Here is a 72,089-nt window from a genome sequence, read left to right as displayed (position 1 = left end):
AGAGATTCATTTAAAAATAAAAGCAACAAAGAGGAAATTAGGCTAAAGAATTTAAATATCCTTGGAGATCTAAATTTGCTAACACTTGCAAAATGATGTAGATAATAATTTAAATGGTAGTGACGTTGTTGACAACACGAACCCTAGTACTAAGGTGGTACAACATATGCATGAAGATGTAAAGCTTTATTAGTAGAGTCATTTGGAGCACAGATAACATGACAACACGGACCCTATAGTACTAACGTGGTACAACATATGCATGAAGATGTAAAGCTTTATTAGTAGAATCATTTGGAGCACAGATAACATGACAACATGAACCCTATAGTACTAAGGGGGTACAACATATGCATGAAGATGTAAAGCTTTTTATCAGTAGAATCATTTGGAGCATAGATAACAACATGATTTTGAAATCTGTACTGTTTATTGAGGTTGAACCGGAGTCAAACCGTGATGATGTCATAATTAATTTAATAATTATTTTAAATATATATATATATATATATATTAACTTAGTAAAAAAAAAAAAAAAAAGTCCAATTAAAACTATTAATCCATATTTTAACTATGTCTAATGATGGGGTACCAAAAAATAGTACCATCTCTGACTCGTCCATAGGAGTCATCCAACAGCCAAAGGCCAACCATTTAAGGAGGTTGCCCGTAAACGAAAGGCCGTCCATGCATGTAGGGGTTGTCCATGGGGAAAGCGCCTAGACAATCATCCGACACTTGGGAAATTTCCAATAATGGATTTACCCATATGAGTTAAAGGTTCGGACCATGTGGAACTTTGAAACGAGAACAAACTCCTTATTTATCGCCATAGCTTCGTCACAAGTGCTTAACCTCCAGTGGCAGTTGTAGAAGATAAGATTGAAAGTTCTAACTTCTATAGCCATTGTGGAAGCTATGTTTGAACTTACCAACTTCCACAAATATTGGGGAAGTTACTAAACAAGTAACCATTCCAAGGCTCTCTATATAAGGCCTCGCCCATATCAAATCAAGGTAAGTTTTTCATAACTCTTGAAAAGTCGGAACTCTAGAATCTAAGAGAGAAGCTAACTTAAGCATCGGAGGGTTCTTGGCCAGTTCACCCCGGTCACCTTTTGATTGTGTGTTTTTCTTTTCAAGCCTTCCAAGCAACCATCATTTTATTGAAGCCCGGAGCATTCAGTCTACTGATTTTATGTGAACCATCAACTAATATATCCATCTTAAGCCCCCAAATATGAAATATCTATCCAATAATAATAACCATTTTTTTTTTTATAAAAAGAAAATTAAAAGCATCAATTTGTACCGACACAAGTGGACAAAAGAGGATGATATGATGTATCATCATATCATGTGGGGCTTAAGGCTTTGTAAGAAACAAAGTCTAGAATTGACTTTCCAATTTCCATTTTCCAAAGCCCACGTGACTAGCTCACTGTTGGAAAAATTAGCATGAAGTGAATAAGAAATTTGTTAGGTTCTAAAGTTTAGGACTTTGTGTATTTAGAACTCTAATTTGTATTGTTGGCAAACCATGATCAAAACAATGTGTTTAGAAGTGTTTAAAGCTAGCTCAAAGTTGTATGTCAATGTAAAGTTGGAATCGAGTGTAAAGCAGAAAGCACTGTGGCTTTCGGCCTGGCTCGATCGATCGAAGCTTAGGCTCGACCGATCGAAACTCGGGCAGATTGCTTTTCTGCAGAATTTTCCAACTCAGCCCTAGTTGTTTTAAAACGTTTTTAGGGTTTCTTATTTGTCCTAAGTATAAAAGGCAAATCCTAGCCACGTTTTAGTGTTGCTCATATTGCGATTTGTGTAAATCTCTTGTGAGATCTAGAGGAGCTTTCTTTTACACAAACTTAGGGTTTTCAAGGAGGAGATATTTTCTACACCTTGATGATCAAAACAGTTGCTGCGATTAAAGCTTAAAGAATACACAAGCAGGGGTGCTTGTAGTTGGTGGGAATCCAAAAAAGAAGAAGTCTGTGGATTCGGAGTTTGCACGTGGTCGTGTTAGTAAGTTCTACTGGTTGGTAGCATTAGGAAGTCGAGCGAGGGTGCTTGTAAGTCCTTTTGTATGAACTTCGATTCTTTCAAGATAGTGGATTCAAGTTTACCTTGAGGATAGTTAGGTCAAATCCTCCCCAGGTTTTTACCGGTTTGGTTTCCTAGGTGATCATATCATGTGTTATTTATTTTCCGCTGCTTTGCATGATTTGATCTTTATTATTGTGATAACCTAGACTTGTTTAATTGGACTAAGTAACAACTTGGCTAATTACCTAGGTTTAATCAATTGTTTAAGGGGTCTAAAAACTATCAAAATTGATATTTTCTATGTTCACTTGAAGATGTTATTAAAAGTGGTAAAAATCATGAGTCTCACATAGGAAATGAAAGAGATAATATATGAGTTTATATACTCATGAGTTGGACATTGGGTTGAGCTTTTGACATATGTGGACTGGACCTACTTGTCCAAATAATAATATTTTATTATTTTAATTTTTGAGTCAGTTAGTTTGTGCAGAATAGTTATTACTAAAACATAGTGCTTGTTACGTATAATTTTTCATAGTCCTCATTCATAAAACTACTTAAAAAAAAAAATCTCAAAAAAGGTGAGAATATTTTGTGCATTTCATTTTGTGTCAAAGAGAGAGAAAGAGGCATTGAGTAGTTCGCAGAGCACGACCTTGTGTGCTTTGTTTTCGTGTTGTAGATCATTTTATCCTGGGAGGCAGACGTCCGTGAGTCTTAAAGCATCACAGTAATTGTGTGAGAGGCGAAATCTGCTTTAAGGAGATTGTGTCAAACACAATACTTGATTTGAATAATTCGTCTTTCATATATTTGGTCTGTGAGTTTTTAATTATTTACAGATTTCTTCTTATATATGTACAATATCTATTTATTGTGTTTGTTTATCATATCTATTTGTGTTATTATTAGTATTTAGATCTGTATGTTGTTATTTTTACTTTATCACAAAAAATAAATTGTTAAAATATATCCAACCATCTTAAAGCAGATTTTCTATATTTTAATTTATTTTGGTAATTCACGGTGAAAGGAATTATGTGATTGTCGAAAAACACTAAATCGCAGTTGTATATACGCTGCGGAAAACTTGGAAAAGCTGGGGTTGTGTTTACCGCTTAGTATGAATATCTACTTGTTTATACTATAAATTAATTCGTGATCTTCAAAAGTTGATTACGTGTTTGACTGTGCTGGTGATATTGATTTTTCAAGGCTATCCATCTTCTTTAATTATATCATATAATATTAGGATATTTGTCTCTTTGGATTTTTAATTGGATGGGCATGCTGTAGAGTCATGTGTGTAGACTGTATGATTGATGTTTGCTTTGTTTCTAGCCTTTCACGTGTATCAGTTTCAATTCTGACGCCACTGCTGTGTGTTCTGGTTTCGTAAACCGCATTTGTGTGAAACATGTATTTGATTTACGGTTATTAAATTCTAGTTTTGTAATTCTTTTTTGGCGTTTGATTCAAGTCGGTTCACTTTGTTAATCTCTGATATCGTGATTTTGTGTGAGTTTGATTTATATTGCCATGCCTTGGTCTATAGTGGATTATACAAAAGTAACAAAACGAAACACTATGCATTTGACCTGAATTCGGTGATGACTGTTACTTCTGTTCGTTTTACTTCAATAACAATGTGGGTCTAGGTTTGTGGGCTTCCTTTTGATCTGTTGTCTGAGGAGGTAGGTAGAGATATTGGTAATGGACTAGGTAAGGTTGTGGAGATTGATTTGAAAGCTTTTTCATCATATTAAGCCCGTTTTCTATGGGTAAGGGTTGAACTACCATTGGAGAAACCGCTATGTAGAGGTGGTGTTGTTGCAAGTCCTGAAGGAGATAAGGTTTGTATTGGCTTTAAATATGAAAGATTAGTAGGGCTTTGTTTCAAGTGTGGTCGGATTGATCATGAAGCCAGAGCTTGTTCTTTTCACGTCGACTATCAGCAAGAACTTCCTTATGGTGAATGGTTGAAGGCAGGTTTTCATAAAAACTTTATTTATGCAAACATTGGTGGCAATTTTGAAAGAAGGGAGGTTGACGTGCAAGTGGGTCCGAGTTGGGGAAGATTATCTATGTTGTCTGTTAGGGAGAATGTAAATCCGGAGATTGATACTGTGGGATTAGTTTTAGGGCAGAATCACCTTGAAGTTGTTAGTGGAGGTTCTTTTGGTGGGCCATCCAAGGGTGGCGCTGTGATTGAGTCAATTGCGAAGGTTGGAACAGTTGCAACTTTTGCTGGGAAACCTACTCCTTATTTTGAGGCGATAATTTCTGAGCTTGATCAAGCCATCCAATCAGAGTCGATTATTTCGAAATCAAACTCTATCCGTGTGGAGCAGTTGATGGACAAAAGAGACATTTACTCGGGCTTGGTTGATATTGAGGTGATGGATGAAGTTTTAACTTCTTGCAAACATGTTTCATCAGGAAAACAATTAGAGCAATGTAGTGATTCGTGTCTTCAGGAGGTTGTTTATGGCTTTAACGCTGGCAAAGGAAGTGGACAACAGTGCAATAACCCGGTTAAAGGCAAGCCCAAGAGAAGTGGAAATAAAAAGCCCACTTCAATGGATAATATTTTAAGTAGTGCTGGAGATGATGGGCTCAAGAAAGGGACTTGGAAGAGGGCTCATACTAAGGCACGGTCTGGTTTGGATTTGCCTCTTAATAATGTACTTGGTCCAAAGAGGAGTAACAAGGAGATTTCACGTGAAACAGAGAATGCAGAATTGGAAAAAAAGAAAACTAAGGTGAGTAACAATGAAGGTTTACATGTTCTTTCTGGGGTGGATCAGATTAAATTGGTGGAGGTTGCTAGACAACCCCGTCGGGCATTATAAGTCTATTGAGTTGGAGCTGTCGAGGGCTTGGGAACCATCAGACAGTTCTTGCCTTGATAAAGGTAATCAATAAACAAGATCCCAATATTTTCTTTTTAATGCAGACAAAATCTGGTTTGGATTGGATGATAAAGGTTTGTGATTGGTGTAAATATAAAAACGGTCTTATTGTGCCTAGTAGGGGAAGTAGTGGTGGTTTAGCTTTATTTTGGAAAAAAGAGATTAGGCTTGATATTTAGACTTATTCTTATTCACATATTGATGCATGGGTAGATGGGGGGAATGGTATTGGTTGGTGGCACCTTACAGGGTTTTATGGTGAACCTGATACTTCTGAAAGATGGGAATCATGGAAAAAACTTAAACATTTACATGGGACATCCTCTTTGCTGTGGCTAGCAATTGGGGATTTTAATGAAATTACTAGCATGGCTGAAAAGGAGGGAGGAAGTAACAGAACAAGACAGCAAATGAAATATTTTGTTGACACTATTAACGTTTGTGGTTTTAAGGAAGTTCGGTTCACGGGGCCATTGTTTACTTGGTTGTACTTAAAAAAGGATGGGTCCCAAATTAGAGAAAGGTTGGATAAAGCTTTGGCTACGATGGAGTGGTTTCATTTATTTCCAATGGCTAAGCTTACTCATCTTTCATCATCGGCTTCAAATCATTCCCTTTTCGTTCTTCAGTTGTTTGCAAAACCAAGAAAAAAGAGGATGGGTAGGGTTTTCTGATTTGAATCAATGTGGTTAAAGGACCCGAGATGTGAGGCTATTGTGGAGGAAGCTTGGGATGAAGGCTTGTATGGAGAGTCAGGTGATGTTCTTAATAGATGCTTGGAGAGTTGCCGTGCTAGACTTGAGGTGTGGAATGGCATAGAATTTGGTAATCTGGGGAAAACAGTGGCTGAATTACAGAAAAAGTTAGAATGATTAGAGCTGCAACCTTTAACACCGGATATGATTAGATATTTGAAGAACACTAGAATTGAGTTGAATTGTTGGATGGATAAGGAAGATGATATGTGGAAACAAAGATCAAGATTTAGTTGGCTGCAATCTGGGGATAGGAATACCAGATTTTTCCATGAGAAAGCTTCAACAAGATACAAAAAGAATTTCATAGAGGGATTAATGGATGAGAATGGTAGGTGGTTGGAGGGAGATGAGCATGTGGAAGAGTTGATGTTGCAGTACTATGAGAGGCTTTTTACTAGTAGTGATCCTATGGATTTTGAAGAAATTCTAGATGCAGTTCAACATAAAGTCACCCTTAAGATGAATCAGGTACTTGAAAGGGAGTTTACAGAAGTTAAAGTGAAAAATGCCGTTAAGCAAATGTACCCTTTGAAGTCTCCTAGACCGGATGGCATGCCTCCACTGTTTTATCAACACTTTTGGTCCAAGATTGGTGGTGTGGTTACTTCAACCGTTTTGGCCTTCCTCAATTCAGGTATCATTCCACCGAACTTTAATCATACACATATTGTCCTTATTCCTAAATGTAAAGAGCCAAAAACTGTGACTGATTATAGACCCAATAGTCTTTGTAATGTGGTTTATAAAATTGCATCAAAAGCCATTACTAATAGATTGAAAAAAGTTCTTCCTTCTATTATTAGTGATACCCAAAGTGTATTTGTGCATGGTAGGTTAATCACTGATAATGTTCTTGTAGCATATGAGATGATGCATCATATTAGTCAAAAGAAGAGTGGAAGAATGGGTGATTTGGCTCTAAAGCTTGATATGAGTAAGGCATATAATAGGGTAGAGTGGATATGGTTGGAAAAAATTATGCAAAAGTTGGGTTTTGATGATAAATGGTGTGCTTTGATTATGAATTGTGTCACTACTATTTCTTATTATGTGAAGATTAATGGCAAGCCTAAAGGGCATATTGTTCCAAGTAGGGGAATCAGGAAAGGTGATCCACTATCTCCCTACCTATTCTCGTTATGTGCGGAAGGACTTTCTACTCTTATTAAGAAAGAGGTGGAGAATGGAAGGTTAGGGGGAGTTGCAGTTTGCCATAGAGGTCCCAAAATATCTCATCTTTTCTTTGCCGATGATAGTTTGATTTTTTGTAGAGCTTCCTTGGAGGAGTGTGATGCACTTCCGAGTTTATGAGTGTGCTTCGGGGCAGCAATTAAATCGTGCTAAAACTTCTTTATTTTTTAGTGGTAATACTCCTATTGATATTCAAGAAGTCATCAAAGAGAGGTTTGGGGCCCAAGTGATAAAGCACCATGAGAAATATCTTGGTTTGCCATCATTGGTGGGAAGGAATAAGAAGAACACTTTCAATTCTATTAAGGAAAAATTAAGAAAAAAGCTTGCTGGATGGAAAGAGAAGTTATTGTCTAAGGCGGGGAAAGAAGTGTTGATAAAAGCTGTGGCACAAGCAATTCTGACGTATACTATGAATGTTTTCAAATTGCCTGACTCTCTATGTGAGGATTTGATGAGTATGATTCGTAATTTTTGGTGGGGGCAAAGAAATGATGAGAGGAAGATAGCTTGGATGAGTTGGGAAAAATTATGTGCTTCAAAGAGTTGTGGTAGGATGGGTTTTAAAAAGCTTAAGGAGTTCAACTTGGCTTTATTGGTAAAGTAAGGGTGGAGACTTCAACAGGTTATGACTCATTGGTGTACAAGGTTTTGAAGGCTAAGTATTTCCCTACAGGTGATTTTTCATAGGCTGTTTTGGGTAATAATCCATCATTTACATGGCGGAGTATTATGTGTGCTCAACCTCTTGTTAACTATAGTTTACGATGGTGAGTTGGCAATGGTGAGAGAATCCGGATTTGGGGTGATAGATGGCTGCCTAAGCCTTCAACTTTCATGGTTTCATCTCCTAGGTTGTTTATGCCACAAGATATAAAGGTTGGAGAGTTGATGAATAAGGAAGAGGCTTCATGGAAGGTTGATGTCGTTAATGCTCTGTTTTTGCTGCATGAAGCAGAGGCTATAAAAGCAATTCCTATAAGTTCTAATTTGCTAGAAGACAAACAGATTTGGGCTTGGAGCACTAATGGAGCTTTTTCAGTAAAAAATGCCTACTGGGTTGCTTCTCAAATGTCATTAGTTGATTCCTCAAGTTCAAGTTCTGATGGCAGCCAAGAAAAAAGCTTTTGGAAACGTCTATGGCAGATCAATGTGCCTCATAAAATAAGGCACTTTGCTTGGAGGGCTTATCGAGACATCCTTCCGTTGAAAAATAACCTTGTTAAAAGAAATGTTTTGCAGGTTGATATATGTGATGGCTACAACATGGAGGCAAAGGATTCAATACATTTTTTCTAGAAATGCACCTGAACTAAAGAACTATGGTCTTCATCGAAATTGGTTTTTCCCAACATGATGGACCAGCTTAGTTATTTTAAGGAGATGTTATGGTGTTTTTTGATGGACAAAAAGAGTTCACCGGAAAACATTGAGCTGCTGTTGACTTGTGCATGGGCGATGTGGGGTAATAGGAATGATATTTGTTATGGCGGAATGCGAAAGGATGGAAGGATGCTTCTTCAATGGGCAATGCAATACTTGGAGGAATATCGGGTTGCTATTGATTTATTACCGAATGCTCAGGTGTCTGTCTAGCATGATCAGAGATGGATTCTGCCACCTGCACCGTGTTTCAAGTTCAATGTTGATGGTGTTGTGTTTGCAAAGCTGCACTCTGTGGGAGTTGGAGTCATAGTACGGGACTGGAATGGGCGATTTGTAGCGGCAATGTGCAAACAAATTCATGCACCATTGGGGCCTCTTGAAGCGGAATCAAAGGTTGTTGAAGTTGGTTTACAGTTCGCAAAGCAACTTTGATTTTTAGATTTCATAATTGAGGGTGATTCGTTAATTGTCTCTAGGGCATTGAATCACTTTTCCTTAGCTCCGGTCTTGATCGATGCAGTGATTATGGGTATTAGCTCAGCTTCCTTGGAGTTCCATAATGTGTATTTTTCTCATGTAAAACGTAATGCAAATACCCCATCTCATTTGTTAGCAAAGTATGCCAAGGGCATAGTTAATCAGTGTATGTGGATGGAGAATTGTCCTAGTTTCTTAGAATTAGCAATTCTTCATGATGTAAACTCTATTGTTATTTGATTAATATTAAGTATGTGTCTTCCTATCCAACAAAAAAATAATAATAATAATTGCCTAGTTTAATTGCCTAGTAAACTGAGATTTTGATAATATTTATAGAATGGTAATTTAATCTTGCAATGTTTTTTACATTGCTTGTTTCATCACGTGGGACCCTGCAATCATGCCAATATCAGGTGTGACCTGTGATATATGAATTGCTCGTGAGGTTTTGACCTATGACTTCATTGCAAGATTGTAATGGCAGTAGGTCTATGGTATTTAATCTATGAGTAATAGATAAATGTAGAGACAATGGTGTGACTGTCATCTTATATTTGCAATGGCTTATGGGTTTGATGAACAAAGAAAAATTGGTTAGAGTCAAATTTTTTGAATCTATTTTAATAGCCTCAATTTTGGCGTGGCTGCCACTGTTATTATTGGTTAGCATTTTTTATTAATTCATCAAGGGACTCATTAATTCAAAAGTAACCAATATTTGTTAGCGTCAAACTTGAAAAAGAGTGGGACGAATTGCACACTAATGGGGTTGTAATTATAAGGTTTTCACTCGTAGTTAGAGAATGTACAATTCACCCCTTCGCCAATGATGTTATTTATTTATAAAGTTTAAGACACAATTATTTGTATTGATATGAAGGACACCTAATTGTTGTATTTGAGAACATATAGCCTTATTTAATTACATACTTGTATATATATATATATATATATTTTGAGCATGTATGAACTTGATTGGATATTAATGTGTTTAATCCATATATATGCTTTGTAATATTTCTTTGGATGAAATATATGTTACATGCCTTAGTTAAACATACTTGAGTTGTCAAAAAATTTGGAATGCACAAGAGTTTGTTATGAGTGCTTATTAAGTAAGCAAGGATGAGACATTAGAGATGTCCATTCATTATAAGAATGAAGGTGAGAAATAATTCAATGAATACAATAAGTTCTTGATTACTGTAGAACTTGTGGGGGGAAGCTATTATTTCCACCAATTATTTGTTCATTGAGATGCCTTATAAAGAAAACCACTAAGACACCTTGTGAATTATGGAAAGAGTGATCACCTTTCTATAAATTCTTTAAATGTGGGGGCGTTTGATGAAAGTTGTGGTTCCTATTCCTAAATGATAAAGAACCATTGATTGTGTTTTCATTGGTTATGGTCATAATAGTAGTGCACAGTGTTCCTATCCTATTCCTAAATGATAAAGAACCATTGATTGTGTTTTCATTGGTTATGGTCATAGTAGTGCACCGTGTTAAACTTTCTTAAAGATAAAGAACCATTAATTAGAATATATTTCAAGTGTTAAACTTTCTTAAAGAAATTTTGAGTCTATGTTTAGTATCTCTCATGATCAAGAATTCATGGAAGAGAGGTTGAGCCTAAGCATAGTAAGAGGACAAACGTCATGGTTGTTTGGTCCAAATTTTCTAATTTATATATTAGAAGATGAACTTAAAGCTTTAAAGAAGAAAAATCCTAAAGTGCCTTCTTGGAAAAGAGATTGTCAATAGTGCAATAAATCCATCTTTGAAATCTATGCATAGTAATTGGTAGATCTACCACCTAAGAGTTTGAGAGTTTATGAAATTATTGACTATTACAATGCGAGACTTGTTTTAGAAGGCTACAAATAAAAGGAAGATGTGAGTTTTCTTAATACACAATAAACCAAAGGGGTTTATGGTTCTTGTACAAGGAAACAAAGTGCTTAAACTTGTTAAATCTTTGTATAGATTGAAGCAAGTTTCAATCCAATGTCATGAGAAATTTGACAATGAGATGATGTCAAATGAGTTTAGATTTAATGCAACTAGTGTGTGATGTGAAATATATCACAAGAGGCTATGTTTTTGTGGGATATGCTCATGTAAGTGTTGTAGATGTGATACAAGAAATGAAAATTTCTAATACATCTAATGGACCCATCTTGTCTCAATCACATGAGAAATGTGATGACAGTTTAGTGAGAACACCTTATGCAAAGAGCATATGTATTTTTGGGAAGTCGATAAATCTAAACAGATATGCATTGTTGGATACTTGTGCCTCCTATTTGTATATATTGGAAAGGCACAGAGTTATGGTGGGTCTTGACATATTCGTCAGGGACATAAAACCATGAGACAATTGCTCTCAAATGGAAGTAGTTCCAGATTATAAAACGAATCCGTAATCAATTTTTTGAGTAGAGAGTAAGTAAACTGCACATCAAGGGGAATGGGGTTAAAGCCTTTGACCTAAAGTTTCCATGAAGGTAACCCCACCTAGTTGACTGGAGATCCCAAGATCTAGGTTTTCAAAGGGACAACAAAATTGTGGAGACTAGTTTTTATCACTATGGAGATTACATCTCTCACCCATCCCTATGATGAAATAGTGATGCCTGTAAACGATGTTCAGGGTAAGCTTTGCTTTTAATGATTCTTATATGTTGGAATTCCAAGTGGGGTATAGCAGGATACTCTTAATAAGAGTCACTTATATGAGTGTGAAGTGGGCCACTTCCATGAGAGTTTTTAAGGCTAGATTCTCTAAAGCACTTCATGAATTTACCAGGATATATTCAGGGCCGAAATGAACACAACTATAAGAATGAAATATGTTCGAAAAAGAGTTGTATGAATTCTATTGTCTTGGTATACATAAACGGCTGAACAATTCAAGACATCATGTTCATTGGTTAGCTTGTATATCCGATAGTCTTTCACAAAGGAAAGTTCAAAGCCACAAGCTTCTTCTCCTGATACAGTAACTTTTCTTCTACTCTCTCTGTGTCTGCATCATCATTTGCATTGTGTTTATCAATTTCTATTCATGTGGGGGACTGTTGGAAAAATAGCATGGAGTGAATAAGAAATTGATGTTTTCTATGTTCACTTGAAGATGTTATTAAAAGTGGTAAAAACCATGAGTCTCACATAGGAAAGGAAAGAGATAATATATGAGTTTATATGCTCATGAGTTGGACATTGGGTTGGGCTTTTGGCATATGTGGATTGGGCCCACTTGTCCAAATAATAATATTTTATTATTTTAATTTTTGAGTCAGTTAGTCTGTGCACAGCAGTTTTACTGAAACAGAGTGCCTGTTTAGTAACGTATAATTTTTCATAATCCTCATTCATAAAACTACTTTTTTAAATAAATAAAAACTCTCAAAAAAAGTGAGAATATTTTGTGCATTTCATTTTGTGTCAAAGAGAGAGAAATAGACATTGATTAGTTCGTAAAACACGACTTTGTGTGCTTCATTTTCATGCTATAGATCATTTTATCCTAGGAGGCAGACATCCGTGAGTCTCAAAGCACCACAGTGATTGTGTGAGGGGTGAAATTTGCTTTAAGGAAATGTGTGTCAAACACAAGACTTGATCTGAATCATTCATCCCTCACGCATTTGGTTTGTGAATTTTTAATTACTTGCATATTTCTTCTTATATATGTACAATATCTATTTATTGTGTTTGTTTATCATATCTATTTGTGTTATTGCTTGTATTTAGATCTGTATGGTGTTCCTTTTACTTTATCACAAAAAATAAATTGTTGAAATATATCCAACACTCACAACCCTAAAAAATCACTACAAACAAAAGTGAATGAAATTAAGCAATACAAACCAAAGCAGATGAAATTAAAGGAAGAGAGAAGAAGAAGTCAAAAATGGCTCTAGAAGGTAGAAACTGAAAGAACAAGAAGATCAAGAAGAAGGAAAAGCTGGTATCTAGCTGAAACAAGAAACAAACCTAAGAAGATATAAAATAGCAGGTAGTAATGTAGCTCTATTTTATTTTTTTCTTTTTTGATTTCTTTTTACTTTTATTCAAATTCTTTACCAACAGATATTTTTTTCCAACCAAAATCAAGTAAATATTCCAGTATGATGTTGTTTAAGGCTTTAATTTTTTTTTAAAGGGACCTATGAGAACCATGAGGTCCAACCGCGATTCGCATGGATCCTAGCTTTTTTTCCATAGAGCGGTTCTTGGGGCTAAAAAAATTGCAAAAATGAGAGGTTCGTGGTTTTCCCGATCAAACCATACAGTCCGATCCGAGTTTTAAAACCATGGATAACAAACGTGCAGCAAAACTGAACCACAATATATGTAACAAAATCATAGGATACCACATACGGTTTCTCCAATGGAACCATAATGTAAATAAAGCTAACCAAATCTCTAAGCATGTTTGATCATAGCTAAAACATATAAATAAAGTACCAAAATACCTCATTATTATAGTCAATCTTTCTTTAAAGGACTGATTTTCAATTGGTAATCTTATCATTTCTATGATACCAATACTATTAAACACTCTTCAATTGGCATATTTGATCCATATATCTTAAGAAATCGCATTGGGTTAATTTGCAAATTTTAGCAAGTAACAAATATTGTTTTGGGATTTTTTTTTTTTTTTTTTGGATATCATTGTTTGTTTTGGGAATTTAATCAAACAAATTGGAATCAAAGAGAGACTATATATAACCATGTTTGAACTTGAAATTAACAATCACGAAATCATCAAATTCTGCTAAACTAAGACAATGTAATCTTTGAGGCGGACTGAAATGTGAATCTATGCAAACATAAATAAGCCAAATTGATCACAAAGCATAGCCAAAAAAAAAGGGAGGAGGGGTAAATTGCAAATTACACCATTGAAGTTTGCGGCTGACTAGATTTTATACTCCAAAGTTTCAGAAACTTGATTTTATACCCTGAAGTTTGGTTCCGTTAGCAATTCACCCCCCATAATTGATTTCTATTGTTAAATGACACATCAATATCATGTTTATGTGTGTTTTTTTTTTTTTTTTGGCCAAATCAGCCCCAAAACTACGTTGTTTTAGTGATGACCAAGTGAAGAGCTAGCATGCATCAAAACTACGTAATTTCAGGCCTAAACTTAAAATAAAAACCTCTAGCCTAAACGACGCAGTTTCAGGCCAAATTCTAAAATCTAAAAACAAAGACCACGAAGAACTAACCTCCCTAACCCAAACCCCACAAATCCAAACCCCTTGGCTCAGACTAAACCCAGTTATACCATCAACTCACTTCGTGAACCCAGGCGGTGGCGACGGCGACGACGGTAGTGGCCACAACGAGCTGCTCTTCTCTTTCTCTCTGTTTTTGGATTTGGCTTGTGTAGTCTTAATTCCTACTTCCTAACATTAAATCATGGCATCACACCAATACAATAGTAAATTAAAACCATTGGAGGAATGAAATTGAAAAATATTTGCTTCATTTCGTGGTCACTACCAATGAGGTGCGTAAATATTCATAGTCATATTTGTGTTGATCTTTTCAATGACATTTTGGGTTGTGATTTTTGGGTTTTTCATATTGGCTGTTAAAATTGAATTCCTATTATTTGGGAGGATGTTATTTGTTTAAATGGGTGGTAAATTATTTGAAATTCCGAAGTCCCTGTGATATTTTATAGTTATGTAAGGTGGGTGTTTGTGAAAATTTGTGTCAATTTTGTAGTAGTAACTGTACAGTCAAAGCAATGAAGCTTGAATCATCAATTGTTTAAACAAAAATACGTGCTGCCAACTTTAGTTTATTGCTAAAGAAGCTTGAAGAAATAAATATAATTGGTTGTATTTTGTCTAGTTCTGGTTACTTTATTGATCTTTATTTTTGGTGGGTCAGCCTCTTGGAAGAGGATCGTCGCCCATCAAGTGTTGTCGGAAGCCAATCAACTATGGTAATTACCACAATATATATACTACACATTGTGCTTGTTATTTGCATATTGCCAATATTTGGTCATTGAGTTTGTTGTGTGCTTATTATTGTAGGTCTTAACCCAAACAAGTGTTGCTAGAAGCAGTTGAGTTGGTAGATATGGAAGAAGAAATGGAGCTAGAGCTGGAAAGGAACTGGAAGTGGATCTAGAGTTGGTAGTTTGTAGGACCTTTGATTGTTAGAACCTTTTGTGGTTACTGTTTTGTAAAATTGCCTATAATCTTATTTGATGGTGTTACTAGACTAAAGTAACTTATTTTATGTTAGTCTTAGGACCTTTTGATTGGCAAACTTTGATTGTCACTGTTTTGTAAAGCTTTCTTAAGTTTATATAATGGCGATATTGGACATGAGTAGAAAAAAAAAAAAAATATATATATATATATATATATATACATATATATACATATATATATATATATAGCAGCTACGTAGTACGTACAATTCTAGTCATATTTCTGCATATTTCAGTCCATCAGTTACTTACTATTCCAGTCATATTTCTGCATTAGCAGCTAAGTGATAACTAAATAAAACTTATGCATGCATGTGCTGCAAATATCACCATAAAAAAATAGTACTATTCATGAAAGATTTTTTCTTCATTTCTAGGTCTGGCACATGCAATGCATAAGTTTGGTATGATTTGAGCTAAAATTTATTATGTTTGACCTGCCCCACCTTTTTCTTCTCTCTAGCCGAATGATAGCGACATAATAATAAAAAAACCATGGTACTTTCTTTTTGATGAGTTAATTTGGTAATGTTGTTTTGGTAGACTTCTTCTAAGTTCTAAGTCTGCAAGTGAACTTGGATTTCAGAATAAGTTCTGACCATGACTTAAACAGGAGCAGAAGCCACATTTAATAACCTTCAGCCAATTTTCATTATAATAAACAATATTCTAATAAGAGACAAAATTAAGTACCAATTTCAATTGCAAGAAATGCATTTCAATTTCCATTACAACATAATAAAGCCAATGGCTATAACTACAATTCACCTATTCTAAATACAAGTTCTTTACTTGGCCTTTTGCATTCACTAAATAAACTAAAATGACCACCACAACAACAAAACAACTTAATGCAAGGCAAAAAAGTAGTCTTATCTCATCATGTTCTCCTCCTTCAAATGCATCAACTGTATGTCCATAGAAGTCTTTTTATCTTGTAAAACAACAATCTTCATCTTATGTGCATTATTATCCTTCTCTAACAACACAATTGTAGCTTCCAACTTGCTAGCCTTTCATAATAATCAAGGATTAATTTGCTTAACTCTGGAAGAAATTTCTCCATCAATCCACTATACAAACAACAAAACAGTGCATCTTTAAACAACTTTTATTAACAATACAGTTAACCACATTCACAACTTTGAAGTAAACAAAAAATGGAGATTGCATCTTTCTAATGATTTTAGATGCTAAGGTAAGATTAGTACAAAACAGTGCAGTCAAGGTTGACCTGACAAAACAGAGAACAATTATTAAATCTGGATTAAAAAAACCTGCTCCCTCCAAAAAAATTCTGGTCCCTCAAAAAAAAAAAAAATTCAAGCAGTCACAGTTATAAAAGATGAGATATATGACTGTAAAATAAGATGAGATATAGCACAAGGGGTCACACAGCTATGCAAAACTGTCAATGCATCATCAAGTATCCCAAAATTTTCTCTTGACTACATCTTGAAAAATCTGGATTAGATAAAATCTTCTCCCTCCAAAAAAATTATTTTCAAGAAGTCACAATTATTAAAGATGAGATATATGACTGCAAAATAAGATGAGATATAACACAAGTAGTCACACAGCTATGTAAGATATGATTATGTATCACGAAATTTTTCTCATAATTAATGTATGCCAAATATGCAAAACTGTCAGTGCATCATCAAGTATGCCAAAATTTTCTCTTGGTTGCATCTTTAAAAATTATTATCTTTCTAGTCATGCTTTTAACACTTTCAACATTATCCACGTAAAGTTGAATTTAATCAACCATTTTGTTGGCTTTATTCTGTGCTAAATTTGCTTGTAATTCAGCATTTAGAAACCATGTATTTAGGTGGGAATCATGTAGGGGTAATGTGTGAGAGAGTGTGAAGAAAAGCTCAAGAGTGTGCACTTAAGCAGGGCCTCGCGACTGGATCTCGTGACTGGTGAGTCACCAAAAATGGCACATGTGTGAAGCATGCAAAGGAGCTGAAGAGTCATGCCAACTAGAGCACTACAAGACAAAACTTCTAGTCTGGCTAGGCAGTTAGCTCACAACTCAAACTCGCAACTCATTCCAATCACAAGCTCGAGTCGCCAGACAACTCTGTTTGTTACAAACCTGACCTTTCGCATTCCAAACACACACCAGTATAAATACCCTTATACCCACGTATTGTAGAGAGTTCCAGAGAGAATTTTGAGAGAGAAACCCTAGAGAAAAACAAGATTGACTCTCACCCTTTCCATTGTTACATCCTTGAGAGCTACATTAGCCAAATCATTATCTCACCATATCCATATCTGTGAGAAGGTTATTTGGTGCTTGGGAAGTAATTAGGAAGGGACCAATTGATATTGGTTGATGCAATGGGCTAATTGCGGGATCTGGTAAGCTAGAGAAGACAAAAGTTCGGCGTAACCTCGTTGGAGCAAGAAGCTTGGAGGGTTTAGGTACACTGGGTAGATTAGGCTTGGAGGGTCTTCTGCTGTTCATGTATTCCAACTTTATTCTCTAGTGGATTATTGACCGCTTGGAGGGCAGCGGAGAAGTTTTACGCCGAGGGCTTCGATTTCCTCTTTGATAAAACATCGTTGTGTTTTCTTTGTGTTTGCATATCTCTTTCCTTAATCTTTGCCATTTAATTACTACTATGATTGTGATTATTTTCGGTTTAGATTGTTTTATCAATTCTGTTTTAGCTTATTTTCATATTCCGCACATATATTGTTTGATAATAAGCTTGAATTGGTAATTTGTAATTTGGAGGTCTAAACGTTCATAGGTGTTTTACACACTATTTGAACATTCAATCCATTTGAATATAATTGCCAAAATGGGTCAAGACAATATTTCTTGCTAATGGGTAATAGCTCAAATGGCATTTCTCCCTCCTATAAAAATGGTTGGAGAGTAAGGTCGCAGATTCAAAACCCATTGTATACATGTGTAACTTACAAAAAAATAAAATAAAATAAAATAAAATTGAAGCCAATATTTCTCAATACAAAAGCAACTCATAAATTTCAGTTACATGAAATTTGGTTATGCACTTACAAAGTCCATATATTGGTTCAAGCCCAGCTAATTTTGCATAAGACATTGCCTATCACTCCCAAGAAAACAGTCAAAAAATTGAACTTTCACCCAATACATGAAATTAAAATATGTGAGTAAATTAGTAAAAAAACCAATCTCATTCCAATATGGAAATCTATTAGATATTAAAAATCATCTATGCGATAGAACAATCATGGGTTTGCCTAACCAATCAACAATAATTGAAGTGCTTAACACGTCACAACCAAATCTCAGGTCAACGCAATGCCAGCTTTTCTACACCATAATTAGTTTAGAAAAAATGAATTATGAAAAATCATCAATTGCTATGAAAATAGCCTAAACCATATCATATCAAACAGTAATCAAACCTCACCATTGCTATGGCTGTTGCCGTGGCCATTGCTGGGCTGATGGCTGAGGTTCATAAGCCAAGGAGGTTAGTCGAGTTCACGCAAGCTGGGAGGGGCACAATCTTTGGGTTACTGTGGTTGTCGCCGTGGCTACCGCTGGGATGATGGGTTAACGATGAGCCGATAGCTTTCAGGTGGATGGGTTCATGATGAGGCTTACTCAGAGATTTGGGAGGAGCTAATGATACAAGTGATTGGATTTTTAAAATTAGGCTGAAACGGTGTAGTTTTAGGATTGGATTTTTTGTGTTTTAGATTGGGTAAAATGGTACCATTTGGATAGTGCCAGGTAAGTTTTTATTTTTCATTGAAATGACGTAGTTTTGGGGCTGATTTGGCCAAAAAAAAAAAAAAAAAAAAAAAAAAAAACCACATTAGCATGCACATGTGTCACTTAATAGCACTAACCATAGGGGTGAATTGCTAACAAAACCAAACTTTTTTTTTTTTTTTTTTATATAAGTAATAGAAATATATTAAAAAGATGAAGTGTCACCTAAGTATACAAGAAGTATACATCAAGGACAAAAATAAATCAAATGCATAAGGTACAAAAGTCCATGAAACCATGGATTGAAGGAAAAGAACGAAAGCCTAACACTGTAACCCAATCTAGAAGTGTCTTAAGGAAGAAGAGTTTAAGATCTGAAACTAATCTCACTAAATCCTCAAAATGTCAGTTATTCCTCTCCTGCCAAATACACCACATCAAACAAAGGGGTACAGCCTTCCAAATAGCAGAATTCCAGTGCCTCCCAAACTTTCCTTGACAACAAGCCAACAGCGCCACCACTATTTTCGGCAGCCAACAACTCCACCACTATTTTCAGCATAACCTAGTGAATGCCAAACAAAGTAAACACCATAGACCACAAATCAAAAGCAATAGGGCAATGGATAAGGAGGTGGTCTACTGATTCCCCATTTCTTTTACACATACAACACCAATCCAAAATCAAAATCTTCCATTTCCTAAGATTATCAATAATCAAAATATTCCCCAAAACTGCTGTCCAAACAAAAAAAGCAACTCTAGAAGGGACCTTAGACTTCCAAACAGTCTTCCAAGGGAAAGACTGATCAAAACTTTTTGTCAAAACCTGATAATAAGAATGAACAACAAAACCTCTTCCCATAGTAGGTTTCCAACACAACTTATTGTCCCCAACTCCTCTCAAAGAAGCTCCATAAATTCTAGACATTAAACAGTAAAAGGATTCCAATTCCCAACCTTCACTGTATCTTATAAAATTTAGATCCTAGAAAAAAACACCATTTGGGAACTTCATCAAATCAACCACATAGGCCTCCTTATTTCGACTTAAAAAAAATTTCTCGGATAGCACACACACAAAGAAGCATCCCCACACCAAATGTCCTGCCAAAATCTAACAGTAAACCTGGCCCCAACCTCAAATTGGTTGTGACAAACAAAAGATGGCCAACCACGACTAATAGACTTCCACAAACTCACTCCATGAGGGCCAGTAATGGGAAGAGAGCACCAACCTCCCCCTTCACAACCATACTTTGCCCCTATCACTCTCTCCACAAGGCCTGTCACTCATTCCCAAATCTCCATAACCATTTTCCAAACAAAACTTTATTAAAACTTCTCAAACTTCTAATAGCTAAACCTCTAGAATGAAGAGTGCAAACTGTAGCCCATTTCACTAGGTGAGTTTTTTCAACATCCCCCATAGCACTCTAGAGAAAATTTCGTTGAAGTTGCTCAATAGAGTTTGCAACCTCCACAGGGTTAGGAAAAAGAGAGAGAAAATAAGTTGGAAGATTGAACAAAGTACTCTTAATAAGAGTAACTTTACCTCCTTTTGAGAGACACAGTCATTTCCAACCTGCTAACCTCCTCTCCATCTTCTTAGTAATTGGATTCCAAATAGAACTATCTTTAACATTACCACCCAATGGAAGACCTAAATATTTCATTGGGAAGGAGCCTTGCTTGCACCCTAGCACATCCACCATATTTGCTATACTTTGAACCACACCCATAGGGACCAATTTAGACTTACCCATATTAATTTTCAGCCTAGAAACTACTTCAAACCAAAACAGCACCAGCCGGAGAAACAGAATCTGACCAAGATCAACATCACATAAGACCAAGGTATCATTAGCGAAAAGAAGATGGGTCACCTGCAAAGAGTTACCCGTGGAACCCAACCTAATACCAAACATGAGCCCATCCCTCACTGCCTAATCCAACATTTTACTAAAAGCATTCATAACAATGACAAACAATGCCTCCTAGGCATGAGGATAAATTGCTTAGCCCATCAGGGGTGAAAAGCCCTTGGATTACCCGATAACTGGTTCTGGCAAGTGGGGTCAGTTGCCCGTAAGAGTTTGATTAACAATGAGGATTGTTGTATAGTATGCTGTATGATTTGCAACTAATCTAAGTGAAGTTCTTCTATGTCATCAAAAAAAAAAAAAAAAAAAAACAATGACAAACAACAAAGGGGATAATGGATCACCTTGTCTTATGCCACTTGAGCTTTCAAAGAAACCACACGGAGTTACATTAATGAGAATGGAGAATTTAACAGTAGAGATGCAGAAGAAAACCCATTTTCTCCATTTTTCATAAAAACCACAATGATCCAACATATAAATGAGGAAGTCCCAATTCACATGATCATACGCCTTCTCTATGTTGAGGGCCATTTATGGAAGCCCAGGCAGACAGAAAGAAAGCCCAATAATAAGGGCAACAAAGAATTGATAAAATAGATAGCAAAAAACCATTAGGCCCAAGCGGCAGGAATAATGGATCACAGGCCCAACAAATAAACGAATGGGTCTTGAAGAGGTAAACGGGCTCAAAGAAGCCAGGAAAGAAAGAAATAGCATCCCATCGGCAATGTAGGAGTTAGAAAAATGAGAAAGGGCCGCTGTAGGCCCAAGGCAATGCAAACTAAGAGAGTAAGGGGTTTATGGCAGGCCCATGAACCCCAAGGATGAGAATAAGGTTATTGGGCCGGGGAAGCCCAATGAAGTTAGTAAAAAGCCCATGGGAGTGTGGAATTAAGCAAACGGGCCGAGGAAGCCCAAAGAAAGCGATCAGGCCATGGATACCCAAAGGAAAGCCCAAAGGGACATAGGAGCCCATAAGTAAAAGCAAAACAATGCCCATGACAGGCCACTGAGAAAAGGAATAAACAGCTGGCCCAAAAGAGGTCCAACAGGATTAAGTTATTACGGCAGGAATAACAGTTCAACATTGCAAGAAATAAAGAAAATCAAAAGTGGACCAAAAAAATGTAAGGCTCATCATCAGACAAAGCCCAGCTCTCGAATGGAGCGGGAAACCAAAGAAAAGCCCACATAAAAGGACAGAAAATACAGATGGAGAGTCTTCAGATCACGGCAAACGCATGAGCAACAGGTAGACTCTTGGACATATCTGAAAGGAAAGCACGCGCAAGGCCCAGACACCACCAGACTGTACCCAGCCAATGTAGGATGTGGTGGGGCCATGGGCTAGAGGTAAGAGGTAAAGGGGGTATGGTTTGGTGGTGGGGAGAGGGGAAAAGATCTATTTTGCGGTTCCTACCCAAGCCCTTTTGGGAGGTACGTCCTGCTGGGATGACAGACCACCAAAAGCGGCAAGTTTGAGGGGGAACCGTTGGGTGCATGCCTTGAGGGAAAGAGAGAGAAAGCATTTATACTGTGGCAGGAAAGAAGTGCTACGATAGACTGAGGAACAAAACAAACCTGCCTTTGTCTGGCAAGGGTGAATGTCGCACAGACTTGGTGGTCGGTAAGTACGCCTAAACTAGACAAAGGCGGTTAAGGGACAAAGTGGTAAAACATTGGTCACGACAGGCACTATAAAAGGGCCCTTGCTGTGCCCTGAAAAGAGGACCGAAAAACAGAGGATTCACGGAGTAAAAAAAAAACAGAGTAAAAGAAAAGAAAAAAGATAAGAAAGAAAACAGAGAAGAAAAGAAAGGAAATTAAGAAAAAATGGGAGGTAATACAGTGGGCATGCACCAGTAGGTCGGTTTCCCTCTCTCCCCCTTCAAATCCTGCTCTCTTCCAAAACGTAACAAGGACTCCTTTTGGGCAATATCCATTCAGGTCCAACTCCCTCAAACCCATTAATCCCCATGGCAGGATCTTTTCTTGGGAGATTATTTGCATTGAGAAGAGGCGTTCTCCCTTCTTTAGCTTTGTTTCAGCAGACTAAATTTAAAACTTGATTTATGCCCATTCTTGATTAGTTTATATTATTTTCTTTCTCCTTTACTTTCTCTGTGAATGACATTATCACAACTGTAATCATGCTTTATAAGTAGGGATTACATAACCATTTATTTAAATAGTCAGAATACTATGTTTTGGTTATTGTTATTATATCTGCCTGCCGTAACTCATTTGAAACAGTTCTACTTACCGTAAGCCTACTCCTGGCAGACAAAGCATAAGTTTGTGCACAAACCGGCCCAAATTGAGTTACAATTGGACCGGCCCCAACTCCCTTACTCAAAAAACACTCAGGCCCATTACCACAGGAGGCAGCCCAGCCCAACGCACAGTACGCACAAAAGGCCCCTACACTCTACATCCAGCTTACACAACACCTCAAGAACTCTTGATTCCAACCTACTATCCAAGCATTCATTGGCAATAAGAACAGAATCTAAAATCTGTCTTTCTTTGAAAAAAGCATTTTGAGTTCATAAACAATATCCCTAAGCACCATTTTCAACATGTTAACTAAAACTTTAGCAATAATTTTGTACTCCCCCCCAATTAAACTAAAAGGCTGAAAATCCCTTACCTCCACTACATCAGATTTTTTAGGAATTAAGGAGATGAAAGCTAACAGAACCAAACTTTAGGGTGTAAAATCAAGTTTTTGAAACTTTGGGGTGTAAAATCCATTCAACCCTAAACTTTCAGGGGTGTAATTTGCAATTTACCCAAGGTAAAAAAAAAAAAAAAAAAAAAAAAAACCAAAGTGAACTCTACTGATCTATTTAGCTCCTTAAAAAAGTGGGAAAAGATTAAAGAAATATAACAATTTTGTAGGTCAACTGAATCCAAATATTGAAAAAAAAAAATGCAAAATAATTATACAACAAAAAAGGGCTTGAGCAACAATAAAGAAAACCCAATGAGATAGCAAAGCAAAAAACCAATCCCTAATAAGAAAACAACACCGGTTACAAAGCATATAACATGGAAAAATAAATAATTGAATGCAAGTTATGCATATGCTAGTGCTTTTAATTAACTTTCATATTTATTTGTTTCTAATCCCAATACAAACAAAAGTAAATTATAAAGTTATCAAATGATAAATTTAATTAACAAATTAGTAAATAGTAGAGTACTGGATTTGTTCTTCCATGAAATCTAAAGACCAAAACCCACAAACACCAAAAAAATAAATTCTATAGAGATCACAAACCAAATATAAAAACTTGGTTTGAAACTAAAATTAATGATTACATAATCATCACTAATAGAAACTCAAATCCCTCAAAACCAACACAATGTAATCATTGAGCTAGACTGAATAGTAAAATTGCACAAAAACAAAAAAGCCAAATTGATTGCGAAGCAAAGCGAACATAAAATAAATTGAGAACTTTAACTATCTATTTGGCTATTACTAGAAAAAAGGGGAAAAAATTAATTGGGACAACAATTTTACAGGTCAATTCAATCCAGAATAAAAATTTAATTGAATCCAAATTAAATAAAAATAAAAATATTCTAACTAAAATATTCAAAACAAAACTAATTGAAACCCCCCTAAAGGCATCCTTCAAAAAAATTTAACCCAAAAGAGGAGATAAACAGAAGAAAAATCAGTGGCTCTTCTTGCAAAATACTCAACTGTCATATCTGGTAAATAACTGTGTAAATTTGTTCTTCAACAAAAGAACAAGCAAAGAAGGGTTTTTAAATTACAGAAAACAAGATAAAACAGAGACTACAAAAGTAGTTGAAGGAAAACACAAAGATATATGCAAACTTTCCAATCTGGTTTGAACAGAAAAAATGTGCAAGATTGATTCCACATAGCTGTTTTCAGAGGAGAAAAAAAAAAAAAAAAAAAAAAGAAACACGGCGTTAATCAAATTCAATTCAAACAGTGAAAAATAATAAATAACATAATGTCATTGCAAAAAAAGTAATAAATTCCTAAAGACTTTCAACTTCCAATATAGACGATCAACTCATCATTGACAAATAGTCAATAGACCATACAATAGAAAACACAACCTTTTACCACAAACATTAACAAATGAATTGAAGGGTTATATAGACTTTCCCTTCAAATACGGATGCTCAGTGCAGCATTAAAAAATCAACCATCCAAGGGAATATGACTTTTTCTACAAATATTCAAGCGCTAAACCCCTAAAAGCACCAAACCAAAAGCCGGATTTTTGTAAATCTGGGGAAAAAATCCAAAGAAAGAGCATAACTCAAGCAATTAACAAAATGCGATCAAAGAAGAACCCTAGCCAATGAAATAAAACAAAATTCTATAGTATAGAAATAAGTTAAAATGGAGATGCTAATTCAAATAGTGGCAGAAACTTTGGATTGCAAAAACAATATTTGAAGAAAGAAAATAATAAAACTATGCTGACCCTAGGTATATGCAAAGAAGAAATGAAACATAACAAAAAGTGCAAGAATTGAAGATGTGAGAGTGAAAATTGAAAGGAGGAAGATCTTTTCTTTTGTCGCTTTGTTTTTTACTGAATGAATACATCATTTCCTCTTTAGGATGTGCCGATGGTATAAGGGTGTGGCGTTTATGGCGTTTTTGCTTAACGCATGTTTGCTTTTAAAATGGATTTTTTTCCTACATGGTAGAACAACCTTAATTGTAGGACCAACTATTTATGACTTGGCTGATATTGTACATCTACTCATGCATACACATATCTTGAGCATCAATGTCTAAGTTCAACCAGCAAATTATAAACAACATTTTTGCTTTAATATTCACATAGCGAAGGGTATACCTTGCACACATATTTAAAATTTTTGAAAAAAAAAAAAAAAAAACATAAGACTGTAGAAAGAAATATGGTCTAACTTAGGTAAATACAAATTTATAAATTACACATTCTATGATAAGAAATTTGTTTGAATCATCAAACATTTTCCTTCATATTTACCCTAGAAGAACCATATCAAAAGCTATATTATAGTTGAATAATGGTCATTAGAAGGATAGTAATATCATAGATGTTTCTACAGCAAAAAAGCAATAGCCAAAGAAAATATTTCTTCTACAGCACTTCAAAACCTTTTTGCATACAAGTAATCATAAGCTAGAGGAGCCCGTATGGAAAAGTTATATTATTGACCATTACCTTATTGTAACTCTTCAGCCATTGTTCTTATCTGACAGTTACAGGCTTCTCTCTATGCACATGTTCACAAACACATTTACCCTAGGTCTTAAACTTCCAGTTGAATTTTTATCCTGAGAATCAATATAGGCAACATTAAAGCTTTTAATATAAGGGTAATGAACACCTAGAACATAACAATCTATGCAAAGTGATTTATTGACTCATCATGGGTAATTAGCAAAAGGGAGGGAAAAAGAAAGCTATAAATTTAAGTCTTCTACAATATAGCATTTTCCCTCATAAACACAAAACTCTAAATTTTGTTTCCAATATATTAACTTTTAAGTTATAACACAATTTTCTTAGACCTAAAAAAATAAAACAAAAACTAAAGCAAAATGAGGGAATACATGGAGAAATGTTATGATATTTTTAACAATGATGATCTCTCTCTAAAAGTGTGCATGTGTATAAATTCTTTTGTATGCTTATATAATGATAATCTGAAAGTTCTAAATGAAATATTCAATGAGACTAAGTTGGTGTGCATAATCAAATTGCAATTGTGCTTTTGGTGGTTATTCTCTAGTCATGGATGGATATCTTTTGTGATTTAAGTTGTGAATTACCTAATAGGATTGTGAGTTTCTAATCTTGCAAATCACCTATCACAAAACTTAACTGCATTGACTTGCTAAACAAAATTACAAACAACCATACAACTGTAATTTTCTTTTGGTCTTCATATAATAACTTTGGAATATTGTTTATCGTATGTTACAACAGAAAAGGCATTGAATGAGGTAAATAACATAATGAAATAGATAAATAGTACCTAAAAGAAGCACTAAAGAAGAACAAATTACTTTATAATTGTGTGCTATCGGTTCTTTTCAGTAATTTCATCTCCTCCCCACTAGAAACTTCAGGATCAATATAGCACAACTGGAAGTATAAAACAAAAACAGAATATCATGCCCATCATCAAATTGTAGTACATTGTCAAATTGCAGTGAGACCAAGTACCAAAGTTTACTAAAGATTACCCAATATTGTGGCTTCTTCAGTTTGTGAACCCCTCTATGTAAAAGCTTTTGCTACGGTGCCACCCATCATTGTCTTCCAAAATAGACCTTAAAAGTATAAGAGGATTAAGAAAACTAACAGAAGTAACTTGATATATTACACTATAATTTAGGTAAATCATATACTTCTATCATTCACAAATTTAAAAGAAAAAAAATCTCAATTGAGTTAAGTACCATATAAAACCTTAAATTACTGAATTTTTGTTCTGGGGCCTTTTTCAGTTCCTTGCCCACGTGTGGTCCGTTGGAGGGATAATCTTACTAGGCCCGGGTTCTTTTTGGGGAGTTGCGTCCGAAACTCAACATTGGGCCACGTGGTCCAACGGCTACCGGCGTATTTTTTTAAGCCTATAAAATCATTAAAGCCAAAGTCTAAGAATCGCGATAATGGTTGAGTAAATATGTAATATGTGTTTGATATGATAGCTTTGATTAGTAGTTGTAATAACAGTTGAAATAAAGTAGTATTTATTTAGAGGTAAAGTAATCATGTACTCGATGATGTAAATTTAAAGATATGGAAGCAAAGTCACTTATCTTTGTATGGTTTATAGCCCAGCTGTGTAGCATTAGTGAGCTAATAGGATTCTAGCTGAATGCAAGGGGTAAAGGCTAGTTTATCCTGCATTTAAATGAATTTAAGCCTTAGTTAATAGTTGTAATAGCAGTTGGAATAAAGTAATATGTATTTAAATGTGAAGTAATCATATACTCCATAATGTAAATTTAAAGATAAGGAAGCAAGGTCACTTATCTCCGATGGTTTGCAGCCCAACTGTACAGCTTCTGTGAGCTGATGGGATTCCAGCAGAATGACCCCAGTGGTAGAGAGGCAGTTTGCCATGATAACTTCAAGATTGAGAGGGAAAAATGGGTGCAACTGGAGGGAGAGAGAGTATGTCTAGCTATGTGTAAGGGCTGGTTAAGCTTGCCCCTCTTATCATGCACTTAAATGAGTTTCCCCTTTGACAATGCTCTTTTAATTGTTGTGAAGTTATGAATAGAGTTGCCTTTCATGAGAAGGGCTTTTGTATGGAGTATATGTGTCTTCTAAGAGAAGGGCTTTATGTAAGAAGTAGTTGTGCCTTCTAAGAGAAGGGCTTTTGTAAGAAGTAGTTATGCCTTGTAAGAGAAGGGCTTTGATATAAGATCTTGGTGCCTTCTAGGAGAAGGGCTTTAGTAATAGAAGTTATTCCTTCCATGAGAAGGGCTTTTAGTATGAGTGTTTGATATCTCTTGATAAGTGTGGAGATGGTAAAAGATATAGATGTTTTGTGGGATGTAGTATTTGTAATATGTATGATATATGGAAGAATGAGAGATATGGTGGTTAAAGATAGTAAAAATATGAGATTATAACTGCTGGAGAAGTTGTAGAGATTACTTTCCAAAAGGAAAGATTTTGTGAGAGAAGAGTATGGAGATATGTTTAGGCATTTGGAGATAGGAGCAATAAGATAGGTGTAGAAGAGTATTGACATGTGTTTATGGGCAGCAGAACAGTACAATTTCAGAGTGAGAGAGTATGAGAGTGGAGCTTAGAAGAGTTGTGGTGTGTTATATGTAATGGTGTAGTAAGTGTGTATGATATTGTGTAGGAGAAGTAGAGAAAGAGATCTTTAGAGATATGGGCAGCAAAACATATGTATCTTCAGAATATGGAGAGTGAGATAATGAGTATAAGAGAGTAATAGTAATGTAGTGTGTTTAGCAAAGCTGTTGGGATTTTCTGCTGGAGGAGGTATGAAGGCTTATGAATGGCATTTATGAGCTAAGGGCTGAAGAGTTTAGTTCCTAATTTAGAAACTAAAAAAAACTCAGAAGCTCAGACCTTCATTAAGAGCTTCAGAAGATTATTAGAGTAAGAAAGAATAGGGAAATGTATGAGAGAGTTCACCTCCATTGGTCTCCCCCCTTTAAGGTGTTGATGAAGGGTTCTATTTAGCTGAGTTTAAAGGGGTATTTTAGCAAAGAATATCAACCAAAATCTGTCCCAAACAGTAATGAATTTTCAGATGATCCATCTTAAGATTTGACCAAAAATGGTATGTTTAGCTTTAAGATATTCTTGCTATTTCGGGTAAAAGTTGTTAGGGAAAGAGTAGCAGAAAAGGAAAGTATTTTAGCAAGAGAAAGGTAGTTTCAATAGTTGGTTTTGGTTTTAGCCAAATGTGGAAAAATCAGTGATGTTCAAGTTGCTGGGTCAGCTGTCACAGCTGTTCTGAAAAAGGTTATCCCAGCTGTTAGGAATAGCTGTGACAGCTATCATGAAAAAGCTGTCCTAGCTGTCAGGAAAAGCTGTTTACTTTAGGCAGAAGCCAATGAGGTCAGATGGGTGATTTCAGACTGCTAGAGAGGACATTCAGCATTTATTGGATGGATTTGGCTAAAAAATGGTAAGATCTCTTTGAAGGGCATCTTGCTATTTTGGGTATAACAACTAGTTGCTGGGATTTCAGCATTAAATGGCTGATGATATCACTTCCAGGCAGGTGTCAAGTGCTGAATGCACTGCTGGGGTTCAGCTAGAAATGTTTTCTTTTCGGGTGTTCATGTTTTTGGTCTTACAACACATTTTTAGCAAGTAATAGAAGGATTGGTTGAAGGCTAAGGAAGCTTTAGAGATTTGGTCAAGGTCCCATTGTGTTGTGACATAATCTTGGTGAGTAAGAAGGGCATTTAATGCTTTATTCTAGCAGCTGGCAGAGACATATATGGTCTGATTGTGGCAGACAGTAGCTGGGTATAAAAGATATCATGAATATTTTGTATAGAGAGAGATTAAAGATAGCCAATCAGATTAGGCCACGAGTTTGAGTTGGATTTTAGCTGAAAGAAGTAATGAGATTTATGTAGAATAATATAATGAAGTTTCTAAATTTGTATAGCAATAGTTGGGGATAGAATGAACAGTTATCTTCCCAGCAGTTAGATGGCTGGAGATATTGAGCATTTGTCATATGATGAATATTAAGATTTAGAAAAAGAGCAATGGGGAATTCTATCATTTTAAGTGCTACGTGATAAGAGATGCTTACCATATGTTACCCGCTACACATGGACTCGTCAGAGTTCAGGGAGTTGGAAAAGACATGCCAAGCAACATGTCTCTTTTATCAACTTTAAACCGCTGGAGCTTTACTGAACATACCTCTTGGCCCTCCAAACCACGACTCCCAAAGTTTCCCCAAAGAGACTTATGAGTTTGGGTCATAAGCGAAGATAAGATGACGTACCTTGGGTTTTGTTGTCATTTTGTGTAAATATGGGCTCTTATTGAAGAAGCCGCTTGCCATGAGTATAAGAGAGGTAATATGGGTCGTAAGCTTTAATTCATTGCTTAAGCCCAATCCATATGTTGATGTTGATAATGTCATGGAGTTATGATCCCAATTGATGAAGGGGGAATGTGGACCACGAATCCGCCTCTTGAAGTAAGGATCTTGCGGGCCATGTGAGCCCAATCCATGTAGTTGAATGAGATATGAGCTTATTTTGGGCTTTAAATAGATTTACCCAAAAAATCAATAATATGTTGATGTGGCATGGGGTGCCAATGATTTAATGCCACGTGAGCCGAAAAAATAGTCCTCAACAATTTTCTCACAAGTACTACATGACAAATTCTCTACTTACTCCCCTACTTACTAAAAGTCTGAAATTTCATGGTATTTAAATATCAAAAGTAAACCACATTTAGCAAAGTAAACTAACAAACGTAATTGAAATTTGAAACAAACAAAAAAACACAACTTTAGAATTGGCTACAATTCCTTTTACTATTGTTTAATTTTTTTTCCTCAATACCAAACAGATTCCTAATTAACTTTCAAGAATGTAATACTACATGCAAAACCAAAAAAAAAAAAAAAAAAATTGTAAACACTAAAACCAAAGCTTAGGAATCTCTTACAAAATTAGTCTTTGCCACAACCTACAAAGTAATCAACTTTGTACAAAGAACATTATACTTTCAGATTTCACAATTTAACCCATTAAAACCAAACATAAAAAACAACAAAATCAAGAAGTCTTTTTTTTTAAAAAAAATACCAACTAAAATCTACAGAGTAATAAACTTAGTATAAAGAAAGTTATACTATCAAATTTCAAAATCCCACAATTTCACTCACCCTCACAAAAAAAAAAAAAAAACAGAACACGTAAGAGGCCATTAAAACTCATTTAGGATTTTCATATTGTGAGGGGTTTTCCCTGATTTTAAGAAATAGAGAGAAAAAGGGTTATGAATCCAAATTCATAAATTGACAGCAAACCATAATGGAAAAGAATATTAGGAAAAGAAATAAGTACCTTTGCTTTGATTAGATTAGAGACTCTAGATTGTAGAAATATTCTACTTCATTTCTACAGAGAAAGAAATTGAATGATTTAAATCCAAAAGAGAAGAATTCAAACAAACCCATTACTAAAATAATTTTAAAAAAAATAGTCACATATGATAATTCTGATTTCTTTAACCCTAATTGTTGGAACCAAAATCCAACTGCAATTGCAAAAGTTGAAAACATATAACAAAACTAATTTAACTTTAAATTTTTGGGGGGAAAAAAAGTCAAAGAAAGAATAGTAACCCATCGGAGTCATTGTTAATCAAAAACTTAGAGGGAACTCTTTCTAGTCGGCTTCATATTCCTTCTTCTTCTGCTTCTTTTTCTAGAAAAATCAAAAAGGTCATTTTAACATAACTGGAAACAAAGATTTTTTGAGAGGAACTGGGAGATGGTTCTCTTTTTTCTTGATCGGAATTTGGGCCTGGACTTTCTTACAGCTTGATGCAGTTGGCCTCTCTCTCTCTCTCTCTCTCTCTCTCTCTCTCTCTCGTAAGTTAGAGAGGTTTTTGACTATATAGTTATAGTATGCATAATCTTCAGAGTCAAAGATAATTCGACAAAATTTTAATTAGATAAACCCCTAAACCCTTTAATTTACAAAAGTAATGCAAGTTGAAAAGTAAAAATTAGATATAAAGCATAAGTTTAAGGAGTACATGCAGTTATGGCCTTTTTCATATACATTTTGCACATGGCTTGCAATAGATTGGCCTTATAAACTTTGCTTGCTATTGGGATTATCTATTCCTTTTAGATTGTTGCACCCACCTCAAGTTGATTTCTTTGCTTTTTTTTGGGGGTTTCTGTGGATAAACTATTTCAAATGGCAAAGCATAAATGTCCTTAAATTTCTCTACACCAAGGTTATATTGTCCTCTAGGTTGCACGGACACGTCATTTTTGGCGTCATGTTGGTGTCAGACACCGAAATGGGTACAACTCGCCGAATTCCGGTGTCCAGCGAGCGTCTCTTTTTTTTTGACGACACGGCTCCGCGTTGCATTTCATCATACACCCTCTTCATCGTCTCTTTCTTCCGCATTGCATTTCATCTTCTTCTTCTTCGTCTTTCTGTTCTACAAATTAACTTCTGAGCCTGACTGTTTTCTTTTTATGCCTGTTAATCTTCTTCGTTCTCTCTTTTTAATTTCTTAGTTTGTGTGCCCCACATGACCTGGTTAGTACTTAATACTGAGTGAAGTGAAGGGTTGAAAGACCAGTGCCTAGTGGGTTTTATTGTTTCCCCACATACCAACCACGTAGCTAATAACTTTTGTTTTAAGATTTTATCGGGTTTCTGTTTTTTACCTTTCTTTTTTTTTTTTTAAATGGTTATAGGTAGTTATAGGGGCACGGGCCCAAAATCATACAATGGGCCTTGGGCCCTATACGGGAAGATCAACCACGTCCGAGGAGAAGACGTGGGTGCCAAAAGGGCTCCCAACCCAGTTGTCGTGGACATGAAGACATTTAAAGGGCGGTTCGAGGAGAAATGTCTCCTCAGACATGACGAGTATGGCTTAAACATGCACTATATCTACTAGAAGGACCACCCCAACGAACATTAGTAACAAGGACGAGTCCCACAGACCAGTGGCAAAGAAGGAAAAGGAAGATGTCCAAGGAGAGGCTGTAGCTGCCACATTAAATGCATTGCAGCTACTTTTCTGGCCGCATTAATATGGAGAGGACCTGTGAACAGTGCTGCCTTGGCTACCACAACTCATAAAAGGTTGGAGGGGGGTGTCCGATGGGACAATCACTCAAGTGAGGGTCCGGATAATCAACAAGTGTAAGGCCACGATGGCTTCAAGAAGACTATATAAGAAAGGGCGTTCCCATGAGGAAGTGGATGGAAAAGAGAGAGGAGGAGAACAGAGGAATAGTACAAATAACCGTAGTCTTTGAACAGGGACCAGCATACATTCATCTGATCTCCTCGGACTGAGAATCTATGGACATTAAGAGGATTTGCCTGCGTTTAATTATTGTATAGCCCAACCTTAACTAGTGTCCACTTTGCTAAGGCCTAGTTCTATAGCCCACTTTCTATAAATTTATTGTTTCTGGGCTCCTTGGACCAGGACCCCATACCTGTTGGGCTTGGGCTCCAAATTGTGACCTTACAACTGGCGCCGTCTGTGGGGAGAACTTGTGCCTCAACAAGTGCAATTGTTAGATAAGGAAAGATTAGATCCCAACGGGGCCCGCAAACTCCCAACGGTAGGATAACTTTCTTAACTTCGAACAGGAAAGAGATCAAGACAAGCGACGAGAGGGTAGTGTAAATAACTCCTATACGAGCAGAAGCCGTTCGAGAGGGAAAGGCCATGCATCCCAAAAGCGGGACGGTAATAGGGCTCTATAGAAAGAAATCGATGACCGGAAAAGGAAGTTGCGCCGAACACAGCGAAGGCGTCCCTCCCCCAGTCCGGACACCAGTGACGAAGAGGACAACGTATACAGGTGAAGGTCGAGAACCCCACCAAGTGAAACCTTCTCCTATGAGGAAGAGCAACCTCACAAACGCAGCCACAAAAGTTCGTCTTACAAGGGCCTAGTAAACGACGCTATGAGTAAAGCCTTGGACCGAATCTCCCAATCACCCTTCACACGCAAGATAGAAGGGGTTGAACTTCCTCGATGGTTCCACCAACCCACTTTCATCATATATAATGGTCGGACGGACCCCGTAGAGCACGTAAGTCAGTTCAACCAGAGGAGGGCCATCCATTCCAAAGATGAGGCTTTGATGTACAAAGTATTTCCATCAAGTTTGGGATCCATGGCGATGAGATGATTTAACAGCCTCAAGCCGAACTCCATAAATTCCTTTAAGCAGCTAATCCAGGCCTTTGGCTCTCGTTTCATCATGAGCAGTAGGGTTCCTCGGCCCTTGGATTCCCTTCTGTCCTTATCCATGCAAGAAGGGGAGACACTGAAAGCCTACTCGGATAGGTATTGGGAGATGTATAATGAGATAGAGAGAAATTATGATGACGTTGCCATCAGTACCTTCAAGAGAGGCTTGCCGACCGAGCACGGTTTAAGGAAATCCCTGACTGGGAAACCGGTCACCAACCAGCGCCAGCTCATGGACCGAATCGACAAGTACAAGAGGGTCGAAGAGGACCAGCAAGTGGGTAAGGGTAAAGCGAAGGTTGTCCCTCAGGAGAGGAGGGACTTCAAGTCGGACCGATTTAACAATAACAACCGGCCGAGAAGAGATTACGCGGAGCAACCTGGATCCACCGGTGCACAAGCAGTCCATTTTGTGTTTCGGGATCCGTTACATCAAATTTTGGAGAAAGTCAAGAAAGAACCATTCTTCAAATGGACAAATAGGATGGCAAGCGACCCCACAAAACGCAACCAGAACCTATATTGTCGATACCACCAAGAGCCGGGGCACACCACCGATGACTGCAAGAATCTGAAAAACCACTTGAACCAGCTGGTCCGAGAAGGATAGCTAAGTCATCTCTTGCGTCATTCCAATGGCCGACAAGAACGGGCGAACGTAGAGACACGGCAAAGCACCATGAGACCGCCCATTGGTACGATAAATGTCATTTTCGCCGCTCCAGGAAGAACAGGCTCCCATCCTTCCAGAGTAATGTCGGTGGCTCGACTCCCCGCTGAGGATGACGACTGTGAGTCTAAGAGGGCTAAGGGGACGGCCTCACCCATGCTGGGATTCTCGGATGAGGATAAGGTCGGAACTGTTCAGCCCCACGATGATGCTCTAGTCGTCACGCTCAGGATTGGGGGATATGACGTGAAGAAGCTGTTGGTCGATCTGGGCAGCGTTGTGGAGGTCATGTACCCCGACCTATACAAGGGGCTGAAGCTGAAGCCTAAAGACCTGAAAACTTATGACTCCCCTTTGGTAAGCTTCGAAGGAAAAACCATTACTCCAAGAGGCCAGATCAGACTGCCCATACAAATTGGCTCGAACATAGTGAAGGTGAACTTCATAGTGGTGGATGCATATTCGCCCTACACCGCCATTGTAGCTAGACCATGGCTTCATGCCTTAGGGGTTGTTTCCTCTACCCTGCACTAAAAGGTGAAATACCCGTCGGAAGGTCGGGTCAAAGAAGTCATAAGGGACTAAGCCATGGCTCGACAATGCATGGTGTCTGCCATCTCGCGACAGCCGAGTGCCGAACCCTCTACCTCTACCGAGAACGGCTTATAGCAATTAACAACCCCGGCCACGACAAGTGGGGGACCAGTTGAGAAGGCAAATTGCGAGGATTTGGAAAAGGTTCCTGTGGGCACTGATCCGAAAAGATTCTTTCAAGTCGGCTCGGAACTACCTCCTCTAGAGAAAGCATTGCTGATTGATTTCCTTAGGGAAAATGTAGACGTGTTTGCATGGGACGCCTACGAGGCCCCGGGGGTCGATCCAAACTTCATATGCCATCACCTTAACGTTAATCTGGACATTACGCCCAAGAAGCAACCCCCTCGGTGCCCGTCGAAAGAGCATGCTAACGCAGTCAAGGAGGAAGTGATGAGACTAAAAAAAGCAAGGGCTATCAAAGAAGTTTTCTACCCTGAATGGCTATCCAATACAGTCGTGGTAAAGAAGAAGAGTGGGAAATGGCGAGTCTGCGTGGACTTCACGAATCTGAATAAAGCCTGTCCGAAGGACCCTTTCCCTATGCCTCGGATAGATCGGTTGGTGGACTCAACCGCGGGACATCCTCGAATGAGCTTCTTAGACACCTTTCAAGGATACCATCAGATACCTCTGGCTGCAGACGACCAAGAAAAGACAGCTTTTGTCACCCCCATCGGAAACTACCACTATAAAGTGATGCCTTTTGGTTTGAAGAACGCCGATTCCACCTACCAGAGGATGATGACCAGGATGTTTGAGCTGCAAATGGGTAAGAGCATCGAAGTCTATATAGATGACATGGTAGTAAAGAGTAAATTGGTGTCCGAGCGTGTGAGGGACCTCGGCGACATCTTTGGAGTCCTGAGGAGACACAAGTTGCGCCTCAATGCTTCTAAATGTTCATTCAGAGTGGGATCAGGAAAGTTCTTGGGCTATATGGTGACCCACAGGGGTACTGAAGTCAGCCCCGACCAAATTAGAGCTATCCACAGCATGCAGCCTCCTCGGAACCCCAAGGAGGTCCAAAAGCTCACCGGCATAATCACCGCTTTGAACCGTTTTATCTCTCGTTCGGCGGATAGGTGTAGGCCTTTCTTTCTTTTGTGAAACAAGTGGAAAGGGTTCGAATGGACTGAAGAATGCGCCTTGGCCTTCCAACATCTCAAAGAATATCTGTCTCGGCCACCAGTCATGTCTAGCCCTGAAGCCGACGAGGTTTTATTCGCCTACATCGCCGTGGCCCCTCACGCAGTGAGCTTGGTGCTGATCCGAATGGACAATGGCATACAACAGCCTGTCTATTACGTGAGCAAGTCGTTGCACGAGGCTAAGATCTGTTACCTCCCCTTGGATAAGGCCATTCTGGCGATCGTTCAGGCCACGTAGAAACTCCCCCACTATTTCCAGGCACACACAGTCGTTTTTTTAACCCAACTCCCGCTCAAGTCTATACTCCGAAGTGCCGATTACATAGGGAGAATCGCTAAGTGGGGGACCATTCTTGGCGCCTTCGACATCAAGTACATGCCTCGCAATGCCGTGAAGGGCCAAGTCCTCGCGGAGCTAGTGGCTGAGTTTGCTAAACCCTCACAAGAAGAAGGGGGAGGAATGCCAAGCGTGGATGAAAAATTGGTTGGCATAGTCTCTTAGCAGGGGCCCACCTGTTGGAAAGCATACGTCGACGGCACAGCAAATTAAAGGGGCTCTGGGGTGGGACTCATCTTGATTTCCCCCGAAGGGATTACCATCCAAAAATCACTAAGACTAGGCTTTTCAGCCACGAATAACGAGACAAAATATGAAGCCCTGTTGGAAGGAATGTCTATGGTTGAGAAATTGGGCGGGAAATCCATAAACATGTTCTCGGACTCAAGACTTGTTGTAGGTCAAGTAAATTAGGAATTGGAGGCAAGGGATGAAAGAATGCAAGAGTACCTGGTCCAAGCTAAATGCCTGCAGTCGCGTTTTAACTCTTTTAGCCTACTGCACATATCCAGAAGTGGAAACACCCATGCTGATTCTGTTGCCACGCTAGTCACCTCCTCAGCTCAATGTTTACCTCGGGTTATACTTGTGGAAGATCTACATAGGCCCTCAGTGGTGAAGGCCGAAATGATACATGTCCACAGCGTCAGAGCGGGGCCTAGCTGGATGGACCTTTTAATATTGTTTTTAAAGGAGGACATCTTACCTGAATAGAAGAGCGAGGCCGACAAGATTAGAAGAAAGGCTTCTCGATTCTGGCTGTCCGAGGACTTGAAACTGTATAAGCGCTCGTTTTCAGGACCATACTTGCTTTGCGTACACCCTAACGCCACAAAGCTTATCCTAGAGGAATTACACGAAGGAATTTGTGGGAGCCATACAGGGGGTAGGTCCTTATCCCATAGAGCCATAACCCAAGGTTACTGGTGGCCGAACATGCAGAAAGAGGCGCATGAATACGTGAAGAAGTGCGACCAATGCCAAAGGTTTGCCCCGAATATACATTAACCGGGCGGGACCCTCAATCCGTTGTCCAGCCCTTAGTCGTTCGCACAATGGGGCTTTGATATCGTAGGGCCATTTCCTAAAGCAGTGGGGAACAAGAGGTATTTTCTCGTCGGCACTGATTATTTCACTAAATGGGTTGAAGTTGAACCACTGGCAAACATCGGAGACATGGATGCCAAGAAGTTTTTTTGGAGAAACATTGTCACCAGGTTCGGAGTCCCTCACACCCTGATCTCGGAAAATGGTCTTCAGTTCGATAGTAAAGCTTTTAGAAGGTACTGCAGTGAGTTGGGAATTGCGAATAGATACTCCACGCCAGCTTACCCCCAGGGGAATGGGCAAGCCGAAGCCGTCAACAAGGTCATAGTAAATGGGTTGAAGAAGAGGTTAGACAACGCAAAGGGGAGATGGGTGGAAGAGCTGCCTTATGTCCTGTGGACGTATCGAACCACGTCGCGCAAATCAACAGGGGAGACCCCCTTTTCGATGACCTATGGAGACAAGGCTGTCATTCTGCTAGAAACAAACTTTCCGACACTGAAGACCACCACATTCTATCCTGATGGCAACAATGAGCTGCTGGAAAAAAGCTTAGACCTTATCGAGGAAAGAAGGGAAAGAGCAATGGTCCAACTCGCCTACTACGAACACAAACTTAAGCAAGGGTATGACGCCAAGGTAAAGCTAAGGTCACTAGCACCTGGGGATCTGGTATTAAGAAAAGTTCTGGGCACTGCAAAAAATCCCGCATGGGGAAAGCTCGGACCAAATTAGGAAGGGCCATATCGTATCACTTCGGTGGCTGGCATAGGGGCCTACTTTTTAGAAGACTTGGATGAGCATGTAGTGCCACGTCCCTGGAATGTAAATAACCTAAAAATGTACTATTATTAATGAAAGTTCGTACTCTTGATATACCTTTCAATTACAAAAAGCCTTTGTGTAACCAATACGCAGTTTTATCTAAGTGTTAAACATAACCCAGGTCCTGCGTGGCTCCTCAGACCACAGGCTTGGGGGAAATTAACCAATACGCAATTTTATTTAAGTGTTAAACAAAACCCAGGTCCTGCGTGACTCCTCGGACCACAGGTTTGGGGGAAATTAACCATTACACAGTTTTATCTAAGTGTTAAACAGAACTCAGGTCTTGCGTGGCTCCTCGGACCACAGACTTACGGGAAATTAACCAATACGCAGTTTTATCTAAGTGTTAAACAGAACCCAGGTTCTGCGTGGCTCCTCAGGCCACAGGCTTGGGGGAAATTAACCAATACGCAGTTTTATCCAAGTGTTAAACAGATGCCAGGCTTAGCGTGGCTCCTCGAACCACAGGCTTGCGGGAACTTAGTCACTCAAAAAAGGTGCAAAGTCATGGGGGAAGAGTCTTATTCTCTTATTCATACTTAGCTGTATTACTTAAACTACGAATAATGGATTATCATCGGAAATCTAGTAACACAGTCAAAATTCATTCACAATGAAAATTAAAGTTGAAGCAGTAAAAATAAAGTTCAAAGGAGAAATTATATCATTCATTAAGCTCCAAAATGAGTCATCTTACAAACATTAACAAAAGCCAAGGAAAAGAAAAACGGAACAAAACAACTGCAAGAGAAACCCTACACTAATGTCCTAGACTTTATCTTGGGTTGAGCTCTTTGTAGGACCCTCAGCCTCGGGATGATCATCTCTTGCTTTAGGTTTGGGTCCGGCATCCTTGGCTTACGCGACAACGTCTCTTATAGTGAGGCTGGGTGACCTGCATAGAAGTAACAGAAGAATCATTAAAACGAAAACGACAAATAGACGAGCACAGAATAAGGAACCTGAACAAGGGAGAATCTTCATTTTACCATAGCAAGGTCTCTCTTCAATGACATGAAGAGGTTCGATTTCCTAGTGGCTCGGAGCCCGTCCATATCACGAGGCAAAAGGAAGGGCTGCTGTAGGGCCTCAGTGAGATAAGACGCCTGCCCCCATTGGGACTCCCAAAGGGTTGCATCCCATGGGATGGGAGCGCCATCCAATTCCAAGTAGGGAGACCAGGTGCGCGCTCCCTTCTAAGGGCAGCCTCCTCTCGGCTATCAATGGATTTCGTCCTTTTGTCTTTGGGCTCCTTGCCCTTTTTCTGTTGTTTGGCCTCTTGGGGGCCGACCTCACCCTCCTCCAGTTCTTCAACTAGCCTTTTCCGCCTCAAGTTGGGAATGGGTTGTAGCATAGGGTCAGTGGAAGAAGGAGGAGGAGGAGGAAGGCTGGCAAGAACCTGCTCTTTAGGGTCGTCCTTGGAGGATTGCCCTTTGTTCCTATTAGACATGAGGCCCTTCAGGCCAGATCTTGGCTTTAAATTCATACCTTCCTCTTCAATTTCTTGGCTTGTGTCAATCCGAGCAACTACTAGTCCAGGAGAGAGAGCCGCCGAGAAGCGATCAAGATCCGAGTTGGAATCTGAGAGTTCTACGGGCCTTGTTGATACCTCGCCTTCCTCATTGAAGCGAAAATGATCAATTTCAGCTTCGAGGGACGAGTACGAGGAGTTAATTCCCTCCCCTGGAATGGCTACCTCTTGGGGAACGCATTGAGTGGGCGGTTGGACTGGTGGTAAGTCTCTCCGAGCTAGGAAACCTGACTTAGAAACGTTAATGTGGGCTAATCGGGGACTCCCAGCCCTTATCGCCAGATCCACGTCCACGAAAGCGTGAGAAAGAGGCTCGTAATCCAAGATGTGGTGAGCGGCCCGCAACTGACAATCCTCGCTCACAAAAATCTTGGACCTTAAGAGGTAGTTGAGAGCTTGGACATTGACCAGACTGATCTTCAGAGTAGTATGTTCTTTATCTGCAAAACATCCAAAGGAAGGGTTATGTCAGTTCGAGGAGGCAAGCAACCAAAACCGAGACCAAAACAAGTGAAAGGAAAACTCAAAACTAAGGTCCCCGCCGAGGGATGTGATCCTAAAGTGTCCCACCTGGTGCTCCTGCCTTAACTGGTTAGCGAAGACCGTCGTGCCATGCTTTGGAGACAATCAAATAATCGTCCTTCAAGCCTTTGTTGGACTTGGGAAGGCAAGATATCAGCCTCACCTCGTCGGACTTGGATTTCAGGTAATACGACTCGGAAAGACAATGGCACTCGTACAAGCGAACAACATCGTGCCACGAGAGGCCGAGGTTCATCTGTTCATACAGAGCGTCTACGTACCCTAGAATCCGGAACATATTAGCGGCGCATTGGTGGAGGGCCAGTCTATGGCCGCGCAAGTAATCCCTAGTTATCCTCCCTATGGGAATCGTCATTCCTCCTTCTATGAAAGCGATCATAGGAATGACGACCTGCCCCATTTCTCTCTTGGTTAGGATTTGGTCCGAGGAGCAATATTCTAGACCCACTCCTTACGGGATACGGTATTTAGCCCTAAAACCTTCCATGCCGGCCGGAGAATCTACTAGGCTCTTAAACTTACCCATCCTATTAACCTTAGGTGGCATGGAAATAGGTTTGCTAATGAAAGGAGGCCGAGGAAAACAACAAAGAAGGAGAGTTAGGGAATATGGGGAAACGAACACTTACGGGAAGCGCGAGTTCTAAATCTCCCGAGCATTCAAAGGATCCGCCGGGAATCCTTACAGAAATGGCTATGGACTTTTGAGTGTTTTGCGAGAGAAAGTGCTGAAGTGCTCTGGAACACTTGAGTGTTTTTTCTAAAAAAGGGAAAGTAATCTCCCTCAGAAGCCTTATATAGCAAGAAAAAAAAATAAACGGGATTTCTCCCGCCCTAAGAATTGGAGGAACATCTACCGTTGATTAAGCGCCCCACCGTTGGATGCGAGGGAACATAGAGTCGCCTGGTGCAATTAATGGCGCCTCGTGGGCTACGAAACGCCAGTAGCAATAATGAGGCACGTGAGACTGTACTCCCACACGCGTGAATCAAGAAATTGTGATAATTTATCCAATAAATATCAAAATCCCACATTGTCTCCTCGGATAAGAGGGAAAAATCGGAATTTTGGGGGGCTATTGTAGGGGCACAGGCCCAAAATCATACAATGGGCCTTAGGCTAATACGGGAAGATCAGCCACGTCCGAGGAGAAGACGTGGGTGCCAAAAGGGCTTCCAGCCCAGTTCTCGTGGACATGAAGACATTTAAAGGGTGGTCCGAGGAGAAATGTCTCCTCGGATGTGACGAGTATGGCTCAAATATGCACTCTGTCTACTAGAAGGACCCACCCCAACGAACATTAGTAACAAGGACGAGTCCCACAGACCCATGGCAAAGAAGGAAAAGTAAGATGTCCAAGGAGAGGCTGCAGCTGCCACATTAAATGTGTTGTAGCTACTTTTTTGGCCGCATTAATGCGGATAGGACCTGTGAACAGTGCTGCCTTGGCTACCACAACCCACAAAAGGCTGGAGGGGGGTGTCTGATGGGACAAGCACTCAAGTAAGGGTCCAGATAATCAACAAGTGTAAGGCCACGATGGCTTCAAGAAGACTATATAAGAAAGGGCATCCCCATGAGGAAGTGGACGGAAAAGAGAGAGGAGGAGAACAAAGGAACAGTACAAATAACTGTAGTCTTTGAACAGGGACCAGCATACATTCATCTCATCTCCTCGGACTGAGAATCTATGGACATTAAAAGGATTTGCCTGTGTTTAATTGTTGTATAGCCCAACCTTAACTAGTGTCCACTTCACTAAGGCCTAGTTCTGTAGCCCACTCTCTATAAATTCATTGTTTCTAGGCTCCTTGGACCTGGACCCCATACCTGTTGGGCTTGGGCTCCAAATTGTGACCCATACAATAGTATATTATTATTATTATGAGGGCTAATATATTTTTTTGAAGGCTAATTGTTAGGTTCTAAATGTTTAGAACAATTGGTAAATCGTGAACACAAACTTGTCTAGATATAGATCTTAGAGTTTATAGGTTTTATTAGACAATGCTCAAGGTGATTCAAGTCAAGATTCAAGAACATACAAGCTGCAGGAAGAAGATTTCATAATCTGTCTGGTTCGATCAATCGAAAGACAGGCTCAACCGATCGAAAGTCATATCTGCAGAATGTAATTAAGCCCAAACAGCAGTTCAAGCCCATTTAGGATTAGGGTTTCTAATCTACTTCTCCCAGTATATAAAGGAAACCCTAAGCACGTTTTTATAAGGGCTTTTCAGAGAGAAAAGAGTGTGCCTCTTTTGTATTTAGGGTTTAGTTCCTAAAAATCTCTCTTATGTCTTCTACCGGTGCTATTCCTTGAAGAATCTCAAGATCCGGTATTGTAGAAGTTGCTGTCTTCTCTTGTCATCAAAGGTGTTGATGATCTAAACCTTCAAGGGTGGTCTTGGAGTCACAAACAGGAGAGTTTGTGTTGCTAAACCTTTGAGTGGGATCTCAAAGTCACAAACGGGGGTGTTTGTGTTTTGCAAAGGCCAAAGAAAGAAGGAGTTCATGGATTCGGAGTTTGCACATGGTCGTGTCAGTAAGTTCTACTGGTTGGTAGCATTAGGAAGTCGAGCGGGGGTGCTTGTAAGTCCTTTTGTATGAACTTCGATTCTTTCTAGTGGATTTGCTTTTTACCTTGAGGATAGCTAGGTTAAATCCTCCCCAGGTTTTTTACCGGTTTGGTTTTCCTGGGTGATCATATCATTGTCTTATTTATATTCCGCTGCTATGCATGATATGATATATTTGTGTTAACCTAGACTTGTGTAATTGGACTAAGTAACAACTTGGCTAATTACCTAGGTTTAATCAATTGTTTAAGGGGTCTAAAAACTGTCACTAACATATTTTTATTCTTAAAAAAGATTAATATATTAAATTATAATATGGATTTATAAAGACTTTATTATCTATACTATACTATTGCTCTTAAATTGGTATATGTTTACCATTATATGAAAAAATATGTTTAGGTATATATAGAAAATAAAAATAAAAATATTTTTAATAATTTATATTTTTTATTTATAGAAAATATAAAATAAAAATATGAATTTATTTTTAATAAATTCATACTTTTTATTATGAATTTATTTTTTTTGTTTCTTTACTTAGCCTTTTGTTTTGCCTTATAAATTATAAACGTATTTTATGTCTAAAAATATGCCTAAATATAAAATTTAATTAATTATTTAACTGCCGTGTCCCTACCATGTCGTGTCCTTATTTTTCAAAAATTGCCGTATCCCCGTGTCCATGTCTGTGCAACATAGATTGTCCTACTATACTAAAAGATGAACACCTTCATTGCATTCCTCAGGTGCCTCATTTAAGTCCAACAGATATGTAAATGCAAATCAACACATATTGAAGATCAAAGCCCACATTAGCTCTAAAGCTTGGATATTTAGCCCTCAAATATTAGATCTTATACTCCTATGACTATATTGAAAAGGCTAACTATATACTAAGTCTCTATCCCCTTAAGTATGAAATTTCTTATCAATTTGATGGAGAATAGGACTCTCCTATAGGCCTTGAAGAAATACTAAGGAGTATGAGTAGTTGCAAAATAACATAATTAAGTCCACCATCAAAATAACATAATTCTTTCCCCTTTCCATTACAGAAAGATCTAAAATTCCAATCAGCATAATCTGGTTCTTCATCTTCCAACTCAAGAAACCCATAAACACCACTCCATACCCAATCCCTACCACTTTTCCCTCACCATACCCAATTCTATGCATATTTAATATCACAGAACATAATATGAATTCCCAAAAACAAATCTGATTTCCCTAAACCCAAAACTTTTGCAACAAATTTCAGATTCCACTTACAGAAACCTCGGCCTTTAATATAATTCCACCTATTTTAAATTAATATAATTAGATATAAAACTTGGTCCTACAACTTGTTCTCAACCCAAAATTTCATCTTCAACACATATACGACCAAAATACTCTGTATTTCAAACAATTGGATGATTTCACCATATAGCTTCCCATAAAATTCATGCTTATTACTACTCTTGATATAAATAATAGTCACAGTAATTAAGAGAAAAAAAGGGGGGGGGGGGAAGAATTGATCTATCAAATATATATATATATATATATGTCTATATAATAAAAAGAATTGAAAATCTTGAAAAAAAAAAAAATCAATGGATGAAACCTACATGGTCAAATAGTTTATGACAGTTCATCTACACTATTATCCCAACACCTATATAGGCTTGTAAACTAACATAGTTAGAGCACCCGCATCAGATGTGGTAAATGTGCTAATTGCCAAATATTTGGCACATTTGGCACACCAAACACAAAAGACCCCCTTTATCAGATGTTCCAAATGCTATAATTTTTGCAACATGGTACAGTATCCTCACATATTTGCCACTGTACGGACAGATGTGGCAAATGCTTTTATTATTTTTTTATTCCTCTTTCTCTCTCATCTCTTCGTTAGTCTCACTCTCTCACCCCAATCCTCTCCTCTGAACCCCAACCCTCACTGCTTTTCCACGCCGACGCCGACTGGTTGAGGCAGTTGATGGGTCGCGGAGGATTTGGTTGAGGCAGTTGGGCTGGGTGTCAGCGGAGGTGGGTTTCGATTAAGCTGGGTTTCGATAGTTGGGCTGGCTGTCGGCAGAGGTGGGTTTCGATTGAGCTGTAACTAGGTGTTAGCGGAGAAGGGTTTTTGATTGAAGGTGGTTTTTTTTTTTTTAGTGGGTTTTCAGTTGAAGGTGGGGCGGTTGAAGGTGAGTTTTTGGTGGAAGGGTTTTCAGTTAAAGGTGAGTTTTTTTTTGTTGGGTTTTCGGTGGAAGGGGCTTTCGGTTGAAGGTGAGTTTTTGGTTGAATGGGTTTTCGTTTGAAGCTAGGTTTTCAGTTGAAGGTGGGGCTTTTGCTTTGGTTGTAGTATCAATGGGTGGTGGTGATGAAGGTTTTGGGTCGGTGATTGGTTGAAGCAGTTGATGGGTCGTGGAGGATTTGGCTTGGGTTTGGTTGGATTTGTTTGGGTTGGGGTTTGGCTGGGATTTGTTTGGGTTTGCTTTGAGTTGTGTTTTTGGTTGTGGAGGATGTGGTGGTTGTGTGGTGGTGGCTATTGGTTTGTTTGCAATAGTGTGGTGGCTGTTGATTGTGTTTGATGAGTTGTAAATATTATTTTAATGTGTAGTAAATATTATTTTAATGTATAGAATTGAATGATAAAACATCTGATAAATGGGATGTTGTAAAATGATGTGGTAAAATAATAATGTAGGCATTTGATGTGGCAAAATGGCATAAATTATGCCACAGCTGCTGTGGATGCTCTTACAAAAATGCCAAAAAACACCGGTTGCTCATAGAGGCTTTTTATCGAACACCTAGCAATATAACCAAGAAGTAGACCTTGGTTAGGTGCTGTAATAAAGGGAAGCATAATTTTTGGCACCAAAAAATATTTAGAATAATGGAATCTACAAATTAGAAACATATTGATACATCAAAGTAAAATTTAAGGGAAAAAAAAAAATCTTGAACAATGACCCACCTAATGGCTGATTCTTCTCTAGCTTGCAGACTATTCAAATCGAGGTAACACTTCTAGATATCAAGTGGGTCTTCAGATTGACCCAAGAAAGAAAACTCTTTTATATAGTTAGCCTTCAACAGCCTTAATATCAAGTGGGTCTTCAGATTGACCCAAGAGAGAAAATTCTTTATATAGTTAGCCTTCAATAGCCTTATGTTTGAGAGAAAGAGGAGAGATTGTATGGCAATTTGCACTGAGAAAAAGTTGGGACAAAGAGTGGCAAATGGAGATGGGGATGGGTTTCGGCTTCAATTGGGGCAATGAGAGTGAAGGTAAAAAAAGTATCGAGAAAGCGGGGAAACAACTACCGAAATAAAAGCATTAATTTTTTTTTTTTTTTTAATTAAGTGATGTGAAAAATTGTAGGAGCTATAAAGCTTACGTGACACGCTTTAAGTCTATCGAGTTCAAAAAAAAATCAGAAACTTCTGTCATATAGTATTTATAAATTAGTATTTATAAACTTCTGTCATATAGTATTAGTATTAAATTAGATTAGATTTCTATTAAAGAGTGTTTGAAAAATGTAATATTAATTTTTATACTTGCTAAGTTTCAGTGTTCACTAGAAACTTTAAAGTGAGAATTTTTCACCGTGTGGTAACCAAACATTTCTTTCTATTAAATGGGTAAAAAATTTAATAGTATAACTTTGCTTTGCTTTGATATAAACGAAAGATCTTTTGCATTCTCATATCTAGGATTTAATATTGGAGAAAATATTAATATTTTTTGATACACTGTTGTCTTTTCTTTCCTATGTGGTTTGTCTTTCCATTTTTAATCTTTAACTCATCTATATTTATATATATATATATAATCAAAACCTCTGAAACTCTCACAATTTTTCACGTTAGCACAATATTTAAATAAAATTATTTTTGTTTAGTCTAAATTTAACAATGAGTGAAACTCTATCTCTCTAACAAGTCCAACTTAAATTTAAACTCATCATTATCATTTTTTTTAAAACAAAATTATTTTTGTTTAATCCACACTTAATAAGGAGTGAAACTCTATCTCTCTAACAAGTTCAACTTAAAGTCGAACTCAAATATTGATAATTTATCTCCAAATTTGCGTGGTTAATCATGAACACTATAAAAGCAAAGAAAACCCCAATATTTTTTTTTTTTTTTTTTTTTTAAAAGCTGAGTAGAGGTATAAGCTATTCTTATGTTATTTTCTTCTCCTCTACTTTGTTAATATATATATATATATATATATATATATATATAATGGTTCTTCATGTATTTTTTAAAAAGTAATTTTCATACATGAACCACCAAACTCTCTTTAGCCGTTTTTTACAAGATAAAAAAGCTTACAATAGTTGAAATTATTGTTTTGAATGTATCTCATCTTTCTCTTATATTTTTCTATTCTTTAGTCATATATATATATATATATATATATGTTAATAATTTCTAAGTAGTGAATCATCTGATTCTTTGATATATATATATATATATATATATATATTTTTTTTTTTTTTGATCTTTCAGAAGTTTTGAAACCGAAACCTCTAAAACTCTCACAATTTTCCACGTCAACATAATATTTAAATAAAATTATTTTTGTTTAGTTCAAACTTAATAAGGAATGAAACTCGATCCCTCTAATAAGTCCAACTTAAATTCAAACTCATCATTATCATTTTTTTAAAACAAAATTATTTTTTTTAATCCAAACTTAACAATGAGTGAAACTCTATCTTTTTAACAAGTTCAACTTAAACTCAAACTCAAACATTAATAATTTATCTCCAAATTTGCGAGGTTAATCTTGAACACTATAAAAACAAAGAAAACCTCAATATTATTTTGTTAAGGCTAAGTAGAGGTATGAACTCTTCTTATATTATTTTCTTCTCCTCTACTTTGTTAAATATTTATATATATATGGTTTTTCATGTATTTTTAAAAAAGTAATTTTTGTATATAAACCACCAAACTCTACTTAGCCCTTTTTTACATGATAAAAAAACTTGCAATAATTGAAATTATTCTTTTAAATGTAACCCATCTTTCTCTTATATTTAGTCATATATGTATATATATATATATATATTGTTTTGTTTTGATAATTTCTAAGTAGTGCATCATTTGATTCTTTGATTTTTTTTTTTTTTTTTTTTTTTGGTCTTTCAGAAGTTTTAATATCTGAATTTTTGAGTTATTTTTTGCAACATTCGAAACAGTTTGACAAATTTTTTGTAAGCCATTGCACGTTCAAGCAATGGCTTCTTCATCAAATTGTAACACAAATTGAAGTCATACAAGAGCAAATTATGCAATGGTGTAATTTCTTAAATTTTTTATAAAATTAGTTTAGTTTACCTCACAAATAGATAGGTTCCCGTGTATAGCATGAGTTAGCAACTAGTTATTGTGATAAGGAATACTTTGTCATTGACTCATTATTTAGTTTTAGTAGGTTGATCTTCGTGATACGTTGTTACTACACTAATTTTTAATATCTCAAAATGTATATGTATCTTTACCATGGTTTTAAAAACTGGTACAGTGAAAGAACCGAAAAAGGGACTGGTTACTGGTTTTTTAGTTGAATCGGGGTCCGATTGATGGTCAAAATTGGTGACGTCATAAATAATTTAATTAATAATTATAAAACTAATAATTATAAAAATAAATAAATAAATAATTTTATAACTAGTCATTTTAACTAGAAAATTAAATAATATCCCACAAGCCCACTATAAAATATTTTAATTATTTTTTAACCTTTCTAATAACAAAAAGTAAGTGCACCAATGGGTAGCAATATCATTGCCCACTTGATCTTTTTTCCCTCTAAACATTCTACTAAGTGGACTAATGAGTAACAATATCATTGCCCACTTGATTTATTTTTTTTTTTTTTCATTCTACACGTTAATATCCCAACTATCACACATTTTGAAATCCATACATCCACACAATTGGTTCAATAATATATTTCGGTTTGGCCAGCGAAATGATATATTTTGGTACTGGTCAATACCGATATACCGTTTTGGGTTTACCACTATTTTATATATTTAATATATATATGTGCTACGTTTACAATATTTTCTCAACACTTTTACAATAAATCATATGTGGCCATTTTTTATTGGTTCTAATTTTTTTTTTTTTGAGAAACTTTATTGGTTCTAATTTGAACATACCATTAAAATAACTTTTTTGCCCCACCAATAAAAACTCATAACAACCTAAAACTTAAAACTTATTGTAAAAATGTTGTAAAAATATTGTGAATATTTTTTTTTTTGGGTACACATATCTCAATTTTCAACCACCCTCTACCAACAAATTTTTTTTAATAACTCACTTTTTTTTCACCTCCACTCGTTCTCTTTTACTTTTACAATTTATCTTTTAATTTTTATCTTGATTTAATCTCCTCCACATGTTTACCTCCATTGAGTTTTATCTCATTTCAAATTTCAAAAAGCTAGTCTTATCTCCTTACCTTTGGTTAGTTATCATGTGGGCACCCAAAGCAAAACTCTATGAGAAACAGTAAAGACATAAAAAAGCGAAGAAGAAGAATAGAGGAACACAGACATTGCAGAGACCAAGAAGAAAAATAGAAAGCTAAGCAAAAAAGAGATCGAGATACAAGAGAGATGCATCAGATCGTGAAATTTGTTGAGAAATTATCTTAGGTGAGTGAAAAATTACAAAGAAATCTGTGTATTGTTTGTTCTGTTTAACCACACTGATTTTCGGTTATGCCAATTGAACTGGTAGTTTGTATTGTTTGTCCAGTTTTCTTTTATTTTCGGTTTTAATTAATAATCGGACCGGATTAAGGTCCGGTTTTCGATTGAACCGGTTGAACCAGCTGGTTTGGTTCGGTTTTTAAAACAATGATCTTTACTTTAATTTAATTTACTTTTTCTTTATAATATATTTACAACATTTTCCAAAATCGTCTTACATAAATCATCATAAAATTATGCGCGCATCTACAGGCAACTACACAATAATTTCCCTAATACAAATTACTTTGCTTCATACAATTCTAGCTTCAATACAGTCAATTTCTTCTTGCTTTTCGTTTAAATCAGTTTCTCAACACTATCCTCTTACCAATAAAATGAATAAATGATTATGACCAAGAAGCAAACAAAATGTTCTTCAACAATTCAAAGCAAAGCTCTCTCTCTCTCTCTCTCTCATATCAGCAAATAAATTAACCAGAGTACCAGAATAACTTATTTATGAACCAAATATAATTTTCAATAATATTGCGCACAGGGATTGGTTTGACAATTAATGAACACTACATTAATTCATTTATGAACTAAATATAATCTTCCACGTCATATTACATTTCACTACACTAAGCTTATTCAATTGGGATTGGTTTGACAATTAATGAGCTTAAACGATCTTTCATCACTCCAGTTGATGTTCCAATACCATCTCCATGTTGGAAGATGCACTGAGCAGTCCTTGCCATGTTTAGTGACATTTTTACCATGGACTTTGGCAGGGAGTTTTTGGCGATCTCTTTGTTCAGTTTTTTCCATGAATAGTTGATTTTTTCCTTTATGCGATGTTTTGCTTCTACATCAGGTTCACCTTCATGTACCATGTAGCACTGGATGGATTTTGCCACATCACCTCTCTCGCTCTCAGCCTTTGAATAGAGAAACAGAGAATTAACATTACGAATTGATTTCATTTTGGTTAATATTTTCAGAACTGAATAGGATCAATATAGGCAAAACTAACTAATACTGACGGCTTAAAATGCAGATATTTTGTACTGAGCATACCTTCTCAGTTCCCAAATCATCACTAAGTCGAGTTATGAGGGATGACCAATATATTAGATCTGAGCTTCTCTTGATGCAATCAAGCGAATCATTTGTTAAGGTGCACCCTTGCAAAATATAAGCATGGACCATGGCTGCATGACCACCCACAGAAATACATGCATTTTCTAGGTACTCATCCACAGTAGGAATGTATCCACTGTAAAACCACCGTGCTTCTACTAAATATGCTCTACAAAGATTTGCCCACTACATTGAAAAAATAATGCATGCCAATCAGTCAATAATTATGAAAAAATGTGTCTTCTTTTTAAATTTGAAGAATTTTTCAATTAATTTTTCACAGAATTAAAGAATCAGCTTACCTCTGCCTTCATGCAGGGCAAAGTATTAAAGCCATGATCTTTGATGACACCACAGACCATTTCATTAGCGAAGTTCAGCAAGGCGACATAGCAAACCTTCATATACTCAGGAAGGTCCTCCATGGCCTTCATTTCCCATCTGTTCAAAAAATTAGGCAGGAAAGAAATTAAAAATGGTACAATGTTTATCATGCTAGCTATGGTTAGAACAAGATAAAAACAAACTAGTAAAGTCAATAATCATGTTTTTATTATACCGATCCACAGCATCAGTGAAGCGCTCAAGCTCATCTAGTGATCCATACACATCATACGTATCATCAATTACTGTTAATATGCATACAAATTTGGTGAGGCCTATCCTGCACTTGGAGAATTGGGGCTCAGAAACGATCCCCATAGCCCACAAATAATTCTCCATCAACCGGTCCCTTGAGAAAGTTAGCTTTTCTGCCAAACCCAAGTATCTCCACCACCTAATGCATCCAATTTCAAATATATTAATTTAAAATTGCAATTTTTCCTTTGAAACTTATGGATGGAAGTAATTGGTACCTTTGTAACTCCTTAAGTTCTCGCTGATGTACAGATTGTACTAAATTATAATCCAACTTAGCCAGCTCAAGCAAAGTCAAGTTCTTTGTACTATCCTTTTCATAGATACCAATGAATTTCCGAACTTCAACTCTTGGCACCCTCCAATATAAGGGGACTTCAAGTGACTGTTTCACTTGCTTTGCTGAATTACTGTCCAATTTTTCCATTAATGATTTCAGGTTTTTCATACTAAAATTCTTGGCTTCTTCTGCAATACTTTCTCCATCCATTCCAAGGTGTGAGGCTTCATACAAACTCTCAAGTCCCTCTATGTCCAAGCTTAAGCTGTCCATGAATTTCCCATCTCTACTTTGAAATTTGTCAAACACATCTGTTTACCATAATCACCTAGGAGTGAGTTTTTTTTTTATGAACCTCCTAGGAGTGAGTTATTTACAGTTCCTTGAGACAATATATATATATATATATATATACACAATTAGATTCATATCAAGTGTAAATTTTGTTTAATATTATAGTACCTTTTTTCTTTTTTCAATCTTATCACTGGACAACATTTTTTTTTTCTCTTATACAACGTACTAGTTAAAGAATTATCTTGTATACAAATTTTTAAAAATTTTATTTTTGTAATAATACGTCTTAAATGTATGAATTTATACATTGAATAGGAGTGCTAAATAGATGAATTAAAATCTTCCGTCTCCCTTTCAACTTTATACTGCACTGTAGTTGCTATCTATCACACATCTTTTTTTATTTATTCTTATAAATTAACAAAAGTTTAAAAATAAAAAATAAAATAGACACATGATTTGATTGATATGAAATATAGCACGGATATCTACGGAGAGTTCTTATCATCTAAGAGCACTTGCACCAAAATAGAAAAAGTGCATAATTTTACATATTTTTACTCAAATTCTAACCACATCAGTTCATCTATATTAATAAATCTGCACGGAATTGAAAAAAGAAGGAGAAGAAGAAGAAAGAAAGAAGAAGATGCCGAAGAAGCAGTAACTGCAAATCCGCCCAAAATCATTATACATAATCAAACCCAAATTGCAAATCCAAAATCATCATTTATAATAAAACCCTAATTGCAAAAGAAAAAAGAAAAAAGAGAGGGGCATTCAGGGAAAATAGAGATCAAGAAAAGAAGAAAGGGAGTCTGTGTTCAACGAAAAAAAGGGAAAAAGAGGAGTTATGTTTGTGCCACAATTCGCTCACGTGACGAATTGTGAATGGTAAAGAGGTGACTGTGGGTCCATGTGAGGTCACCCCTCTACCATTCACATTCACAACTCGTCATGTAGGTGAATTGTGATACAAGTTGTGTTACTTTACGTGGCACTACTTTACGTGACTCCTTGAAAAAAAGTGTTAGTTGGGAGTAAGTCAAAAATAATAAAAAAATGTGAGAAAAAATATTATTTAAATGAAAGAGTTTGTATAAAAGAAGAAAGGGAGTCTGTGTTCAACGAAAAAAAGGGAAAAAGAGGAGTTATGTTTGTGCCACAATTCGCTCACGTGACGAATTGTGAATGGTAAAGAGGTGACTGTGGGTCCATGTGAGGTCACCCCACTACCATTCACATTCACAACTCGTCATGTAGGTGAATTGTGATACAAGTTGTGTTACTTTACGTGGCACTACTTTACGTGACTCCTTGAAAAAAAGTGTTAGTTGGGAGTAAGTCAAAAATAATAAAAAAATGTGAGAAAAAATATTATTTAAATGAAAGAGTTTGTATAATAGATAAACTAAAGCAGATGTTTTTGTAAAGTATTTAAGTAAAAAAAAAAAAAAAAAAGGTTAATATGCGAAAATAGATGAAAACTTTAGACGTACTTATTCGAATGCTCTAACAGTGTGGTTAATTTACAAAATCTTTTGTAAAGTAATTGTGTAGTGTAATTTCTGTTAAAAATATGTGTAGTGTAAGTTGGACCTAACATACACATACATGGTTACAATATATATGTTATCACCTGAGCTAATCGAGAAACCATGTTCTCTTAGAATTCGAAATTGCAATGCGGTTGTGTAAAGATCGCTAGTAACGTCTGGATGTTGAAATTTCAAAACCTCTTCTATCTCTTGCTCAAAGTGGTAAGACACTCCTAACCGCTGCATTGAATCTATAAGCTTTAGTAAGAAATTTTGGTCTTTTGTGGATGTCAGCAAAGTTTTAATGTCTTGCTTCAACCCCTTAAGTCGAGTGCCATGGAACTCATACTGCAACACAACCAAATATTCATGTGGTAAAGATAACTAATTAGTGCATATATGTCTTAATAAATGGGGAAAAGAAGTGTTATACAATTAGTGGACTTACTGAGTACGGAGTGGTAAAGGACTCAATGAGTTTCTGGTCCCAAATACTTGGGTGATAATTAGCTGATCGCCGTGGATTCACTTGTGTGTCATTGAACTTTGAGACGATGATGAACATGGGTAATACTGATAGCCCTTGCTTGCGGCATTTAATAATTGTTGTATGCTTCCTTGTTAGTGCAGCACTTCTTTTGTAATTTAATGTAGTGAGATATGAAGGAGAGGAAGAGATTCTTCTTAGTTCCATCAGGAAGGTGTTGTTTCTTGAACAAGTTGAGATAGAAATGGTTGGTGATTTTCGAAATCAAATAAAAAATGGATTTAGGTTGGATTGAGTTTGAAGCTTAATTATAAATATAGGAGGATGATGGGTGAAAAAAATTTGAGGGAGAGAAATATCTTATCAAACAATTGTTAATGGCTTAACAAGTTGACAGCATCCCATGTGAATAATTCAAATTAAAATTTTAAAACATGTCGCCATCAGCCCACGTGAAATGAATAATTCAAAAAACATGTCTAATTCAAAGTAAATATTGAAGAGTACGAATAATTTATTGATCAAAAGCACGGCCTCATTATTATTATTATTTTTTTTTGGCTGAATCAAAGACTTATTGAACCACATTAGAAATAATAGCCTGGGATGTCTCAACAAAGAAAACATTAACAAAACTTGGTGGGCCAAATCCCAGATCAAAACAACCAAACAAAGACGGGTTAAGGGACCAATTTTAAGTCAGTGTACAATGACAAATATTTTGAGAGGAAAGATTATTTAAAATATTCAAGTAGAGATGGTTTGACGGTGTAATTGAGATAAGAGTCTAAGAATCTCTTTCTTGTCAAATCTATATTTTATTTGGAATTAGAATATTTTTTATGTGAGTATTTTGACTAGTAGTAAAACTATTTAATTATTCAAGAGTTTTAATGATGCAAGCGAAAAAAATTTTGAATTTATTTTCGATAAACTGGACGTTGTACCTGTAGATTTTTCTATGTTTAGTAACTTAGTGTGCATTTGGATTGAAATGAAAAATTAAAATTATTTTACTATTTAGCTTATTTTTGCTATTATTCATGAGCCTATTGCACTTTTTGACATTATTTATGAGCCTCACTGTACTATTTCAACTAACTTTTACCTTTATCTATAGTGTTTTTAGTAATAATTTTTCAATTTCAATAAAATAAACAATATCCAAACACACCCTTAATCTTTTTCTATACCTTTATACATTAAGCGTAGATAGAAGTTACAAAATTTTTGGGCCTATTTAATAGTGTTGTTCTAGTAATATTATTATTTTTTTTTAAATATGTGTAAGTGAAAATATATGTAACGTCGTTTAAAAATGAAAATACGTGTACACGGATATCAAAGGCCCTTCTTGTTTTGCACAGATTTTCTTTCAGTTGTAGTGCCGACACAGGTGTTTTGCAAAAAGCTTAATGCGCCTAGGCTTTGAGTTTTGACATGCCATCACGAAGGAAAAAACAAGAAGAAAAGAAACAATGGTTGTTTTTCTCCGTAAGAGCATTTGTAGCAGTGGAGCTAAATAGCTATAATGCTATTTTAGCTCCACCAAAATACCAAATAGAGTCACGCAGCAAAGGAGCCAAAGTAATAATTTTTAGCTAAACTGCTACAATGCACATCTATCTATAGATGTGCACTATAGCAGTCATCTAAAAAAAATATATATATATTTATTAAGCCCTCCCGATTAAAATAATGCTTGGCTGTTTATTTTTTTTTCATTCTTTTTATTCTTCATCTTACCGTCCTCTCTCTCATCACTCTCAAGCTCCCATCTCTCCATCTCACCTCTCTGAAACCATCCGGTTCACTCTCACCATCTTATCACTCTCAAGCTGGCCAACGCCGTCCCAGCCAAAGCTCGACCCACCGCCATCCCAGCCGAAACTCTACCCACCACCGTTCTAGCCGAAGCTCGACCCACCGTCGTCCCAGCCGCTGATCTCAGACCGAGCCGTCCCAGCCGCCCATCTCTCTCAGACCGCCTCAGACCTCGTCGTACCGATCCACGTCAGGTTAGTGAATTTTTTCATTCTTTTTTTTTTTTTTTTTTTTTTTTTTATGAATTCGTGAATTTTTTCATTTGGGTGTTCGTTGTTTTGGCTTAATTTTTCTGGGTTTGTGTCATCATTTATGGAGTTATTTTGTGGTGAAAAATGGTGTGTTGTTGGGTCAGTGAATTTTTCATCTTTTTTGATGAATTAGTGAATTGTTTCATTTGAGTGTTCGTTGTTTTGGCTTAATTTTTCTGGGTTTGTGTCATCATTTATGGTGTTATTTTGTGGTGAAAAATGGTGTGTTGTCAGGTCAGTGATTTTTTATTTTTTATTTTTATTTTTTTTCATTTGGGTGTTCATTGTTTTGTCTTAATTTTTCTGGGTTTGTGTCATCATTTTTGCTGTTTTTTTCCTATGGCGGCGGCGGCGGCGGCGGTAACGGTGGCGTTTGAAGGTGGTTGTGATTGTTGTTTGTTGTATAGGATATATTATTTTATTATAATGAATATATTATTTTATTGTAATGGATATATTATTTTATTGTGATGTTTATATTATTTTATTGTGTTAAAAGCTAAAATAGATCCATTGCTGCAACATATATGTAGGTAAAATAGATAAATTTTTAACTCTACCGCTGTGAATGTTCTAAGGCCACGTGCCTAACTTGTATTTTTTTTTTTTTTTTTTTTTAATGAGAACTTGAACTTGTACTTATCACCTCAAAAGATGATGGTGGCCGGTGGCATGAGATTTTGAGATGTTAATGGTGGCAGGTGGCAGAAAAAAACAAAAAAAAAGTAGGTAGGAAAGGCATTAGCGTAATAATGTCCATGAGTCTTTGTTTTTCTTCTGGTATTATACAGCACGTGTTTTAGCCTTATTTCTAGAGCATTAATGGTGGCAGAAAATAAAAGAAGATATATTAAAGGCCTGTTTGACAGCCTACTCAAACATAAAATTACACATTTTAAATAACAGAACACATATTTTTACACACTTTTTCATCCATACGTATATTAAAAACGCTTAAACAACATTACTCAAACTAACTCACCAAACAGGCTCGAAGAATTTGAGGATTTTTTGGATATGAAATATTAGTGGAATATTATCGGATATTTTTAATAGTTTCTCTTCTAACCAAATACCATTATAAGTTTTTTTGAATTATTTGATTATTGAGTAAATTGTGCTTAAAAATTGTCTAAGTGATATTTAAGGATTTTAGAGAAAGTATTAGGGAGAAGTTCTTTTGTGATGGCAGGTGGCATGAGATTTTGATATGATAATGGTGGCACGTGGTAGAAAAAAACAAAAAGAAGAAGAAGGAAGGAAAGGTATTAGCGTAATAATGTCCAAGAGTCTTTGTTTTTCTTCTGGTATGATACAGTACGTGTTTTAGCCTTATTTCTAGAGCATTAATGGTGGCAGAAAATAAAGAAGATTATTAAAGGCTTGTTTGGCAGCCTACTCAAACATAAAACTACACATTTAAACAACATAACACATATTTTTACACACTTTTTCACTCACACGTATATTAAAAACACTTAAACAACATTACTCAAACTAACTCACCAAACAGGCCCGAAGAATTTGAGGATTTTTTGGATATGAAATATTAGTGGAATATTATCGGATATTTTTAGTAGTTTCTCTTCTGGCTAAATACCGTTATAAGTTTTTTTGAATTATTTGATTATTGAGTAAACGGTGCTTAAAAATTGTTTAAGTAATATTTAAGGATTTTAGAGAAAGTATTAGGGAGAAGTTCTTTTGTGGTAAGCTAGCTGAGATAAGTAACCTTATCCTAATTGGTCTTATTTTGCTTATACTACTGTATTTTAACTACTGAAAATTGTTTACAATTGTTACAATTTTATTTTAATTGCTTAGCTATATTGATTTAAAGTAAAGAATAAAGAATTATCACAAATATATTTGATAATTGAATATATGATTTTATATGTATTTGAGTGAAATATATTTTTTGTTTAAACTATAATTTGATATATATGATTTTAGACAATCTAACTAGGTTTAGACTCCGATACCCAACCAATGGAGGTTATTCATTGGTACTCTGACACCCAGTCAATGGGGGTTATTCATTGGTACTGAAACTAATTCTATCTGGGTCATCACGAGTCTATCGTATTTTTGGACCCAGTTAATGGGGGATATACATTAGCACAGAACTAGTTTCATCTGAATCTGATGCCTAGTCACGGGGATATAGCGTGACCATAGTCATAAAGGTTGTTAAGAATGTGAATTATATTTGAATATTTGAACTGTTTTAAGTCATTGAAACTACTTATGTGTTTTTGGAACCTACTGTAAATTATAGCTTTGATATATGGCAAACTTATTATTTTCTAATCCATCTATGATATATTTGTAAGATTTAAAATATTTGATCTCCATACAATTTATTATTTTACAGATCTATTTGCTTGATAGAACTTATTAGGACTTTGGTTACTTATTAAGTTGTTAACTCATCCCCCCCCCCCCCCTTCTCCTTTCAAATTCTAATCAGGAAAAGTAACATATTTTTGAGTTTCCGCTGGGATGCGCATATGAGTGAAGTTTAGGAATCATTGGAATAAGATTTGGACTTTAGGTTTAATATTTTCTTTTTTTAAGACTTTAGTCTCAAAGATTTAGTTTATTTTCTTTATGATGTTGGAAGATTATTATTTTGGAGATTCTTTGAGAATTGAACTATTGAAGATATTTTTGGATTTATTGATGAAATTTTCTTTGAGGATAATTTTTTAGTTCTTAAGAAGGCCTTTCACACTTGCAGGGTGTAAACTTTATAAGTGTGTGGCTATTGTCACGTGCCTAGCTCTTACTTGGGTTCGAGGCGTGACAAGGTTCGATTAGGCCATCTAAATTTGGAGGAACATTGGGAGAGGAGGATTGGAAAACTTAAGAGAATTTGGTTGAAAAATACTCCCCAATATCTTTCCTGTCCATCAGTCGAAGCCCATTTTCTTCTCTCATCTATGTAATAAGAATTCTTCTTCTTCTCACCAGAGTAGACAGATAAAAAAACTTGTATTTCGATCTCCTTCTTTGATCCATAACTCTCTGGATTTTTGTCTCCATTTAAGATCCACTCTTTCCAGCCATTCATCTAGCTCTAAATATAAAGTTGCTTCCAACTCCAGATTCTCTTTAGTAGGAGCTCTGTCTTGTACTTCTTTTATTCTTGCTTCTGTTTCTTTAATTTTGGTCTTAGCATAGCCAAACTGATTCCTATTCCAAACCATTAAGTCTTCACTGGTTTGCTGAATTTCCCTAGCCAACTTGAAACATTGAGAACCTTCTACATTACCTTGCCAAGCTTTTTCTACAATCCCAAAGCTTGATTCATCTCTAGCCCACATTGCTTCAAATCTAAAGGGCTTTGCCCTCACAAACCAATCCAAATGAGTGTCCAATATAATTGGAGCATGATTTGAAGTAGAGGCAATTAAATGTTTAACTCTAGGTTTTGGAACGAGACATTGCCACTCTTGGTTGCACACAGCTTTGTCTAGCAGCTCTTTAATGTTAGCAAGGCCTTCACGTTTATTGGACCAAGTGAATTGAGAACCGATAAAACCAAGATCAATTGGCCCAGTGCCATGAACAAAATTGCTAAAGCTTTTAGTCGAACCTTCATTGAGATATCTGCCACCTTTTTTTATCCAAATTACTGTATAAACAGTTAAAATCCCACATTACCAACCAAGGGCTTGAAAACGCATTAACCAAGTTCTCCAAGCATTTCCAAAACCTTGCCCTGCCATTTGCATGGGGAGAGCCATAAATCAAAAGAAGGAGCCAAGGTGATGATAGTGGATCAGAGTAGACCAGAGATGCAATAACATTTTTGTCAGAGTAAATAATCTCTAAATCCACACCAACTTTCCAAAGGAGGGCTAGTCCTCCAAATTTACCAACAAGCTCCACACAAAACTCTCTACAAAACCAGTACTTGAGTGAATTCTTTCGATCTTTCATGACTTGGATTTAGATTCAGCTATAAAAATCACATCAGGACTTTCTTCCCTAATAAGAACCCTGAGGGCTCTAATTGTCGGGGTTTTACCAACACTCCGATAGTTCCAATGAAGGGTCCTCATGGCGAGGGGTGGGGCTTGATAAGGCCCGCCTCCTCGGCCATTTGGATATTTAAGGAAAGGGAAGACTCACTTGGGCTATCTAGCCGATCTTCATTAGATACCCTAGAGTTCAAAGGATTGCTAGCCACATTCTTAATTCTAGCAAGAGCCTTTAGAGAGGTTTTGGCTTTTGGACAAAAGCACAGCCTCATCATATATATATATATATATATATATATATTAAAGTTGAAGCATAAAGAAAAATCCAACTGAATCCAAATTAGATTTCAAGTTTAATTTTTCAAATTTTAATGCCAAAGGTGAGGACCATAATAATAACACTTACCTATATAGATAAAATATTTTGTTAAAGGATGCCCTAAAATTATTCATTAAGAAAATATTTTAAAAATTTTTTATGTGAAAAAAATAACTAATTCTTTTTTTTATCAAAAAAAAACTTTTCTAAAATTATTCTTTAATAAATGTGTTAAGAGCACCAATTAAGAAGACCTATAAATAAATATCAACTTATTATCTATATATAAAAAGCGCTAACTATAATAACTTGGTTTATTCAATCCGTTGCACTCTTTTGCTGCCTTTTATTCTTTTTTTTTTTTTTTTCCTTTAGGTAATATTGTCCAGCAGTCCTTTCTTAATTTTTATATAGAGCTATTAGTTAACACAATAAATTGTCACAATAATTTTTAATTTTTTAATTTACAATTTTTCACAATTGTAAATGTGTTAATTTCTTAGAGGTCAAAATAAAATATCATATAAGAACCAGTCACAACTAAAAATAAAGGTATTGTGAAAAAAGAAGTAGTACATCCACAATATTTTTCACAACACTTTCATAACAAAAGTGTGAATGTGTAAAACTATAGTATTAGCTACATTTTTGTTTTGGTTCAAGTTGCACTGTGCACTAGCCTTCTTTTTATTTTTGGTAATATTGACCAATCAACTCTTTATATAAATATATATATATATATATATATAGCTGTTAGTTAACACAACAAATTGTCACAATATTTTCACAATTGTTAAAATGTTAATTCCTTATAAGTCAAAGTAAAATATCATACTAGAACTAACCACAACTAAAAATAAAGGTATTGTTATACTAACACAACAAATTTTACAATATTTTCACAATTATTGAGGTGTCAATTTCTTATAAGTCGAAATAAAATAATAAAATATAAGACTGTGACCAACTACAACTGAAAATAAATATTTTGTGAAAATGTTGTAACACTTGTTGTGTGAATCAGTGAATGTATAAAAGCCACTGTAGTAGCTACATTACCTTTTGATTTATCCAATATGTACTATTCATCACTTCATTAGCCCTTTCTTTTTTTCTTTCTTTTCTTTTTTCTAGTCATCAGTTTGTGCTCTTTTTTTTAATATTTATATGAGCTAGTATATATATTTTTATACTAACACAACAAATTTCATAATACACAATTATTAAGGTGTCAATTTTTTATAAGTCGAAATAAAATAATAAAATATGAGACTATGATCAACCACAACTGAAAATAAATATTTTGTGAAAATGTTGTCACACTTGTTATTATCAAGATATTTTAACATTGAGAACTCAATTTCTTATAGATCAAATAAAAAATTGCTAAGTCCACAACATTTTCACATTAATTTCACAACAAATTATAAGTGGTAAGCAACTATTGATGGATAAAAAAAATGATATCAGTTGTGGGTCCATTTTAAAATCAGTAACAACTTGGCATTTACAATTTGTTATGTAAATATTATGGAGATAGCATTTCAATAAAAAAAAAATAATATATCAAACCAAAATTTACCATGGTTGAAAATAAAAGTATTGTGAAAATATTGTGACATTTTATTATGTTCCTAGACTTCTTTTTTCATTTAGTCAAATTTGGTGAGCAAAATCTCACTGTTTCTCGCACAATTTTCTTTTGTTGGTTTTTTTTTTTAATGCATATTTTAAAGTGGTTGTCCCAATTAAAAATCAATAATAATTTACTATCTAGGATTTGTTGTGAAAATATTTTGGATGTAACATTACTCTAAAATAAAATTTTAAAAGATCATACAAGAGCCCACCATAGCTAAAATAAAGGTATTGAGAAAATATCGTGACATTTATTGTGTTCCTGACATTTTTTTTTTTTTTAGTCAATTTGTTGAGCCAAAATTCATAGTTTTACAAACATTTTTCTTGGGTTTTTTTTTTTAACACATTGTTTAAAGTAAAAAACACATTGTTTTACCCAAAAAAACAATTATAGAAAAAAATACTTTCCCCCTTTATGTTTGGAGTAGTTTCATCCCCCCAACTTTAAAGTTGAATAATTTCCTCTATCATGACATATGTGATTCAATGTTAGGAACATATGTCAATATAGTATTGGCTAATCCTTTGACAAAATGCACTTTTCTCGTAATTGGATAGATCTAGAATGTGTTTAATGTTTCAAGGAACAAGGTTTCAAGATCAAGTGTTAAAACCATGCAAGTCTGTCCAAGAAACAAGTGAAGAAGTGCTGGATTTTAAAACACGATAACTAGTATCTATTGAGGTTTGAAAAGTTGCTGAAACCCGATGCTCGACAACTATCTTGATAGATAAGCTATCTATCAAGGTTTATGAAAAACATATTTTCATCTTTGATTTTCATCCAATCTGGGGGTATATATTTGAGCTTTCTTTTCTCACAACTCTAAACATATATAAGGATTATTTTAAGGGCCATAAAAGGTTGCGCGAGTGTGAAGCAAAGTTATGTTCACACAAATTGTGGCCGGAGACCGAATTTGCCCTAATTCATCTTTCTCTTGAAGAAGCTGCTGCGTTTGTACACCATAAGGTTTTGTAACCAAGGAGTTTCATGATCTTTATCGTGTTGATGAACTGAAGAACTTTGCAACCAATATCTTTCTCAAGATGGTGAGTAAGTCGCGTACTGGGATCCGCGCATCAAATTGGTTAGTCACGTATTGGGATTCGTGCATCAAAAAGAGAAATTGTCACTACAGAATAAGTCCAATTGGGTATTGGAGTAAGGGTTCAACTATATGTTGTGGTGTCTTTAAAATCACCTGGTGGGGTTTTTGCCGTGTAAGTTTTCCCTAATCGTAAACAAATCACTGTGTCAATTTAATTTCCACTGCATTTAGTTAATTGGTGATTTGTTTGTGCTACCATGCGTATTGCATGCTAAATGAATTAATTAATTAACTTGGCTAATTAATTTGTTAATTCATCACAATGGGTCAATACATTCTTGGCCTATCAAGTGGTATTAGAGCAGGCGCAGTTTGATTAGGGTTAATCTTTGCTGTGTGATCCATTGACCCCTGTTGTCATGGCTGCAACCGGCTTGAAGAGATCTTTGTTTTCAAATACATTTTGTTTTTCTAATCTCTACTTGTTTGAGTGTATCAGAAAATGCAAGTCTTAAAGTTATTTGAATTCTATTATGATGACTATTGAAAAAGATCTCAGTGTGACAAAGAAGAAATTAGGCTGTCGCAGAATGAAAATGTGCAAAAGAGTTCGTTTGAGAAAAGTGAAAGTCAAAGACTTTGTTCATAAAAGGCAGATGAGAGAAAACACCATTCTCACTAATTTGTCATCTAAGCATGAAGTATGTTTCGTGATGAAGTCCGCATTTAAGGTTATGGACACGTGTTTGTGGTACCTTAACAGCGGCTGCTCAAGACCATGACTAGAGACCGATCTCTCTTCAAGGTTTTCGAGTCTAATAAAGGTGATAATGTCACTTTTGGTGATGGGAGCAAAGCACAGATTAAAGGAAAGGGAATCATCTCTCTACTTAGACTGCTAGACATTACAAATGTTCTATATGTAGAAGGTCTAAAAGTGAACCTATTGAGTATAAGTCAGCTATGTGATCAAGACTTCATGGTATTATTCTCAAAAGGGAAATGCCTTGTCATGGATGAGTTTGGGAAGAAACATATAAGTGGTTTTCGCACTCTAGACAATTGTTATGGCTTGGTTCCCAATGCTGATATTATGTGTAATAGCATTCGTTTACCTAATGAAAATCTATGGCACCAAAGGATGGGACATGCTAGTTACAAACATCTTTCAATTGTATTTAAGCATGAGTCAGTTTTGGGGATACCAAAGCTCAATAGAGTGAGTAATATGGTGTGTGGACCATGTCAACTTGGAAAATAGACGAAAGCTAAACATCTGGGCACTCAGACATTCGCTACATCCAGACCATTAGAGCTACTACATCTGGATCTCATGGGTCCAACTAGAACCTAGTCTCTTGGTGGAAAGAGATACATCATGGTTGTGGTAGACAACTTCACTAGTTACACTTGGGTCATACTCCTACAATCCAAGTCTGATGCTCTTAAGCACATTGAAGCCTTGTGCACAAGATTGCAGAATGAGAAGAGCCTGACGATTGATCAAATTCGAAGTGATCATGGTAAAGAATTCGAGAACTCATATATGGAATCCTTTTGCACGAGATCAGGTATATCTCAAGAATTCTTTGCTCCTATTACCCCTCAGCAGAATGTAGTAGAAAGAAAAAACAGGGTTATTCAAGAGATGGCTAGAGCCATGTTGCACAACAAGGATGTGGCTAGAAAATAGTGGGGAGAAGTCGTTAACATTGCATGTCATACAATTAATAGGGTGTATTTTAGACCCGGTACCAAGAAGACTCCATATGAGTTATGGAAGAGAAAGAAGCCAAATGTAAAGTATTTCAGAATTTTTGGAAATACATGTTTCATTCTTAAGTATAGAGAGAATGTGGGAAAATTTGACTCCCGAAGTGATGAAGGATATTTCTGTGATACTCCTCTATAAGCAAGGCTTATCGGGTATACAACAAAAGAACCATGAAGGTAATGGAAATGGTGAATGTTGTTATTGATGAATCTTTAGAGTCTGGTTCTGAGAAATTTAGTAAGGAAATCCCCAAAGAGATTCTTCCTCCCAAGCCCAAGGAAGTTCAAGAAATTGTTGAACAAGAGCCCGCATCTCCAAGTACTCCCAGTACTCCAAGTGTTGTAGAAGATTCAGTAGATATATCTACTTCACCTGATTCTGAATCCCATGAAGAGAAAGGACCTTCCTTCAGGATCAAATTGAATCATCCTCCTGAAGTTATTGTGGGAAACATGAATGAACTTACACTAAGGAAGTGTACATTTGATAAATGTGTTCCTAACTTTGTGTCTTATTCTTGTTACTTGTCACAGGTTAAACCCACTAAAGTTGAGGAAGCTCTTTAGGATGAAAGCTGGGTTATGCATGATGAACTGCTTCAATTTCAGAGGAATAATGTCTGGACTCTAGTACCTAGACCGAAGGGTGAGCACATCATCGGCACAAAGTAGATACTCCTCAATAAGACTAATGAGGAGGGTAATGTGATCCACAATAAGGCTCATCTTGTAGCTCAAGGATACCCTCAAATGAAAGGAGTAGACTATGATGAGACATTTGCTCCAATAGCCCGTATGAAGTTCATCAGAATTCTCCTAGCCCTAAAATGTCACTTGAAGTTCAAGCTTTCCCAAATGGACGTAAAGACTGCTTCTTAAATGGGTTCCTTAAAGAAGATGTCTATGTGGCTCAACCAAAAGGATTCATTGATCCACACTTTCTGGATCATGTGTTGTACCTTAAGAAGGCACTTTATGGTTTAAAGTAAGCCCCTAGAGCTTGGTATGATCAGCTCGCACAATATTTGGTGTCACATGGGTTCATAAGAGAAAAAGTAGATCAAACTCTCTTCATCAAAAGAGAAGACGTTGAGTTGATAGTTGCTCAAGTCTATGTTGATGATATCATCTTTGGGTCGACTAAGGATGAACTTGCTCATAGTTTCTCAAAACTCATGCAGGCCGAGTTCGAGATAAGCATGATTGGAGAGTTCACTCACTTCCTTGGCTTGCAGATTCGTCAACAAGATTCAGGTATATTCCTATCTCAATCTAAATATGCAAGAAATCTTGTGAAAAAGTTTGGTTTGGAATCTGCTAGTTCTGTTAGAACCCCTATGAGCCCAAAGGTTAAACTCACTGTTGACTTGTTAGGTAAAAGTGTAGATTCATCTCTTTATAGAAGTATGATAAGTAGTCTTCTTTACCTTACTACTAGTAGACCTGACACTAGTTACAATGTGGGAGTGTGTGCTAGATATCAGGCAAATCCCAAAGAATCTCATATGATTGCTTTGAAAAGGATCATCAAGTATGTCAAAACCACTGCCGAGTTTGGTGTATGGTATAGCAAGGACATAAATGATGTCTTAGAGGTATTTAGATGCAGATTGGACTGGGAATGCTGATGATAGAAAGAGTACATCAGGGGGGTTGTTTCTATGTGGGTAATAATCTTGTCTCCTGGATGAGCAAAAAGCAGAATTTCATCTCATTATCTACTACAGAAGCTGAGTACATCGCTACAGGTAGCTGTTGCACCCAACTTCTATGGATGCAAAAACTCCTCCATGATTACGGTATTTGTCAAGAATATCTTACCATCTACCGTGACAATACTAGTGCCATCAACATCTCTAAGAATCCAGTTCAACATTCTCGAACTAAACACATAGAGATTTGACATCATTTCATTCAGGAGCTTGTCGAAGATGGTACTCTTACTCTTAAGTTCATTCACACTGATGATTAGAAGAATGATTTGTTTACCAAATCTCTTGATAGCAAACAATTTGAATTTCTTCGCCAAAATATTGGTATCATCTCCATGGATTGATCTCTCCTTCTTCTCCTTCTTCCTCATGCATGTGCATCTAGTTTTATGCATTGTTTTGTTTGTTTATTTTTTAGTTTTGCTTTATTTTGTTTTTCATAAAAATAAAAATAAAAATTGAAAAATCAGAAAAAAATACAAAAATAGTGTGTGTTTGGGTACAATGGTACTTGTGTACCTTGGATGGCCATTTAAACAAAGTTTTCTAAACTTTGTATCTTTTGTAGCTTAGATGAGCAGCTCGTGTTTGTGATGAGTAAGATTAAATAATCTCTTGTACTTAACACTCGTATCACTCTTTTTGACGGGAAGGACTAGAGAATCCTAAGAGAAACGCATAAATAACCATCTCACCATTATTGCCCGCTGTTAGGACATATGTCATTCAATGTTAGGAACATATGTCAACATTTTATGTAATTGGCTAATCCTTTGAAAAAACGCACTTTACTTGTAATGGGGTTGATCTAGGATGTGTTTAATGTTTCAAGAAACAAGATTTCAAGTTTAAGTGTTAAAGCCATGCAAGTCTGTTCAAGAATCAAGTGAGAAAGTGCCGGATTTTAAAACTCAACAGCTAGCATCTATCGAGATTTAAAAGCTGCTAAATCCTGTGGCTCGACAGCTAGCTCGATAGATGGCTATCTATCGAGGTTTATAAAGTTCAGTTTTTCAAGCTGATTTTCATCCAATTCGTGAATATATGTTTGGGCTTTCTTCTCTCACAACCCTAAACATATATAAGGAATATTTTGAAGGCTGTAAAAGGTTACACAAGTTGCACAAGAGCAAATTCCACAAGTGCAAATTCCACAAGTGTGAAGAAAGGTGTGACCGGAAACCTAGTTTGCCCTAATTCTTGAAGAAGCTATTGTGTTTGTGCATCATAGGGTTTTGTGACCAAGCAACATCATTATCTTCATCATGTGATGAACAGAAGAATTTTGCAACCAACATCCTTCTCTAGTTGGTGATCAAGTCGCGTACTGGAATCCGTGCAATTGGTTAGTCACATACTGGGAGCCATGCATTGAAAGAAGAGATTGTCACTACTAAACAAATCCAATTGGGTATTAGGGTAAGAGTTTAACTGTAGTTTGGTATAAGGTATTGGGATTCCTTTACTTGTAACCATTTGTTTTGATAATAGTGGATTCTCGAGAGTGGTGACCTTAAAATCACCCAGTAGGGTTTTTTGCCATGTAGGTTTTCCCCATTCGTAAACAAATCACCTTGTCAATTTAATTTTTGCTGTATACTTTGTTTAATTGGTGATTTGTTTATGCTACCACGTACATCGCATGTTAATTTGATTAATTAATAAACTTGGCTAATTAATCAATTAATTCATCATAAGGGGTCAATACATTTTTGGCCTATCACCCGCCAATCATGAAATGACATTTGTATGCTTCGGTATAGTAAAAGTGTAATGTCAAATGCTTAACATCATTGGGTATTTCTTTTCTATCTCTTATATGCTCATGCATGGTTTGCTTAAAAGAAAAATGTGCAAAGAAAAATAAAAAAGCAAAAAGAATCAAAATGCTTTATATATGTGGGAGTTATTTGACACTTATGCAATCTTGCAATGTTTTTCACACATAACACGGAATATTCTTTGCTACTTTTGATACATGTGCAAGTACAATGTGATTTGATCATCACAAGGAATACATGTGTTAATGTATGCTCACTAAACTGTCTTAACTTGTTTTTGAAATATAAAATTGGTTAGACTTGTTTAGTATGTGTGTGTGTGTGTGTGTTTTGGATCTATTGGCTTGACATTATTCTTGTTTAGAGATGATTTTGAGAGCTTAAAATGTTGTTTGGATCTTTTGTTGTATAGCATGCTTGATTGCATTCATATTTGTGTTTTTCTCTTCTTGAAAAACTATTTTTAAGCAATCTCGACAACTACTGGACACCTCTCGACAGCTAGGCTATCTATCAAGCCCTTTGAGCTTCTTTTTATCGCATTCTCGATAACTGCTTGATCCATCGAGAAACTTTCTGAATGCTCGATAGATTCTCGATAGCTTCTCGGTCCATCAAAATCTTTTTGTTGTGGACAACTCTCAACAGATCCTGGACAGCTGTTCGACAGATAATTCACTCGTTTTAAATCTCGACACCTCTCAACACTTCTCGATCCATCGAGATTTATGACTTTTCTATATATAGGGTCCGCGCGAATTTTCTTCATTTCTCCTCGATCTCTCTCAATAGTTTTCGTCTTCTTAACTTCCCAAACCTCTCTCTCAAACTCCAAACCTCAAACCCAAGTGTTCTTCAGTCTTAAAGAGCATTTTCTGCTTCTGGTATGTCTCTTTTTTATTCATTCTTCATGCATTTCACATTTTTGACCTAACTCTTGGGTTTTTGTTGAAAATTTAGGGTTTTTTCAAAATTGTTGGGTTTTTCACAAAATTTTTGGGTTGTTTTTTGTGAAAACGATTTCAAATCATCATGCATTGCATCACATTTGCATTATAACTATATTTTCATGCATTATAGATGTGTGATATATATGTTGAATTGCTGTGTGCTATTAGGTTTGGATTGGGCTGAGCCCATTATGCTTTTTAAGTTTGCATGTCACATGTTCATGCATTTTCATGCATACGTACCTTCAATTCTTTATATTCTTGTATATTGATGTTGTTGGTGCTTTACTGCTTGTCTCTCTCTCTCTCTTTTTCTTGTGTTAGCCTGCTCTATGGCACCTAAACGCAAATCCACTCCATCTTAGAACCCTCTTCGTTCTGGGGCATCCACTTCTTCTTCTAACCCCACTCTTTCTTCTATTTGGTTCCATGATGATAAAGCCCGAAAGGACTTTTCGGAGAACTTTTCTAGACGAGGCATTCATTCGAAACGCCAAATCATCCTATTGGATTTTTCCGATATTGACCTTCCCACTGTCATCTACAGTCGGGGTGGGGAGTCACTATGTGGCATCCCGGTCACATGCCTATACGTGATCATATAAGAGTTTTACTCCAACATGCATGGAGTTGATACTTCAGTACCTCAGTTTGTCACTCGCGTTCAAGGTACGCACATGGTAGTTACTCTGGATCTGATATCTAAGGTACTACACGTTCCTAGGGTAGCGCATCCTGACTACCCTAGCTGCAATCGTCTGAGGACTGTATCCAAAGACGAACTCTCGTATCTCTTTTATGAGACACCTTCATCTTGGGGTGACCGTCAAAACACCCCTTGCTCGGGCTTTGCAAAAGGTTCGAGATTTCTTAACATGGTGATAACATTCATTCTTCATCCTTTATTTTACTATAAATGTACATTTTTAGACCCCTTAAATACAAATAGATTAACCTAGTATTTTAGCCAAGTAATTAACTTAGGTAAATTATTCAAATCTAGGTTAACACAAGTAAATCATATCATTGAAACAGTGCGAAAAATAAAGAACACAACAATACGATAACCTAGAAAAACCAAATCGGTAAAAAACCTGGAGAGGATTTAACCTAACTATCCTCAAGGTAAAACAAATCCACTATGAAAGAATTGAAGTTTTACAATAGCGACTTAGACCACTAACATCCTATTACTACCTCGAGTAGAAAACTTACTACCATGACCACGTGATAGCTCCGAGTCCACGGACTACTTCTTTCTTGGATTCATAGCAACCACAAGTACTCCCACTTGTGTTCTTTTTAAGCTCTTTATGCAACAACTGAAGCAATCGCCAAGCTCTTGACATCAATCTTGATCTTGATAACCCTAAGTATGTATGAAGACAAACACCTCTAGATCTCACAAGAAATTCATACACACAACATATCAACAACCTTTAAAACGTGACTAGGGTTTTTCTTTTTATACTAGAAGCAAAACATAAAACCCTACACATCATATGGGTTTGGGTTGAGTTGGAAAATTTTACAGAAAAACAATCTGCATGAGTTTCGATCGATCGAGTCTAATTTTCGATTAATCGAGCTTTGCAAATTTACACAATAAATCCTACTGTATACTTGATTCCAACGTTACACATAAACACACTTTCAACAATCTAAATCTAGACTAAATGTTTTGATCATGGTTTGCCAACATTACACATTGAAGTTCTAATACATTAGTTCCTAATTCCTTAGAATTTAACAAACTCCTCATTTGGCAATCTGTGACAAAACACATACCAAAACAAAATGCTCAAAGTTACAAAATAGCCCATTACAATAAAATGCCCAAAACAATTCAACCTAACTACTATCTATTAGTTGCAAGTGTAGACAGCAGCATGACTGAATCAACCTGTATATTCCAATAACACTTAACAAACACATAAACGCATGTGTGAAAAATACAAGTAAAAACAAAATAAATTCTTGATTTCACAAAGCAAAAAATAAAAGACATATATCATGAATAACCTCATAATATAAATCAATAATCAATGCAGCACATGTGAAACAAGAAACAAAAATAAAAACATAACGTCTCCTTATGACATATACAACTCATAAGAAAATAAATACATCACAAGAGAAAATAAATACATCACAAGCCAAAAACATACACAAAAAGCTCCTAGATACAAACTAAAGCTCCAAAAACTTCAAAGCTCCCCCTATCTATCAAAATGTACTCCCCCTTTTTGTGACGAATTGCCAAAGGGCAATCAAGAC

The 72,089-nt window shown here is 36.3% G+C and overlaps 2 protein-coding genes and 1 long non-coding RNA gene across 3 annotated transcripts; 1 reads left to right on the top strand and 2 right to left on the bottom strand.

Moving 5' to 3' along the window:
• The first annotated feature begins 5,857 nt into the window (after positions 1-5,857).
• Positions 5,858-8,725, top strand: LOC126696245 (uncharacterized). The gene is made up of 5 exons (XM_050393015.1): positions 5,858-6,906; positions 7,079-7,505; positions 7,598-7,677; positions 7,762-8,149; positions 8,504-8,725. Exons 1-5 carry the CDS (start codon positions 5,858-5,860, stop codon positions 8,723-8,725), a joined length of 2,166 nt encoding a protein of 721 aa, XP_050248972.1.
• Positions 8,726-18,021: 9,296 nt separating this feature from the next.
• LOC126693977 (uncharacterized) lies at positions 18,022-31,297 on the bottom strand. The gene is made up of 4 exons (XR_007645584.1): positions 31,234-31,297; positions 26,878-26,964; positions 26,698-26,776; positions 18,022-18,112 (listed from the first exon to the last, which is right to left on the bottom strand). It is a non-coding gene; the product is annotated as an uncharacterized LOC126693977 (long non-coding RNA).
• Positions 31,298-50,652: 19,355 nt separating this feature from the next.
• On the bottom strand, positions 50,653-54,863 carry LOC126695396 (probable terpene synthase 9). Its single transcript, XM_050392126.1, has 7 exons — positions 54,485-54,863; positions 54,138-54,384; positions 52,140-52,512; positions 51,842-52,060; positions 51,585-51,723; positions 51,220-51,468; positions 50,653-51,080 (listed from the first exon to the last, which is right to left on the bottom strand). Exons 1-7 carry the CDS (start codon positions 54,728-54,730, stop codon positions 50,787-50,789), a joined length of 1,767 nt encoding a protein of 588 aa, XP_050248083.1. The 5' UTR covers positions 54,731-54,863; the 3' UTR covers positions 50,653-50,786.
• Between the last annotated feature and the right edge of the window lie 17,226 nt (positions 54,864-72,089).

Source organism: Quercus robur, chromosome 8 (assembly GCF_932294415.1).
Source record: "Quercus robur chromosome 8, dhQueRobu3.1, whole genome shotgun sequence".
NCBI lineage: Eukaryota > Viridiplantae > Streptophyta > Magnoliopsida > Fagales > Fagaceae > Quercus > Quercus robur.
The sequence above is the reverse complement of the archived record's forward strand: the minus strand, read 5'-3'. Positions and strand labels throughout refer to the sequence as shown.

Coding starts and splice junctions, on each gene's coding strand:
- LOC126696245 (XM_050393015.1), top strand. CDS start 5,858: ATGATTAGATATTTGAAGAACACTAGAATTGAGTTGAATTGTTGGATG. Junction 6,907..7,078: donor AAAGAGGTGGAGAATGGAAG/GTTAGGGGGAGT, acceptor TTTATTTTTTAG/TGGTAATACTCCTATTGATA. Junction 8,150..8,503: donor TTAAAAGAAATGTTTTGCAG/GTTGATATATGT, acceptor GTGTCTGTCTAG/CATGATCAGAGATGGATTCT.
- LOC126695396 (XM_050392126.1), bottom strand. CDS start 54,730: ATGGAACTAAGAAGAATCTCTTCCTCTCCTTCATATCTCACTACATTA. Junction 52,061..52,139: donor GAACTTAAGGAGTTACAAAG/GTACCAATTACT, acceptor TGGATGCATTAG/GTGGTGGAGATACTTGGGTT. Junction 51,469..51,584: donor TGCCCTGCATGAAGGCAGAG/GTAAGCTGATTC, acceptor TTTTCAATGTAG/TGGGCAAATCTTTGTAGAGC.